Below are 72,089 nucleotides of genomic sequence, written 5' to 3' on the forward strand. Positions count from 1 at the left end.
CCATACGAAGAACTCCAACCAATTAAGGACTACTTGGCTAAAGTCAAAGGGTACATGAGTGGGTAGAAGATGAAGAGAGACATAAATAGATACTAACATTATGATAATATTCAGAAAGAAGTATTAGACTATTCAGAATGTACTAGTTGTATGGATGAGGAGGAGACTATTTCTCAACTCTGAGCATTAGTTTTCTGGTCTATAGGATGTAGGCTAAGGATAATCATATTTACTGTGCAAGGCTGTTCTCAGGTTTACAATCAATATATTGGTATTTTGCGCTTGGTAGGAATTCAGCACTTGGTAGGAATTCAACACTTTGTAGTCATCTTTTAGGAAGGCAGTAGGATCTAGTGTAAGGTGATTAAGAGCAGAGACTTTCGAGTCAGAGGAGAGGTTGAAATCCCAGATGTTTATAGATCTGGGACATGTTGATTAAGTTTTCAGTTTTAAATTTCTTCTTCTACAAAATGGAGTTAGATATACCTACTGAATGGTTTTCTTAAAAATATTCAATTAGGGGGGCGACTGCATGGCTCAGCAGGTTAAAACCTCTGCCTTCGGCTCAAGTCATGATCCCAGGGTCCTGGGATCGAGCCTCGCATTGGGCTCTCTGTTCGGCAGGGAGCCTGCTTCCCTTCCTCTCTCTCTGCCTGCCTCTCTGCCTACTTGTGATCTCTGTCAAATAAATAAATAAAATCTTCTTAAAAATATTCAATTAGGTAGAATAGGACGTTTAAAAGTATTAAAAAAACAATAGCTCTTATTTTTATGAAGTAGAGCCTGCATTTCACAAATCTAGTGGGAAAAACATATATAAGTAGGTATATGTTCAATATAATGTGATAAATGGGGAGAAACATAGGTGTATGATGAGGGTACAATGAGAACATGCCAAAGTGTAGACAGTGAAGATATTTAGTGCAGTCTGGTGGACACTGTTAATGGATCTAAGTCCAGATAAAAGTAAATTCATCCATGGTCCCAGACATAATTGAGGAAAGGCCTGGGCCTAAAATACAACCTTCTAACTCTTGGACAAATTTATTTTTTCTAAGATTTTATTTATTTATTTGAAAGAGAGAGAGAGAGCAGGAGGGAAAGGAAGAGATAATCTGAAGCAGACACCAAGCTGAGCACAGAGCTGGATCCCACAGGGCTCAATCTCACAACCACAATATCACGAACTGAGCCAAAACCAAGAGCTGAATGTTCAACTGACTGAGCCACTCAGGCACTCCACAAATTTCTTTTTTGTGACAAAATGTTGTATTCGGGGGCACCTGGGTGGCTCTGTGGGTTAAAGCCTCTGCCTTCTGCTTAGGTCATGATCTCAGGGTCCTGGGATCGAGCCCAGCATTGGGCTCTCTGCTCGGCAGGGAGCCTGCTTCCCCCCTCTCTCTGCCTGCCTCTCTGCCTACTTGTGATCTCTCTCTCTCTCTCTGTCAAAATAAGAAAAAGACCAGTGATTTTAAAAAAAATGTTGTATTCATATGACATATGAACTAAATATAACTTAAGTTTTCCTGTGCAGAATTCTCAGAACATAAGATATATCTGCCACATAAATATATGTTTTTGTGAGTAATAGCTAAAGTATATGAGTCTTTTATTTGAAAACCCTTACCTCTCATTTAAACCCATCTTTTAAACACAGTACAGTATAGTATGACCATTAATATCTTTAGAAAGCACAAAGGAAGGAAAAGACATTAATTCGCTCACTCAAATCTTTCAGCGTCTTTCATGGGTCAGATACCGTTCTGGATAGTGAGAATACAGAAGCTAATAAAAACAGACACAACTGAATGGGAGAAAGGTAATATATACATAAGTGAAATACACAATGGTGCATCCGCCTTCATGCGATAAAATGGGCAGGTATGGTGTTATCTTTTATATATGTTTTCAAATCTTACTATTTAGCAAAAAGTCGTGTTTATATATACTTTAAAAAATAAAGATTTTATTTATTTATTTGAGAGTGAGAGAACATGGTGGGGAGACTCCAGAGGGAGAAAGTATCTCAGGTAGACTCCACACACACTCACGACAGAGCCCAACATGGGGGCTTGATCCCACGACCCTGAGATCATGACCTGAGCCAAAGTCAAGAATCAAGCACTCAACCAACTGTGCCACCCAGGTGCCCCCAGTAGTGCTTAAGTATACTTTTTAAGGTGAGGATTTGTTATCACTGTGTTTTCTGTATATCCCATCTCTGAGAGAGGTGGCTGGGAAAAGACTACTCAATGTATGTTAGGAAAATAATAAAACAGAAACTGAGGTTGAGGGAAGAGAGAAAATATTTCCTGATTAGTTAGACATTATATATAAGGTTTTATCCAGGCAACTGTAAAGCTCTTCATAGGCAGATACAATCTCTTACACTTTCCTATGGGAATAAAGAAAACCAGAAATTTCCATGAGAGAGAATAAGAACCTCTAAAAATTATCTTTGAAGTAACCTTTGAGGGAGGGCTGGAAAAATAGGCAAGAATTTCAAAACTCAACAGTAAGAAAGTTGCAAGAAAATGTTAGGTATTTTGCTTCAAAGATTGGGTAGAATTCTCAAAGCCTGAAACTTCGTAACATGCGAGAGTTTGGGGCATGGAAAGTATTGAGATTTAGAAAGAAATTTTCAAAGTATTTTTTTCATACTTATGAAAGAAAGAAAAGAACATTAATTATATTTAAGTATTTGTATTTCTTTGATTCTTGTTCTAATTATATTTTCAATCATAGTGACTAATAACTGTGTCGTGTTTAAAGTTTTATGATTTCCTTAGAAATGTGTAACAGGAATAAGGCAGAGCTCTTATCTGAATCATAGCTCTAATATGACAACTGTTCATTTGAACCGTGAACCAAAGTACAATTTATTCTGGCATATCCTTCTCTCCATATAATTCCCAACACTGAGGCAACCATATAGTGATACAGTAAATTTCGACAACTGTATAGTGATAGTGATTATCATAGGCAGTCAAGAAAATCCACACGCAAAAAGAAATTCCAAGAAACCAACATAGTCTATGATTTGTTCCCTCAAATATTTGACAGTGCATACGAGGCATTGTCAGAATAAACAGTCCCACTCTGTCATCTCCAGCTAGACTGGAGCTCTTTCATAGCCAGTTACCATCCCTTTGGGTGGCTAGTTTGTGTCCCACATTCCAATCAACCTCTTCTAAAAGCAGTTGGTTTTCATAAGGGTTGCTGACTGAGAAGAAGCCTGGGTTAGTGAACATTCTTCTTCTTCTACTACTTTTTGTAAATCATGACTAGAAAAACAACTCATATCCTAGGAATAATGAGTCAATAATAAAGACCTCTTGGGGTGCCTAAGTGGCTCAGCTGGTTAAGTGTCTAAGTCTTGCTTTCCGTTCATTTAGGTCATGACCTCAGGGTCCTGAGATCTGCCAAGTGGGGCTCTGTGGTCAGCATGGAGCCTGCTTGAGGTTCTCTTTCTCCTTCTCTCCCTCTCCCCACTCTCTCTCTAAAATAAATAAGGAATTTTTTTAAAGACTTCTTTAGTAGCCAACATGATGGTAGCAGTAGAAACAGACAGAAATTTATATTCTGTCTTAAGTCTTTCCAAAATCTGTACCTCATATCATCTTTTTTAAAATTTAATTTAATTTTAATTAATTTAAAATAAATTTAAATAAAATAAATTAAATTTTAGATTTAATTAAATTTAAAATTAATTTTATTTTTTCAGTGTTCCAAGATTCATTGTTATGCATCACACCCAGTGTTCCATGCAATACATGCCCTCCTTAATACCCACCACCAGGTTCATATCTTCTGAAATGAAAGGTTTAAGAAGGTTGAATAGGAGCATTTATAGCCTCTGTTTCTTGACAACCATGGCTAATTGAAAAAAAAAAAAAGTTCTCCCTCTATAGGTCTTTCTATCAAATAATAGATAACAAAACCATTCTCTAGTTTTTAATAAAGAGACGCCTAGTATCAGGATCAGAGGCCTCACTTTAGAGGCAAAGGAGACAAGAAAAATTGCATGTTCTAGTCTCTGAAATCAGAGGAATGGGCTGCTGATCTAAAGTATTTCTCTTTTTAGTGTAAAGAAAAAGAACAGCTCAACAACAGTTCAGAAACATGCTAACTCTTCTCAATGCCCAGAAATTCCCATTTTTAAGCCATGCTTTAGGTTATTCAGAAATGTATGACTCCTCGTAACAACTTAGAAATTTCTTAAATGGTCAGCACAAATAAAGCATGTTGTGCAACTTCCCCTTAAACCGCAATTACAGGATAAACCATCATATCCTTAAAGGAGCAACTAGAAATAATAGATTTGACTTTGAGACTAGAAAAGGGACACTTTTTCTGAAATATAGCTTTATGTATTTTTTTGATAAGGTATACTCTCTGTAAGTTATAGAAATAATAAATAACTGTTATTTACTATGTGCAAGATACTGCTTTACATACAATTCTTCACACAATCCTATGAAAAAGTTATTATTATTATTAATTATTACCCCCTTTTTACAGGTGAGGAAAATAAGGCTTCTGGAGCAGGTGACTCGGCTCATGACGGTAGCAGTAGAAAGAGACAGAAATGGTCAGGTTCTGGGCATATTTTAAAGGGAAAGCCAAAAACATATTCTGATGAATATGATAGAGATCTGGGAGGAAGAAAAATCAAGGCTGATCTCATGATTTGGGGCCTGAGCATTTGGAATAAAAGAAGACAAGAGCGGGAGACGGGGCTTGGGGATCCTAAAGACCAGGTGTCTGGCTGTGGATATGCTAAGTTTGAGGTGCAGGTTGGAGGTGCCCAGCAGGTGCAGGCTGGGGATGAAAATATTCAGAGGTGAGGGCGATGAGGAGGAGCCAACAAAGGGGAAGCAGAGGAGCAGGCGGTGTTACCCAAGACTCCACCGGGAGTGGCATCTCAAGGTTAAGGAAAGGACAAAGGGACATCTGGTATGTCAATTGATCTATGTCTCTTTTTCTAATAAGTCAGTGAAATGCATCTGGAGAACTGCCTGATCATTGGATTTAGCAAGACAGGGACATTGTGAAATGCCCTTTCATTTTGCTATTGGGCTCCTTCTCCTTATCATTTAAATGTGAAACATTAAGCACATCAACTTGTTTATTTGCCTTAAGCCCCCTCATCAGCTACTAATTTAACTTATCTTTTTATTGTATCCATAATCATTCCTGTTTTGGTGGGTTTTGTTTTGTTTTGGTCACACTTTACCAATACTACAAACAATCTATCTTGCAGTTTCTGGTCTCCTCACCAGGAACGCGTCCTAATTAGTCATCCTGGAACAAAGCTTTTCTCAGGGATTCCTCTGGCTCTTTGGTTCTCATTAGAAACATACTAAGGAGAGGCCTCTCTCACCTACCTCCCCAGCTCAATGTATGAGTATGCCCTCCTGAAACACAGCATAACCCTATGTGTATGTGAACAGCAAGGCTCTGCCTAAACTCCACATGAGAGAATCCACAATGAGAACCACCAATCAAGATGATTGGGTTCCTCTATCTTTCATAACCTGATGGACTGATTCAGTCTCTTTCAATCTAAGAGGAAGTGTGGGAGACTGAAAAATACCAACACTGATTAACTGGGCAAAAGACTGGTGCTTTCCAATACAATAAAATCCCATACACCTGCTGAAGTTGTTAAAGTAAAATTAAAAAAAAAAAACAAACAAAACAAAACAAGAAACTTCTACTGGCAAGGACACTGGTGGGAATAAGGAGCAGCTGGAGCTCTCATTCACGGCTGGTGGGAATGCAAAATTGTTTGGCCGACTTGGGAAATAGTCTGGCAGTTTCTTACAAAGTTAAACAAATACTTAACATATGACCAGCAGTCCCATTTTTTAGGTACTTACCCAAAAGAAACTACAGTATGTGTCCATACAAACTAACCTGTCAGTGGAAGTTGACAGCACGTTTATACATAATAACCCCAAACTAGAAACAATGTAAGTGACCATCAAATGGTAAACAGATAAATGCATTGTGGTACATCCATGAGATGGAATCCTACTCAGGAATAAAAAAGACAAATTCCTGATACATGCAACAGCGTGGGTGAATCTCAAAGCATTATGCTGAATGAAAAAAGCCAAACACAAAGTGCCACCTACTAAATATTTGCATTTATATGGCATCTATGAAGAAACTAAACTGTAGAGACAGAAAAGAGATCACTGCTTTCCTAGAGCTGGGGATGGGTAGAGGGTATGATTATATAAGGGCTTTTGATTTTGATGATGGAAAATATACTTTAACTTGACTGTGGTGCTATTTACATAATTGTATAGGTTTGTCAAAATCATAGAACTGTACGTCTGAGAGTGGCAGACTTTACTGCATTAAATGATACTTCAGTCAACCTGATTTTAGAAAGAAAGTTCCATGGGGCATGAACTTCGTTTTTATTTTTGGTTTTTTGGTGTTTTTTTAGGAGTTTCTTTCTCTTTAAAAAAAAAAGATTTTTATTGATTTATTTGAGAGAGAGAGTAGAGCGAGAGAGAGAGTGCATGAGCAGGAATAAGAGGCAGAGGGAGAAACAGACTCTCCACTGAGCAGGGAGCCTGATGTGGGGCTCTATCCCAGGACCCTGAGATCATGACCTGAGCAGAAGGCAGATCCTTAACCAACTGTGCCACCCAGGTGCCCCTGTATTTTTGTTTTTTTAAGAATTTTTTTTTTTTGAGAGAGAGAGATTGAGGGCCCAAGTTGGGGGCGGGGGCAGAGGGAAAGAATATTGAAGCAGACTCCCGCTGAGTCCAGACCCCCCCACCCCCTAACATGGAGCTTGATTCCATGACCCTGAGATCATGACCTGAGGCAAAACCAAGGGCAGGATGCTTAACCTACTTAGCCACCGAGTTGCCCTGGTTTTATTCACTGCTTTATCCCTAGACACCAGAAAAGTAACTGGCACATAGTAACTACGTATGGGAAGGAAAGAAGGAGAGGAAGGGAGGGAGGGAGGAATTGAGGAGAGAGAGAAAGAGGTAAAGAGGGGGAAAAAAGAGGACAGAATGAGAGGGTGGAAAGGAAGATCTAATTCTGAATTTTAGTCTGAACATTCTTTAGATTCTCTAATGCAAATTCCCTGGAAGTAATAGGTAAGCCATCCTAAGAGCACCAATTTACTAAACATTGGATTTCAAATTTCTCTTATAGCTCAAAGTAGAGGGTAAAGATTTATGACTTGAATTTTGAAGCCCATATAGCCCTCTTTCCAATGTCTAAAACACACATAAGGATTAAGAGACTGCATACGTTTCTGGATGAGCTAATACAAATATATAACAAAAAAAGAAAATATGCAATAAAACATTTTAAAAATTGATTTGGTATAAGAAGAACATAGGACAAATTTAACTTTGCCTATAACTGTAGAATTTTCTATTCAAATTATTTAAGCGAGGAGTTCAAAACCAGTCATTTCAAGTTAGAATTCTCTCTACAGAATCATCAAAACAAACAGGAGTGAGTTCCAGTAGCAAAAAATACAATCTGAAAGAGAACCGTCTTTAACCTCCTTTAGTCAATCAGCGTGCTATGTGTCAAACTTCTTGTACATGAAGTTGGAGTGCAAAAGCAGGCTCTGTGTGGCCCCCAAGGTATAGCATACGAAGGACACCTGGATGAGTAACAAACTTTAAGAATAACAGCAGCCAAGCTTGCCTGACATGAAAGAAAGAACACATTGTCAGGTTAGAATAGAATACTAAGCTAGCAGCTTAGTATTCTAAATAGCAATAAATGCTTTTAGAAATGTTACCTTCCGGGGCGCCTGGGTGGCTCAGTGGGTTAAAGCCTCTGCCTTCGGCTCAGGTCATGATCCCAGGGTCCTGGGATCGAGTCCCACATCGGGCTCTCTGCTCCACAGGGAGCCTGCTTCCTCCTCTCTCTCTGCCTGCCTCTCTGCCTAGTTGTGATTTCTCTCTGTCAAATAAATAAAATATTTTAAAAAAAAAGAAATGCTTTAGAAATGATACCTTCCAAGATGTAGGTTATATCACTATAGATTAAATCTTTGGTTAAAGATGGTGTTCACTTCCTCAGATTCACTTCTCGTGGCTATCTTGGGATTTCTGAATGCCCCGTCTTAGAATCACTTGTTATTATTAGCCTTAGTCTATCGATGTCAGCTACGGGTCATCACCATGAAGTCTAGCCACCTCCCGTCCCTGGAAGTTGCTTACTATCTCCTATGCCAGACCCTTTCCCACAGTCTCTAAATAGAGACAGCAACCCCCTCTTTTCTGAGATGAGAAATAATACAAATACACTAATCATGGTTAATAAATCATACCGTGAGACCAAGGAAATGTATTGATTTTGCAACAGAAAAAACACAAATGGCAAGCAAACAGGTGGGAAAATATTCAACCCCAGTTGAAGGTTGGATGGATTAGATTTTGTTTTCCCATTAAGCCAGAAACTTTTCTTAGTGATATAAGAAGCCCTGCTAATAAATCACAGAAAAGGCACTCTCATACGTTGTTTCTAGGAGTGAAGCTGCTACAGTATTTCTGAAAATATTTTGGAAAATATTTATCAAGTACCTCTACAGCATTCAGATGGTTTGGCAAGTAATTTTACATCTAGATACCCCCCTATTATCAAAGTGCAGGAAAAGACTCATGTATTAAAATGTCAACTGTCGCATTCATTGGTTGGCAATTAAAAACAATCTAAAGATTCTCTCAGGAGAATAAGTACATGACAGTTCATTTATGGGATAAGAATAACTAGTCTTTAAAAATTATATTTATGTAGAGTCATTAATGAAAAAAAATGCTAAAATGCAATAGTAAGCCAAAATAAGGTAGACTACAAAGTTGAATGAATGCTCAGCACATTAGTTTTTATTTATTTATTTGTCAGGGACAGAGAGAGAGCACACATAAGTAGGGGGAGCAGGAGGCAGAGGGAGATGCAGACTCCCCACTGAGCAGGGAGCCCGATGCCAGCTCCATCCCAGGGCCCTAGGGTCATGAACTGCAGACACATAACCTACTGAGTCACCTGGCTGCCCCATCTATAGATGACATTTTAAAACTAAGAGTGGTAATAACAAGTGATTCCAAGATAGATCATTTAGAAATTCCAATATACCTAAAACATATGGAAGAGAAGTCAATCAGAGAAAGTGAATACCATTATTAACCAAAGATTTAATCTGTAGTGACATAACCTTTTACAACTTGGAAGCTCCCATTTCTAAGCTCATTTCTAAATGATTTTTTTTTTCTTTCTCTTTCAGGCAGGGAGCATGAGGGGAATTCTGGCATGTTATGACGCTCTGTTTCTTCTAGGTCCTGGTTACTTAGTGCATTCAGTTTTCAAAAGTGAATAATGTTTTCTTATGTATGCTTTTCTGTGTGTATAATTCATTGAAAGTTTAAAAAAAAAATACAGTTCTCTTCCAGAAAGAGGCAACATTGGATATTTTAAATCTCCTAGAAATCTTCATAAAACTATGCCCAAACATAACATTGTCCAATTAATCTATTTTCTCAGTAGAGATTTTAATTCACTGCAACAAACAACCAAATAAAACATTGACAGCTCAGACTGTGAGGAGTGAGAGTGAATGGAGGTCTCCATTCTTGAATTTCCCAGGAGATTTATGTGGAGATCCTCACTCCAATAAGGACAGTCAGAAAGAAAGTAGAAAGCACAAAGCAGTTTATCAAAGGGAACATGCCCTCTCAAGGTGGGAGGGCAGGTAAGTTCTGAGGTAGAATCAGTCTCTGGGTTGTTTCAGGATTGGATATTATTGGGTCTCTTGGAGCTGGGAGACTCTGTGAAGACTGTGGAGAGGTTTCTAATGGAGGCTGCTTCCAATCATTCGGGAAACTCGTCCCACAGATTAGGACGGGGAGTTTTTGACTCTACAGTGTTTGCATTGGAACCATCATGGCAGCGTTTCTCAATGGAAGGTTCTGGACCCACAATGCAGATGTATTATAATGAGTTTAGAGGTTACCCTGGGGCAGATGTGGGTGAGGAGTATGCATATTCTGAACCTGTGATTCTTACTCTGTCAGGCCTAAGGTCTTGGAAGCCACAATGTCAGGACATGGTGCTCCCAGGGCTTTTAGGGTGGGGCATATTCATCTATGTCCTTGCCTCCAGTTCATGTCTCCATCATTCCCCTTTGAGGACTTGGGACTCTGCCTGGGGCGGTCCTTCCACTGTTCTTACCTAGCTTCTACCCAACAAGATCTTAATACTAACTAGTTCTCCAGATTCTCACAGATAGTACTAAGTATCCCTCCCATCCTCCCCCCCCCCAAAAAACATTTAAATCCTGGCAAGAAAATGTTTAAGGGACATACATGCACAGAAAAGAGTTATGCTATGAATTTGACTCATCAGTGTGTGTCTACAGGTGAGAAAGTTCATTGCTCTTTCCTTCCAGGCCAGCCGATAAGGACGTCTTTCAGAACTCTTTCTTGCAAGTGGGTAGAATACTGAAGAGGAATAAAAACAGCCAAGCAGAAAAGGAAGACAAAAGTGATAAACCTCAGTGAGGTTTATTCAGTTAAAGGCCAGATCCGGGTGTTGGTAGGAAAGGACTAGAAAAACTGCCTTGTGAAACATATGTACAGGCATCTCTTAAGAGGTAGTCAGTGAAGGGTGTGTATGGAAAGAAAACTATGACTTTGGGCATTTTTAACAAGAAACTGTTGAAATTAGTCAGAAGTGTGGCAGGTGGGAAATGTAATAAGAACATGCCTCAAGGGGCACCTGAGTGGCTCAGTCGGTTAGGTCTCTGCCTTCAGCTGGGGTCATGATCCCAGGGTCCTGGGATAGAGCCCCATGTCAGGCTCCTTGCTCAGAGGGGGGCCTGCTTCTTCCTCTTCCCTCTGCCTGCTGCTCCCCCTGCTTGTGCTCCTTCTCTCTGTCAAGTGTATATAAGATCTTAAAAAAAAAAAAACAAAAAACTTGCCTCAGGAGGAAGAAGGGAAAATAAAAACTTGAGGTCTGTTTTCCTCCCTTCCTTCACTTATTTGTTTTTAAGATCAAGAAACTCCTGAAAAGTCCCTCAGATATAAATCTTTGCTTCCTCAGTCTTGAAATAATGACTCATCTGTTTAGTACAGTTCACCACTTTCCCCCTCCCACCTCCAAATCTCCTTTGGTATAAAGCACAAAAAATTATTCCACAACTTCTAAAGATAGGCTTTCTGCAAGGTCAGAGTCAAGGGGGGTTTCCTGAGAAAACAGAGTAGTTGGAAGCATTCAAGAGTGCAAAGCATCCTAGACATGGGGGTAAGAGTCCAGCCTTCAGGATAAGTCAACCAAATCACCTGGCTCCCGGGACCTTGGGAAAGTCATTTGGCCTGCACTTCTGTTACCATGTCTACAAAACAAAAACAAACCATATTGGGGCTATCTACAGCGGGCAGTTGGGAAAATTCAGTAATATAATGGTTGTTAAAAAGTGCTCCCTAAACTGTAAAGAAAACAAGTTCCTGTTACTACTGTCATATGAGTCAGTGTTGAGCAATGGCTCATATGCTCAGGCCAATGGCAATGTGAAAATTGAAGAGATTATCATATATGGTGCTAGACCAGGACCCCGAGCTAGACCCCTCCACTTCAGAATCAGATTGTGACAGGTGTCATTCTACCTGCAGCTGAAAGACCTCATGGGTAAAAATCAGAAGCCATCGAATGGCCTCTTTAACCACGTGCATGGAAACAGAAAAACAATGAAATAACCCTCTCGAGTAGCCCAGGGTGCTCTCCTTGTCCATGCCTCCTCTCCCAAAGCCCAGTCTTTGGACTTCCTGAGATGTCCTGGTATCCTTCCCAACAAATTCGGCTTTTTTGAACTAAAATAATAGACCATTTCAAACCTTCATAATTTTCCAAAGGAAGAGCGGGCAGAAGTCCTGGAACCTCATAGCAGGATGGAGGCATTATCAGTCTCAAGGACAGCAGGGACACACTGACTGAGAAAGGTCTGAGCAGGGAGAACCGCTCAAAGCGTGAGGGAGGAATAACATGGCGGCAGGTGGCAGGCTGGTGCAAGATTCAAGCAGGAGAGCCTGAGGCCAACATGGCAACCCCACGTATGCAGAGAGGATGGCAGAAATGAAGGACATCCTTGTTTAGTGCCACAGATTTTAATATGAGCCACGTATGTGATTTTAACTCTTCCAATAGTCACATTAAGTAAGTGAAAGAAAGTACAAATAAATACGAGCAATCCATTTTGAAAACATATTTAACTCAGTATATCCAAAATATGATCCTTCAACATCTAATCAATATTGGAAAAATATTAATGATAGTTTTTGCTTTTCTCTCTTGTATGGAGCTTCCACATCCAGAACAGGTTTCCTCTTACAGCATATCTCTGTTTGGACTAGCTATATCACAAGGGCATTGTAGCCACATGTAGGCTATTGGTAAGTCTAGCCTCTTAAATCATCTTTTGATGTTTTACTCTTTATCTCGTTTCATAACCGCAAAACTGGACTGGGATTACAGATTTTTAAATCCAAATCCTCATCTCTTAAAAATAGATCATATGCCCAGGCCATTTATTTTTCTGACTCTTTATACTTTAAAGAGAAGAGTCTGTTGAGAGTAACTTGGACTAAAGCAGTGGGAGGATTCTATCAACTATTCTAGCTTAAAACTACAATTGCGGTTCAGCAAACTCCCCGGCTCCTCTTCACTGCTGACTAATTAACACACATGTTTTAAACCACAGAGTTGAGAAAACAAATCTTTTGAAGTGATGATGAAGTAATGATTAGAATTTAACACCTTCTAGAAAGGAAACTCATTGCAATTAGGTTCTTAAAGGTCCAGGCTCTGATTTAAAACCTCCCCACTTTTTTTCCACAGAGAAAGTGAGAACCGTTTTTACCCTCAAAAGATTGTTATTTCTTTCATTCCTTTTCCTAAAAGAAATACAAAAACAAATTTAATACCATCATTATGACATTAAGCATTTTATAATGAAACTACAGAGTTGCTGAAAATTTTGAGGCACAGGTAAGAGATAAATTCGAAATCTATTTCCCATGAGCTTGAGCACCACCAACAAAGGCCCAAGGACTGGGGAGCGGGGAGGTTTTATCTTCCTCCTCACTCAGTCAGAAATGAGGCCCATTCACCTCCTGAATGTCTCCTCTGATTTCCTGTTTTCCTGAGGTGCTGTGCCTAGTATGGGTGCAAAAATTGTGCTGGACACCATCTTCTTCCTGAAGTGGATTTTACTAATTTGCTTTTTCTGGATGTTTTGCTTCCCAGAGGTAGCTGGAGCCAAGTTCAACTGTGTGGCTAGGTAGTCAGGGATATTCTTACTATTGCAGGCCTGCTTCTGGAAATTTGGTTTTGTGCCAGTCCCTACTTCTTTCCTTAGCCCACTCAGTGACAATTACCCCCAAATGGTAATAGGAAGACCCAGTTCTGCCTATATCATAAGCCAACAACTGAGAGAGTGGGAAAAACCTATGTGCCCATGGATGGTATTATCCTGAGGACGTGCTCAGTCTGTCTTCATATTTAGTGTCTGTCTTGTCAAAAAAATGGACATCTTTTTCACTTTTGCAGAACAAACAGAATGGTTGAGATGGTTAATTTGCTATATTAAGTTGGTTGGGCCACAGTGCTCAGATAGTTGGTTAAATATTACTCTGGATATTTCTGTGAAGGTATTTTGGGATATATTTCCATTTAAATTGGTGGACTTTGAGTAAAGCATATTGCCCCAGAAGGGCAATAGGTTGGCCTAGAGTGAGGGGTAGGCTGTACTCTACCCAAAGCCCATGAACACTATGCAGCAGAGGAGGGCCAATATGGATGTTGCAAGAGACAACCATAATGTTCAGAGCAGGTCCTCACACTTTCCTAGCTTGGTCAGAAAGGCTAGCAGCACGGTCTGTAAAATCACAAACTAAGCTTGGGAATCACTGAGCATGATTACATAAATCAGGATTCTCTAGTAAAACAAAACCAGTATGATATGTGTGTGTTCATGTATGTGTGTGTATATATAACATATGTATATATAATGTATGATATATTATGTTTATATACATGTTATGTATATACAGACAGAGGGAGAGATTTATTTTAAGTAATTGGCTCACATAGGGTGCCTGGGTGGCTCAGTTGGTTAGGTGACTGCCTTCAGCTCAGGTCATGATCTTGGAGTCCCTGGATCGAATCCCACATTGGGCTCCCAGCCCAGCAGGGAGTCTGCTTCTCCCGCTGACCTCTCTCCTCTCATGCTCTCTCTCTCTAATAAATAAATAAGAAAAATATTTTTAAAAAAAGAAATTGGCTCACATGATTATGGAGGCTGACAAGTATAAGCTCTGCAGGGTAGGCTAGCAGATTGGGGTCCCAAAGAAGAACTGATGTTGCAGTTCAAGTCCAAAAGCCGTCTGCTAGCAGAATTCCTCCTTGAAGGGGGCAGTCAATCATTGTCCTATGAGGACTGGCCACTGATTGAATGAGACTTCCACTGATTGAATGGCCCCTGACTGAACGAATGCGTTCTCGTGCCATACTTCTCACTCAGAGTGATTTTCTCCCAGAGGTCTACTGCTTCTCCCTGTAGCACATCATATCAGTATCTATGTTTCTGAGTCCCAATGTTAGGCAGGGCTCAAGGTCATCAAGAGGTTGCTAGTCCTACGGTAAATCAGAGATGTGGCTCAGCACCTGTTTAAGGTTCCTCACCATTTCCTGACAGTCAACAAATCCCCATGTCATGTGACCATCCTCAGCTTGTTTCTTCCATACACTCTGAGATGCTCTACTGCGTGGCTTCATCTAACACCACCAGCTGGTGTCTCAGCTTCCACCCCACTGCATAACCAAAGTTAATGTCAGGAATGTCGGAATGGAGTTGGCTTGTGCATAGAGTGTACTGGGACGGAGGGCCAGAGAAAAGAGGAAAACTGCTGGTGCTGAGAAAAGAGAAAGGTGTCCTGTGATGTCTCAGGCACTCTCTCTGGGTCAAGCGCCACACTACTCTGTCACACACATTTGCTGAATTCCGACATCTGCCGTGTTGAGGTGAGTAAGACTATTATGCACATTTTACCGATGAGGAAAATGAGGCACACGGAGCTATACTAACTTAACCAAGGTTCCAGAGCTATTAGATGGGTCTGGGATTTGAACCCAGGCAGTCTGGCTTCCCACCTCTGTTTTTTCTAGCAAAGGGACTGAATATGAGCATGATCAGGAAAAGATATTCCTTTCTCCAGGATTCTACTGGAGACACATTGAATCATTTTGCATCCCAGACCTCCATGATTTTTCTGTGTTTCCATCATAACCATTCTTCATTTGATGTGATTTTTAAATACATTAATATCTCCACTTAAGTCATGATTAAATTGTTCTTCCATCTTTGGGTTTAAGGGATAGTGTTGGCTTTATTATATTTTAATTTTAATAAGCAAGCTCCTTCATAGATGCAGACTACAGATAGGTAGCTATAGTGGTTGTGGGGTGGGCAGAGGAAGTGAAATGTATGAAGGGGTTCAAAACGTATAAACTCCCAGCTATGAAAGAAATATTGTGGGGCTATAATATACAGCATGGTGACGATAGTTAATAATACTGTGTCTGAAAGTTGATGAGAGAATAGATCTTAAAAGTTCTTATAAGAAAAAAACTGTAACTAGGTATGGTGACAGATATTAGTTAGTTTATTGTGGTAATTATTCACAATATTTACAAATATGGAATCATTATGCCATGTACCTGAAACTAATAAAACATTGTGTATCAATTATACCTCAATTTTAAAAAAAAAAGCAAAATCTTGTTATGACATTCTACCAACTTGCTGATGTACTTAAACCTGACCCGAATGACTAAGGAAAGGGGTGTGGTGAAGGTGCAGAGTTTGTGGGCCCAGATATGCTGGAGTTATAAAGGCAAAAACAGGGGGAATGCAAGCTGATGTTGCTTACAGATTTGTTATTTCCATTCACTGAAATCTAAGCACTTTTGTCAAAGACATAGTCATTTCCTATTAGTCTATAGGAAAATAATACTTGTTGGGAAGAAAGAATTTCTTGTCCCCTTCAAGATCCTTCCAGCCAGACTAAGAATCAAGTTCACATGAGACAGATTAACAGAAGAAAATAAAATTTCATTTCATTCAAACAGACATAGAAATTCCAAAGGCATAAGCCTAGGAGGCTCTGTTGGTGAAGCTTCTGCTTGATTTCTGCTCAGATTGTGATCTGAGATCGAGTCCCTTGTTGGGCTCTGCATGGAAGACGAAGCTTGTTGAGTTTCTCTCTCACTTTGTCCTTCCGCACTCCACCCTGCCAACGCACACACCCACACCACACATGCACTCTTTCTCTCAAAAAAAAAAAAAAAAAAAAAAATTCCAAGGGCAGTCAGGCAAAATGAGGTATGCCTGTCATTCTGAAGTAAAGAAAGGAGGTAGGGGTTGGGGACTTCAAAGGGAAGGAATTCAATACCCAGGAAAATGAAAACAAGTAAATTGTAGACAAAGGTTTCCTGGGCCTCTCAGAAGCAAGGGGACACGAAGGACTTTAATCAAACAGTTTCCTCTCTGTCTGCCACACCGGGCTGATGTCATGGCATAGTTATTTTTGGTGATAACTCTCTTCCTGGAGCAGATCCTCTGTCTCAATTCTTGTAGGCAGTTGCACAGAGAGAAAGAGATTTTCCTGAATCTGCTGGGTTTTGATTGCTTTTTAATCCAAAATGGCCTTCATGCCCAAGTGGCACATCCTGGGACATCTTGCTTTCAGCCCCCACATACTGTTAAAATTTTCTATTTTATTTTCTCCACCACTAGTTGGTGGTTGCTGGATCCCAAGGTGAGAATAGAACCCAGTTTCAAGATCACTCTCCACGAGGTCACTCTCCACTTCTTCGAATAGAACTAACATCCCTTCTGTGTTCTCACCACAGCTAACACAAACTTCTATTACAACACAAAGCTGTAATGCCATTTAAAAAAAATTATTCATTTGCCAGAGAGAGAGAGAGTACAAGCAGGGGGAGCAGCAGGCAGAGGGAGAAGCAGGCTGAAGAAGGAGCCCAATGCAGGACTTGACCTCAAGACCCTGGGATCATGACTTGAGCAGAAGGTAGACACTTAACAGACTGAACCACCCAGGTGTCCATGTAATGCCATTTTTTATAAAGATTTTATTTATTTATTATTTATTTAGAGTTTGGGGGGCTACAGCAGATGGACAGAGGGAGAGGGAGAGAACTGTGAGCAGATGCCATGCTGAGTGCAGGGAGCCAGACACCAGGCTGCATCCCAGGACCCTGAGATCATGACCCAAGCCAAAACCAAGAGTCAGAAGCTTTAACCAACTGAGCCACCCAGGCGTCCCGTGTAATGGCATTTTTTTGTTTACAACCCTCTATCTCATAGAATAAGTTCTGTCCAGAATTAATCATAGCTTATTCTTTAAATTACTGTGGCAGGGGGTATGTAGAATATACTAATACACAGCTAATGTTTATCCACTTACCTGTCAGGCATAGGGCTAAGCACTTTCACAATGACCTCACTGAACCTTCACAATAACTCTATGTGCAATACATTATTCTATCTCCACTTTACAGGTAATGAAATTGAGGCACAAAGAGATTAAGGAACATGTCCCTAGTCACGTGGCTAATTAATGGTGATGGATACATTGAGCCCAGGTTGCCCAACTTCGGAGGCTTCATGCCTGTCCTTGCACTATGCAGTTTCTTTTCAAAATGTCTGATAATGGACTGACTCAAGAAACAACAACAGTCTTGCTCTCTCCTAAGGAGCAGCTGGGATTAGTGCTTTTCTATATGATAAATTTCCATGTAAATGCAATTTTTCTCTACACAATTTGAAGTGTCTTCGTCTCTTCCAGCTGCAGTAACAGGATACCATAGACTGAGGGGCTTGTAAACAACAGAAATTTATTTTGCACAGTGTGGGAGGCTGGGAAGTCCCGGGTCAAGCCACCAGCAGACAGCAGTCTGACAAAAGCCAGCTTGCTGGTCCATAGACAGCCATCTTCTTGCTGTGTCCTCAGAAGATGGAAGGGGCAAGGGACTTCTCTGGGGTCTCTTCTACAAGAGCACTAATCTCATTCAAGAGGGGTCCATCCCTCTGACCTAATCATCTCCCAAAGGCCCCACCTCCAAATACCAATAAAATGGATTAGGATTTAACATATGAGTGTGTGTGTGTTGGGGGCGTAAATTATGTTCTTGGACCAAATTAGGGCCCTTAATTAGGTTTATTTGTGTAGAGGGGTGCTTCCCAACACCAAGCAATTCTGTCAGTAGCAGGGTTTGACAATTCAACTAATGATTCCATTTTGGGGCTGTGGTTTTAACAATAAAATATATATATATATATACATATATATATATATATATATATACACACACATATATTTATTTAAAATAGTAATATTGCAGGGCAACACTGTCATTCAGTTTATAGCAAGTAAAAAGAAATTATGCTTTCATTGGTTTAATTTCTAGTCCAAAAAAAATCGTATTATAAGTTCTTTATTTACACAAACTTTCAATTCTCTTTTTAGAGGCCTGGATAATAGCATTTACACATTCTTTGATCAAACTACTGATTATGAGATCTTGGCAAGGTATCATTCAAGGTTAATTAAATTAAAGGATGATATGAGGTAGAGGTTTCAATATGGAGTTACTTATGCTAGGCCAGTCACCACACTGGAACTTAATACCTAACCTGATTGCAGTTTCAACCTCCCCCAGAAATGTAATTTTACGAGTCAGTCAGCAATTTTCTGATCAGTACCAATGAGGTAATCTTTCACACGGGCCCTCTCCATCCCCCACCAACCCCCTCACCTCCAAGGAGGAAGAGAGAATCCATCTAATAAGACCCCCTGTCCTTTCCCCTAAGGGAATTTAACCTTGCCTGAAACAATCCTTTCTTTTCTTTTGCTAATAATTTTCTTGTCCCCCCTCCTTCCTATACAAACGTAGGTGGCTCAGTAGGTTAAGCATCAGATTCTTGATTTTGGCTCAGGTCCTGCTCTCACGGTCCTGATCTCAGGGTCATGAGATACAGCCCAGTGTCAGTGGCAGGTTCTGTGCTCAACAGGGAGTCTGCTAGAGATTCTCGCCCTCTATCCTGTCTCCCTCCCCATTCATGCTCTCAGTCTCAAATAAATATAAATATTCCCCTTCTTTGTCCCTCAGAAGGGGAGGGATGTGCAGATACATTTTGCAAGAAAAGCTTCCTTCCCCACACTAAACCATTATGATATCCGGTTCTCATCATATGGCTCCCCGGGGGAAGAATTAAAACAAAGGAGAGATGGGATGACAATTTGCTCTATGTAAATAATATTCTGCTCTGCTCTAGAAACTCTGTGTTGGCACACAGGATAATATTAATCAATATAGATATGAAAAACTTAAAAGGAATGTATACTCTACCTAGAACCAATACAAATAAAACTTTCTTACTGACCAAACAAAACAGGTCTACTGGCTGAATTCAGTCTATGAGCTGTTAGTTTACAGAAGCTAGTATCAGGTGTGCGCTGTGTTTGGGACGATGAAAAAAAAAGGGAACCTCATTTAACATGGAGTCATAAAGCCCTGAAGGAAGAGCACTTAGGAAACTGAAGAACCAGTAGGAAAAAAAAAGATAAGAATTATTTTGACAAGGGAAGACATTTTTCACATAGCTATTGTATGTCCTGCTTTTAAGAAGAAGGAAGATCCCTCCCTGCTCAGCAACAGTGCACTGACCACCTCATGCAGCCAATGAGAAACCGTCACAACCTTGAACTCTTGCTCTTCTCCAGTGAACTTTTGTTCAAAACCCTCACCAATTTCCTCCTAAATCCTAATAAAAACTGCCCTTCCCTTTGTCTCTTTGGACTTGTCTGTGGTTCACCAGAGTTTGCAATTGCAATTCCTTTGCATTTCCAAATAAACCTATTCTCTTATCATAATTTGAAAGGTACTCAAAAGATTCCTTTTCCCAGAGCAAATATTGTGGTCTCTATGTACTTGTCAAGACCTTAAGACCTCCAACATCACTGTTGCAAATGTATTGTTTTGGTACTTAGGAACTGTTATAATGCTAAAATATCTAAAGGTGCTGACCCTAAAAAGAAATACAAAATGCTGATACATCTAAATTAAGCTGTTCGTTCATCTTTACCCCAAAGAGCTAAGAGCATCTGCCTATGCATTATCAAATGGTTTACCTAAATGTTGGTCAAAGATCAAGGTAGATTGAAGTCTTGAGCCCAAGTTTTATGAACCAGGGCAGTTTTAGAGATTTCTCAGCATGGGAGGTCTCTTAGTTTGGAAAGAGCAGCAAGAGGGCTCTGGGCATTAGTGAGGTGAGGGAAAGCACTTCAAGAGGAAGAAGCACTGAAAGAGGAAGTGGGAGGAGGCCCTGGGGACAAACTCCATGGTTCTTTAAGTCACTTGGGTTTTTTTGTTTTGTTTTGTTTTTCCAACAGCAGTTATGAGGCTAGTGTTTTGTATGATCTGGAGAAATGTTTTCCAAAAGAAAATGGTATCTGTCCTTTAAGAAACTGACAACACATGGCTTGGAATTATCTTAAGTAAGCTTTTTTAGATGACTGGGACAGAGACACTGATTATGGTGAAGATGTGCTGCAAAGTCAGAAGAGGAAATAGTCAGCTGTGGGCCAGTCCTCAGGGGCCACAGTGAGGGAGCAGTGTTCAGGGTACGCAGCCTTGATAACAAACTTCTGGCAGCTGCTGTTGCTCTCAGACTAGGGCCTCTTGTTCTCCCCTCAGTGAGGGATCTTCTTTGCTTAGTAATCTGAAGTTCGATTTTCTGTCCTTGAGTTTGTTGCTTTTCTTTTCTTTTTTTTTAAATTTCCCCTTATCCCAGCCATTCTACTTGCCATTGTGGTGTACATTCCAGCTCTCTGAGAGAGATTTAGGTTGACCTGACAGAGATTGAGAGAAAATTTCATGTCAATTAACAGAAAGCCAGACTGGAAGTAGCCTAAATCAAGAGGACTTCAATTTTCTCTTATAACAAGAGTCCAGAGGTAGGTGGTTGCAGACATTGGTTCAGCTGCTCAATGATTGCATAGACTCCTCAAGCTTTCAATCTTTCTATTCTTCCTTTTTTTGCTGTTGGCTTCTTATCTTCAGTCGTGTTGCCTCATGGTTGCAAGGTGACTGCTGTATCATGTGTCTACATTCAAGGCAAGAAGATTGGGGGAGGGTCAAGTCTAGCAAGTTTTCCCATTGCATCTATCACAAGCTAGCTCACACACACACACGCACACACTTCTGCTTAAGTCTTATTGACCAGAACTGTGTCATCTGATGACATGTAGCTGCCAGGAAGTTTGGGAAAGTGAGTATTGAGCTTTAACAGTCTCTATCATGGGAAGGAAGCAAGGCAGAAGGATATTGAGCAAGGTTATTAGCAGTCCAGTAGTGAACAGGGTCTGCCACAGTCAACATCTTGCATGTGGCATCTACCTTAGGCAACGCTCTGGGAAAAGCTATCTGCTAAAAGACTTTGCAGTTGATGGATAACTGTCTTTGAGTCAGAGGTATATGATCAGATGATATGATGATATGATATGATCAGATGTCAGCATGACAGCTTTCCTTGGAAGAGGGCTGTATGAAGGGCAAGAACTAATTGTCCTCTGGTACCTGTATGATATACAAATGTCTCAATTCTCATCAGTGACCCAATTATAGCTTAATCAACCATAAATTTAACTGTTCCTGCCACAATCCCCCATCTAATCACAAGCTTGCTTGGTTCATTCATACGTTTATTCAATAAATATTGATGTAATGATAGGTACTTATCTAGGTACAGGGGATATGGGAGAGAAGAATATAAGGAGTTTACTTCCTAGTGGAAGAGAGAAAGAACTTATACTCCAATAACCCCACTGCTCTCTTTGGTAACAATTAGCAGAATTTCACTACTTATATATTTAGGTGGTAATAAGTGCTATGGTGAAAATGTAAGTAAGGGGCAATGTAGAAGCATGGGTAAAGTGTGAGAGGGTAGGGGAGCATGAGCTATAATTTATAGAATAATTAGAATTCAGAACTAAATCCTTTAGCCACAAAATTTTCAGCCTGCTGCCTTTAAAGGAAAATGAGCAGGCATTTTTGCTCTAGAGAAAAAGGGAAGGAAATACACAGAGCCAGGAGCCAAAAGTGCATAGTTTGTACTACACACACAGTCTCTGTTCTCATTAGATCATAGTCTAATATCTTGTTATTTTATTTGTCCTATTAGTTTACTGTGTTGAGTATAGCCTACAAAATGCAGCCTTAGCTCCGAGTGGCACTTCAGCTTTTACTTAGCTTCAGGATTATCCATCTCTTATTCTACATTGTTTATTGTTTGCTTTGGTTTGGTTTGGATTTAAAAACTCACCAGAGGATATAAAGAAACCACTATATACTGGGATATCCTCCAGCCCTTAGGCACAAGATTTTTTACCAAGGCAACTGGCACTGCTCATTTGCCTTCTGTATGGCTATATAAGATTTGTATATTGGAGTCTAAAGTATATTTTATTGATCATCCTCCTACCATACTAATTATTCACTAATATTACTAATTTGTGAGCACCAATCTCTCAATTTTGTCTAGACTAATTGCTTCTTATCCTTCAGGTCATGGCATAATTATAACTGCCTTAAGAAAGAATTTCCTTAAAACTGAGACTAAATTTCAGTTTATTCTCTTATAAATCCATTGTTCTCCTTGATGAGGATCACCACAATTTCAGTATTTATTTATGTAATAGTTTGATGAAGGCTTGTTTAATCCCTTATAGACTATAAGCACCAGGGAGACAGGGGCCATACCTGTCTTACTTAGCTCTTTATCTCAATGTATAACAGGGTTATATATACATAGTGACACTCAATAATATTTAGTAAATTAATAGACATCATTAGTCTCCAAGTGACTAGCAATGTGCCTCAGAAGGACAGGTACTATTGTGAATGCTGATTGTGAAGTTCTGCCCATAATACCCTTAAAGAACAGAAGATTAAGCCCCATCCACTCTTTGTTGTTAGGAGTACTGCTGGGAAAAAAAACAAAAACCCTTATTCTCAGCATTATTTGGATAATGCCTCAGTTAAAGAAATGGACAAGCCCAAATCATGTCCCCTTACAGGGGTTTTTTGTATCCAATAACCAATCAGTGTTGGGAATTGAAGGGCCAGCCACTTACATCATCTCATGATACCTCTAAAAGTTTATCCCAGTTCCAAGGGGACAGCTGAAGCCCTTTTTAAAAATTAACATATAATGTGTTATTGGCCCCAGGGGTACAGGTCTGTGAATCGCCAGGTTTACACACTTCAGAACACATACCAGCTGAAGCCTTTGTTAGGATGACATCACAGATCAGAGTCTCCCTCTGCTCAACCTTTCTTTCACAGAGGTTGATCCTAAGAGCGCACAACAGCATGTCCTACATGCTAATCTCCATCTGCAGAGTCTACTTCATGAGTAACCCAACCCATGATAGCTACTAAAAAATACTTCCTGAACTGAATTGAATATCATGTTCTGTCCTACTCCAGCAAAGATCAGTTCTTATTCATCCTCACATTCTTGCAATGACTAGGTGTCTTTCATATAGTGAGTGCTATTGTTTGAATATTTGTGTCCCCCCAAAATTCATATGTTGAAATTCTAACTCCCAAAGGGGATGGGATTAGGAAATGTGGCGTTTAGGAAATGCTTGAGTCCTGAGAGAAACCTCATGAATGGGATTAATGCGCTTATAAAAGAGGCTCCAAAGAGCTCATTCCCTCTCCCATCATGTGAGAGACAACTAGAAGTCTCCCCCCCCCCCGGAAGACAGCTGTCACCTGATAATGCTGGCACTTTGATCTTTGACATCAAGCCTCCAGAATTTGAGAAGTGAAATTCTGTTGCTTATAAGCTACTCAGTCTGTGGTATTTTGTTAAAGCAGCCTAAACAGACTAAGACAGTGAGCATCATAAATACCATCGTATTCCCGTAACTTTGATCTACATAGAGGTAAAGCATCCCTATTCAAAGCGTGGTCTTAGAGCCAATGGCACTGGCATTCTCTGTATATCATTACAAATGCAGGGGCTCAAGGCCCAACTGTATCAGACCAATTAAGTTAGAGTCTGCATTTTAACAAGATCCTCAAGTGGTGCGTATGCTCATTGAAGTTTCAGAAGTACTGAGCTAAGAGATTTATTAATATAAATAAAATGTTCCTTTTAATAATTCCTTTCTAGAATGTACAGCATCTTGAATTTTTCCCCCTAAAATTTTGCTTAATGCTAGCGCAGTCATGCATTCTTTTGTTCAACGAGTGCCGACCAAGTGCCAAAGATTTCAGGGTGATGGAGCTTACATTCCAGAAGGAGGAGAAAATAAACATTGACAGGCCTGTAACAGAGCATGTGGGGGAAGGAAAGTGCCATGAAAAAATAGTAGGACAGGGTAAGGTAAGGTGAGAAGCTGGGTTGGGATTCTAAATTTCTGCAGAGCCATGATAACAAGATACCTGAAACAGCTGAGGTAGTTAGCCATATACGTATCTGAGCACAGCCTAGAGTGCCCTAGGAAGGCAAAGGCCATTTGGCTGAAGAGAAATGAGAGAAGTGCAGAGTTAATATGGTCAGGGAGGAAGGAGGACGTTTTTTTTTTTTGTTTGTTTGTTTATTTGTTTCTTTTTTTTTAAAGATTTTATTTATTTTTTGACAGAGAGAGAGAGAGATCACAAGTAGGCAGAGAGGCAGGCAGAGAGGAGGGGGAAGCAGGCTCCCTGCCCAGCAGAGAGCCCTATGCGGGGCTTGATCCCAGGACCCTGAGATCATGACCTGAGCCAAAGGCAGCGGCTTAACCCACTGAGCCACCCAGGCGCCCGGAAGGAGGACGTTCTTAATAAATCGCTTCGTGATATTTAGTTGCTAAAAAGATAACACAAGTTGCTTTTCCTCCAAGGATGAAGTACTTCTTGGCCAAGCCAGTTCGATGTAGGCTGTGGAAGGCTACACAAACCGTTTCACCACTGAAGTTTCAGTTTCCGCAAATACAAATGCAGGGATTAGAGAAGGCATTGAGGACTCTTCCTGTTCTAAACTCTCAGGCTTCCAGAGGCCTTGATGACAAAGTCGAACAGGGTTAAAGTAAGGATCGTGGCTCGGTTGTGGCTTCAAGAAAAGTTCTGCAACCCCAGAACACAGGAAGAATCACCACGGAAGGTGGTGCCCCATCGAAAGAACCTAACCTTTGGATCCAAGTTCCTCATAACCTGTGAGCCTTGTCACGATCACAGACTTTCACGCCCTTAACGCCGTGAGCCCTTGGACCCGGCCCCTCCTGGCCTTCCCGTCCGGATCTCGCCTCCCAGGCCACGCCGGGTTTGGCAGTCCACATCCACTTTTCCAGCTCACATCTGGGTTCCCAGCCTCCAGCCCCCAGCCCCGAGATCACGCCCTGGTCGCGGCTCTGGCCCCGCCTCCCCGCCTGGCCCCGCCTCACGGCTCTCGCCCCACCTCCCCGCCACTAGGCGCACGCCCAGCCTCCCGTCGGAGCGCTGGTCCGCTGGTCCGGAAGTGACGCGAGGCTCCGGCTGTAAGCTGGACGCCGCATTCTCTCAGGGTCGCTCCGCGAGTCACCGCAGGGCAGCATGGCTCTGCGACTTCTGCTCCTCCTCGTCTTGCAGGCCGGGAGCTGGGCTGAGGTGAGCCCCGCGGATCTGGAACTGCCTTCAGGTACGTCGCTCGCGGCGGGGCGGCGGCCGGGTGGGGATAGGACGAGGGAGGGAGTCGCCCGGGTCTGGAAGCACGGCCTTGCGGGGTCGCGTCCGCTTTGGCCCGGGACCTCGAGCGGGGTTCCCGGACGCCCCGGGACGTCTGCGTGGGCGGCCGCCGGGGAGGCCATTCCGGGCGTCGGCGGTCAGCGGGCTTCGGTTCCCTTTCTCTCGCCTCTCCCGTTGTTGCCGAAACAAAACAGCCTCTTGGTCTTCCAGTTCTTTTAATCCATTTTTAATTGAGTTTCTCGGTCAGGATTTAGACAGTGTGGCCAGCCCTCGTGACTTAAATATTCTCAGAGTAAACCCCAAATCCTTATGAGAGAAGTTGTTCTTCTCCCATTATGAGAATCCTTAAGTGGCAGTGGTTGGTCATCTTACGTCTAAGTCTGGCCGCTGTGCGGTGCTTGCATTCTGCAGCAGATTTGTCAGGCTGTGCATCTTTTAGCTTAGTTCCTCGGAGCCTGTTATTTCTGCCTGCTCACTGAGATTTCTCCGGAAATAAATGCAGGGATTATGTTTTCCAAAGTCCGGTTGTCCTGGTGATTAGGAGTTCCAGTGAAATCAGTGAATCTCTTCTGCAAGAGGGTTAAACTTAAATCATAGGAAACCCCACAGTCTTTCGAGTGTCTGCTCAGTATCCACAGTAAGCAGTTGCCAGAGGCCCCGCCTTCTGCACCCTTGGCAAAATCTGGGTCCAACCTCTGTATTACGCCTTCGTGAGCTCCAGTTAGGGGTGCTGCATTCATATCCACCTGTCCTTTGGCTTGCTCCTTAAGAGGCAGGCAAACAAATAATTAGTCATTCCTTGGGACAGACATTGTTCCAGAGGTTGGGAATACAAAAATGGGAGTTACTCAGTTTCTGCTTTCCAGGGTCATCATTCTATTGCCAGTAGTTATTAAGCGCTGGGCACCACTGTTACCTTATCACATCTCGTTTTCACAACAACCATATAAAGTAGGTGCTAATCCATATCTCCATTTATGGATGAGAAATCGAGGCACAAGGAGGTCTGTCCAGTTTGTACAGAAGTCACAGCTATTCAGTAGGAAGCCTGGCATTTGGGTTCCAGAGTCCAAGTTCTTAACCACTCTGTAGACTGCCATTACCTAGAGCAAGTTAGTCATCTACAAGGGCAGTTACAGTACATTGTGATAAGAGCCTGGACTTTTGCCCAGGCTACTAGAAGAGCAAGATAGGGGGTACCTGGGTATGACCGGGGAATCAGGAAGGACTTCACAGAGAAAGATGATAACCCCAGAGGTGGAGCTGGAGGTACAGACGTGTGTGTACAGAGAGAGAGTTGTGAAACAGCACGTTGAATTAATGGAATACTAAGGGTTTCGTTGTAGAGTATGTGTGTGAGGCTATAAAGGGAGATAAAATAGGTAGAGAGGTAGGAACCCAGTAAATGGAGTGCTTGTCGTGTGTAACAGACAACAAAGGAGAGCAATATAGCACTGGCTGATTTAGGCAAATTGGGGGATTTATTAACTTAGAGAATCCAAGCAAGAGTTAGAGTAGAGATGCCTCCTGGGCCTGTGAAAGCTGAACCAGTAACTCAAAAGTGCAAAAACTATTTCTTATTACTGACTCGGAGTGCGGACAGCTTTTCCTACTTGGTAGGAATCATAGATGTGGACAGCTTTTGGGCTTTGCGCCTTGCAGCTTCTGCCATCTTAACAAAATCCCAGGAGAAGGCTCTGATTTGCTTGCTTGGGTCAGGCACCAGCTTGCAGGGGAAGGACCATGTTGCAAGGGTGGCAGTAGGGGAGTTCCCAGAAGAGAAATATTCCTGAAGGAAGTACAGGTGCTAGGCCAGTAAAATAAATATGCTCACTATACCTTGCTCTAGTTGGTGGGCGGTGTGGATTATTTGAAGAAGAAATGATTTTATGTGGGATCAGTTAGGCCATTTAGAAAGCCTGTTCATCTTACACGGTACTTTGGGGATCGACTTGAAGGAAGGAGGCCAGTTAGGCCCCTGCTTAAGTTGGGATGAGTCGATGGAAATGGCAGTTTAAATGCAGAAGAGAGGACAGTCTGAAGAACTTTTAAAACAGTCAGGGGCGCCTGGGTAGCTCAGTGGGTTAAAGCCTCTGCCTTCGGCTCAGGTCATGATCTCAGGGATCTGGGCTGGAGCCCCGCATCGCATCGGGCTCTCTGCTCAGCAGGGAACCTGCTTCCTCCTCTCTCTCTTTCTACCTGCCTCTCTGCCTGTTTGTGATCTCTGTCAAATAAATAAATAAATAATCTTTAAAAAAAAAAAAAAAGGCAGAGTCAGCAGGAGTTAGTGATTGGATGTGAGAAGAGGATGGCTCGGGTTCCTGGTTTAGGTAGAGCATTAAACCATGTGTCATGCCCTTCTAAGTGCAGGCAGGGTCCTCCTAAGCCAGGTACCCCTACCTGTGCAAAAGCCTGTGCAAAAGTCCAGGCTCTTATCACAGTTGCCCTTGTACGGTAATTGCTCTTGTAGATGACTAACTTGCTTTAGGTAATGTCCGTCAGCAGAGTGGTTAAGAACTTGAATTCTGGAGCCCAACTGCTAGGCTCCCTACTGAGTAGCACTGACCTCTCTACAAACTGGGTAGACATCCTTGTGCCTCGATTTCTCATCCATTAATGGAGATACCAGTCGTGAAAATGAGATGTGATAAGTTAACAGTGGTGCCTAGCACTTAGTAACTGTTAGCTACATAATCATGATCCTTGAAAGCAGAAACAGTACCTTCCATTTTTGTATTCCCAGCATCTAGAACAATGTCGGGCCCCTTGTGATTACACAGTGTGCACATACTTGAAGCCAGCTCTGGGAGTATTGTCTGTCTGCTCTCCTGGGAACATCTACTATGGCCTCTTGTACTCCTGGCATTTTGTAAACAGAAGTGCGAATTTTCAGTACATTTGTCCAGGCTTTTCAGTGTATTTCTCTAGTTTGTGTTGTGTTTCCTATGCTTTTAAAGTTAGTTTGAAATATAAAGTTAGTTTGAAAACCCGCAAGCACAACCTACACCTGGCTCTTTGCTAGCTTCCTTGTCTCACTAGTGCCTGAGATTTAAAAGGCACTCAGTGTGTTCACTCTCACCGTGTTGGGTTTCACGTATGCTTGATGGTTCATCTTTTTTTTTTTTTTTTTTTTTTTTTTATTTATTTGACAGAGAGAAATCACAAGCAGGCAGAGAGGCAGGCAGAGAGAGAGGAGGAAGCAGGCTCCCTGCGGAGCAGAGAGCCCGATGCGGGGCTCGATCCCAGGACCCTGAGATCATGACCTGAGCCGAAGGCAGAGGCTTTAACCCACTGAGCCACCCAGGCGCCCCTTGATGGTTCATCTTATATGAGGGAACCTGATAGGTACAGGGAAGCAGGCAAAAGAACATAGTCTCTGCAAAATCCAAGTGGTTGGGAATGTATTGTGCTACAGTGATAGGCTTTTGTTAGTATTTCTTAGTGAATGGATAGGGAAAACAAACTCAGGTATTTCGTTTTTCATCCAGTTTCACCTGGATGAAAAGTAGTATATATATACTACTTTTATACTACTTCTACAAAAGTAGTATAAATATTTTTTAAAGTGTGTATATATTTTTATAAAAATAGTATATATATAAAAGTAGTATATATATTTGTAAAAAGTAGTATATGTATTTTTAAGTGGAGCAGTGTCTGCCTTCTGCTGTTTGCTCTTCCACTCCGGGTGTTTGTAGTACCCAAGAGCACACTGTACTTTTTCACATAGACGGGGAGCTCTTAAGTTGCCTTCTCCACTGATAAGGTGGAGAAAGTCTCTTTTCTGACTTTAAGGAAATGTTCTGAGTGTTCTTAAACTTTTCATCATTTTATTTGGATTCTCTTTTTATTTAGAGATTCAAAATACTTAAGACAGTACATTTTAATTATATTTATTTAACAGGTTATTAATCATAATTTTCTTTTTCATTTTCTCTTTTTTTCCATTTTTTTCTGATCCATAATTCATATGGACTTTGGAAGGTCCTCATTTTAGTTCTATATAGAGGAAAACCTAAGAAAGAGAAATATAACCCTTGTAAAGAGCGCTCATAAAATTTGGCAGCATACAGCAGTAGTGCAGTTGTTGTATGAACTGGATGAATAATTATGGTTCCATTGTAATTGGACAGAGAAACAGAATGAGAATTGAACCGGAAGAAATCAGTTTATTTGTAATTTTCTTATTTTAGATTATTCCAAGGCATAGTAATCAGAATGCTGATATCCATTTCAGTCATGTCCATTCCAAAGAACTGATTTCCTTTACTGCATTGTTCAGATTTTTGCAGTGGTCATCATATAATTGTGATAGCTTAATAAATCAGACAAAACTACTTGAATTAGATGCTTGTGAAGTCATCCAGAAATAATCATTTCCAATTCCTATTAATATGTGGAGGTCATTTTCTTATTTGTTAAACTATCACAAAAATGATGCCTAAGTATCATTTTTTGTGTCGGTTAACAAAAACCAACAAAACCTTTTAGATTGCCAGGTTTTTAAATAGCTTCTCTCTAAGGCTTGTTCTTTCCTTGGTAAAGATACGTATAATAATACCACCTCCCTCGTAGAATGGTTTGTGTTGGTTCACTGAGACAGTGTGTAACAGTGTGGATCATATTGCTTGTCTTGTAGAAATTTTTATACATTAATGATTACCTTTCAATGATATTCACTGTTACTTATTTTAACAAATACATTTTAAAATATTAAATTGTTGTAGTTGTATAGGAGAGATTATGTTGCCTTTAAAAAAAAAAAAAAGCTCATCCAAATCAGCATGAGAAATTTTAAAATTGGTTCAGCAACTAATTTGTTCTACCTTTTCCCTGTTCTTCATAGACTAAAAAAGACTCTAGTTTTTCAGTTACTATTTCTCAACCATTTCTCAACTTGCAGTGACTGAGTCCAAATGGGAATTAGTCTTGAGAAAAGACTTCTCTTGGGGACTAGGTGGGTCTGGTCCAATTAGAGTTTATTGGCATGCCAAGCACACCCAGCTAGATAAAATGAATTAATGGGAGCACATATAAAAATCATACAGTTTAGGTCAGAAAGTGGCTAAGCAGATGTTTATTGGATAAGCTCTAATTTGGTGGTGGTTTGAGTAAAAGATCTGGGGGGCTTTTAGTTAGTTACAAATTCCACATAAGACACTATTTGATATGTCCACTTTTTAAAAAAAGAGGAAGGAAAATACTTCATTCATGTCTCTTGTATTCTGGGCTTCACAATTTAGGAGAGAGAGTGAGTGATAAAATCCAAATAGATTCTGAAGACAGCAGACATATTAACAGTTTTGACCCAGCTAAGGAACTATTTTATGGAGAGTAATAATTTTATTATTTCATTATTTATGATAGTAATTTTATTATTTGAATCCTTACTCTGAATCTCTTGTAAAGGTATAAGAAAATATAGAAGTACAAAGTAGACTTTTTGTATCATCTCACAAAATGTGATGGATGATTCAAAGCCCCAAAATATTGAAGTGTTTCAGTGAAAAAACTTTCATGAACATTTGAAACATTTGAAATATGTGCAAGAATTCTCAAAATGTCTTTATTCATCTTAAGTCTAGAAGACACTACAGCTTGCTAAGAGAAAAATGTAGAAAGTGTTAAGAAAAATAACACTGCGTTAAGAAAAAAAGACGCTGCAGCTTGCTAAGAGAAAAATTTAGAAGGCGTTAAGAAAAATAGCCATTTTATCAATCCTATAAAACCATTCAGGAGGTGTAGATTGTGATCGTAAATATATTTGGAAAAAAAAAACTGCAGAAGTCTTGGTTTGGTATTTCCCCCTTTTCTTCCCTGAACTTCTCATGCCATTTCTTAGTTTGCAATGGAAGAAGAAACCTTTGTAAAAACACCCATGGCCCTGCCTGCATCTTTCACTAGGGGAAAGGTGTTAGAGCTTTTCTCGGAGTTGTTCATTCCCAAAAGGGTCTGGGTGCTTTAATTTGGAGCATTTGTTTTTGAGCTGTAGTGTCAGATGGCTTAGAGTCCCCCCAAACAGTTCGATTGCTGGCCCCTTTATTGTTAACATCTTTATGCCTCTCGCCTTGTCCTTCCCATAGAGAGGTGGGTAAGCAAATTGTCGGTTGGTGTCTCCAGACCCCAGAGCTCTGCTCCTCGGTAGATGTACCCATCTTATACAGTCTTTGTAGGTGATTTTATTAAAATTGAGGGAAAAGTTCTTTGGCTGTCCCTTTTCCAGTAGAGGCACAGGTGCCTTTGGTAGTTATGGGGCGGAGGACAGAGTATGTGCGGCAGCACATGGTCATCATCCATGCTGAAGAAATTTGGAGATGTCCGTGGTTCCTTGCTTCCCCAGCAGTTACAACAGAGCTGTTCTTTCTGGCTGTTTTCTGGTCTTTTGTGACATCGCCATTGCCCTGTCTTGTGGCACTGCTTCCTCATCTCACATACTGATCTTCATCAGTTTTTTTGTCCTCTTCCTTGCTCTCTCTTTTTTTTTTTTTCCGCATCCTGTCTCTCCCAGTTTATCAAGAGGAAACAGTTGGTTGTAACCAGAACTCTACTTTTTCTCCCCCTGCATTGTAGAGTGTTACAAAAAACTGATTGTTCTTTACTGTGTTTGGTTTTGTTAAACCTCAGCTATGTTCTAGAAACATTCTGAGAAGCAATTTGAAAACAGTGAATGTTTATTTTAGGTAGCATGCACCAAATAACGGAACTCATTGCTGAAACAGTGTGAGTTACAGAAAACTATCTGTTCATTTTCAAGAGATGGAGAAATCTGTAAGATTATTTTATTTGATGAGATACTCTAGTAGGATCTTTCCTTAAACTCCACAGCTAATTCTTTCTTGCTATTTCTACATATATTTTTATTGACATAAGGTAAATTTATTTTGAATAGAAGTTTGCTGTAAACCTTAATTATTTTAATTTGAATATAAAACAAATTAAACTTTAGGTCACAAAATTCTAAAACAGTAGGAAATTTATCTATCCTGCGAGTTTGACAAATAATGACAAAGGCAGATGTGTAATAACCACATGGTTTCTCTTCTGGTAAGATTAAAACCACAGGTTACATCCTTTGGTGTATATATTCAAAGTTTCTCCTTTAATAGAATGGTAAAGTCTGTTAGTATCCACTGAGACCTTCTCCTCCCACGACCTGTTCTGATTACTTTGAAAGCTGTGATTTAAGCCCTAGTTCTAGTCTAACCAGGTCAAGTTTTAACTTAAACTTGGAAATTAGGAAATCTGAATCTTAAAATTAGGAAATCTGAGGTGACTAGTTGTATAACCAGGAAAGAACCCACATTTTTAAATGTCCAACCCAGGGGAAACATCCTTTGATTCACATTAAAAACGAATCTAATGTGCAAGTCTGCTTTGTGGTTTTAGAACCATGATTCAGTAAACTTTTCTTAAATGTAAATGCACTTTATTTAATATTCTATATGCCTTTTCCTCAAATACAGGAATCTCAGCCTGAGTCTATACAGTTAAAACATCACTCCTGTTGGGAATTTTTTTTTTTTTTTTTTTTTAAAGAGACTTATAAGACTGAAGAACTCCTCATTATTGGAAACTGGAGGAAGGCAGGTCCTGGTTACCAGAGGCAGAAAGTTTAGCAACACTGTTGCCTTTGGTAACAGGAAGAGTAGGAATGTGCCTGGTGAGGGAGGTTGCCACGTGGTTTCTTCTTGCCTTTTTTTTTTTTTTTTAATTGATTTATTAGAGAGTGCACACAAGCAGGAGGAATAGCAGGTAAGAGAGGAGGAGAGACAGTCTCCCCACTGAGCAGGGATCCCGACACAGGGCTTGATCCCTGGACCCTGGGATCATGATCTGAGCTAGAAAGAGTGACCAAGAGAAGGATTGTTTAAGAAAAAGGAACCAGGGCCAGGAGGTTTGAAAATAATAATAATCACCCTCCAGAGAGGCAAAAGATGTTGAAGTTAAGAGATAACTTTTGAGAGAAGTTCACATTCATTGTGAGTTTTCTTAGCATTGATTTCCTCTCTTATCTGGTAGAAGATAATGTTTATCTTTGTGACTATTATTATTTTTTTAATAAAGATTTATTTATTTGAGAGAGAAACATGCATGCACGAGCAGATGTGAGCAGGGGATGGGGCAGGGGGGCCATGGGGCTCATGGTACTTTGGTATCATGGACTTTGATATCATGACCTGAGCCAAAGGCAGACACTTTATTGACTGAGCCACAGATGCCCCTGTGTGAATGTTATTTGATATTAATGTTGACTTGAAGCTAGGGAATTGGTGGGGGAGGGGGGCTTGTATTTCTTCCTCACAGATATAAACTCTTTGAGACTAGGTCATTTCATGAATTTGAGGTACAACCATACAAAACCATACCTAAAGAAACCTAGAAAAAGGAGGCCCCAATATACCTTGATAAGTAAGGCCATGGGAGCTCTACCAAAACCAAAAGAGAAGAATTAGGGCTAAATCTGCCCAGACCAGTGCTTTTTGGCTCACCTGGAAGGAAATTGCTTAGAGAACTAAAGATGGTAGGTACCAACAGCTATTTCAGAAAGAATAAATAGAAAACTTGTAGGTGTCTGATCACTGACTGCAGAAAGAAAGTATTATATGCGTGTAGTGTTTGAATCTGTGAGACATCCTCCCAGCTTCATAATCTCAACCTTTTGGCATGAATCCTCACATTTCTTTGGTAGGTGGTTATAGAAGTTAGATAGTTGGGTAGTAACCAAAGCTATTGATGTGGGGAAGCCATGAAATATATTGGCTTATCAAAAAAATTCTGTTTTTAAGTTAGTTTTTCCTCCTAAATAATAATAAAACATTCTAAAGTTAGGAACGTATGAAGCAGGGTTCCTCAGCTTTAGTGCTGTTAGCACTTTGGACTGCCAAAATGTGGAGAGCTATCCTGGACATTTATGGAATACTTAGCAACCTTTGCTTCTCTTCTGAGATGCCAGCAGCACCCTACCACTACCAGCCAGTTGTGGGAACCAAAAATGTCTCCAGACAGTGCCACATGTCCCCTCCGAGGCACAAATCTCCTCCTGTTGAAAACCAGTGATATAAAGGAGAAAAGTAACTAGAAAGGGGAGGAAAAAGGCAGTAGAATAATTGTCGCCAAGTCCCTATTTTTTACCTAAGTAATTATGGATCTGTGTTCTGCCTTAAAAAGATAATACAAATATAAAATAATTATAAATTAAAACAATGTACCAGTTTGGGTTTGAAAATTGGAATTTTTGCTTTGGGAAAAAATATAGTAGGTGTTTCCTTCAACAGTAAGCAAATATCTTAGGTATATGAAATTAACACCTCATGTGTCAAATTAGGAAATCTGAAGTGACTAGTTGTATAACCAGGAAAGAACGCACATTTTTAAATGTCCAACCCAGGGAATATTTTTCTTATTAGAGTTCCAGTTTATATAACCCCCAAGTAATCATGATTATCAGCTGGGGAACTTTGATTTTTATTTTTTACTTATATATTTTTTAAAATATTCATTTATTTGAGAGGGAGAGAGAGAATCTCAAGCAGACTCCCCGCTGAGCGCAGAAGTCCAAGATCATGTCCAAAGAAGTCCAAGAAGTCCAAAGATCATGACCTGAGCTGAAATCAAGAGCCGGAAGCCTAACCAGCTGAGCCACCCAGGCGTCCTGTGCTGGGGAACTTTAAAAAAATAGATAAACTTTTGGCTCTGTCAGAGTTTTTGAGGCTGATGATATGTTTGGAAGCCATTGTACCTGACCGCATTGCCATTCATTCATTTATCTTAACTGTAATTGTAAATAATGTGTAATGGTTTTCAGGTAGGATTGAATCATCTTAAAATTGAGGTCATATTGCCAACTCTTTATCTTCATGTTCATTGATAAAGAAGGGAAGGAAGGGAGGACAGGAGGGAGAGAAAGAGAAAAGGAGAAAGGGAGATGTATGTGTGTGATTGTTTCCCAAGGGATGGTGGACAACAACCTTTTACTCTGAGCAGGGGAATAAATGGCTACTTTTAATAACTAGTTACAAGATAGATGTTAAAGTGACTTCTGCCTATACGCTCATGTGACTCACATCTCAATAGACATTTTCTGAAATGGTTTAAAAGAGCAAAGGTAAGAATATTGACTATGTTTTGTAAGAAGCCCTGCACACCCCAGAAAGCAAAATGTTAATGAAACTGACAAGGTGGATGGCTCCTGGAGGCAAGTTAGTTTTCTATTCCTGTGTTACAGAAAAGGTGCTAAGGTGTGTGATGATAACCAGGCAAAGGGCTATGAGCTTATAGGGTATTTTAGAATGAAACTGACCATCCCTGGGGTAGCCAGTTCTCCTCTAGCCTTGCAAGGCAATCTGTGGTATCAAATATAGGAAATTCTGGGGACCCCTGGGTGGCTCAGTGGGTTAAAGCCTCTGCCTTCGGCTCAGGTCATGATCCCAGGGTCCTGGGATCAAGCCCCGCATCGGGCTCTCTGCTCAGCAGGGAGCCTGCTTCCCTTCCTCTCTTTCTGGCTGCCTCTCTGTCTACCTGTGATCTCTGTCTGTCAAATAAATAAATAAATAAATCTTAAAAAATATATATATAGGAAATTTTGCTTATTAAATGAATTGAAAATTATTATTACAATGGGGAGTGCATTTATTTATAAAAACTCCTAAAACATAATAAGAAATTTATTGCCTCTACTATATTTGTATTTCCCTCATACTTCAGTGTTGTCTCAGGAATTCAAAATGAATAAGAATGCTATGCATTTTCCAATAAAATTAACTTTTATAAATCTCAATTTAAATAATTATATTATTTGTCTTGTGGATTTTACTTCAAAATACATATTTGGCTAATATAGCTCTTTATAAGGTTTTCTAATGTTAATGATAGTTTCTTACAATTGTCCATTTTACTTTTTGAATTTCTTACAGTGCCAGTACCAACCAATATTAACATTAAGGCCTATAACTTTAATACTGTCCTGTATTGGGACTACCCAACCATGCCACAGACCCCTGTTTTTACTGTACAGGTAAAGAACTATGGGTAAGTTCTACTCTTTCATCTTTTTTATTCTGTTTTTGTCTAGGTCTCTTTACTTTCCATAACTCTGTGTTTTTTTCCCATCATCTTTCTTTTCCCATGTGGCAGGACTTCTTAAACTGCTTGTACATTTCCAGAAGTGCTGAGGAGGCAAATTAATTATTTTCAGAGCACTTTCTGCCTCTTAGTTCTTCTTCCTGACATAATTGAAGTAGGGGAGTCTCACTAACTTTTAAGACTTTTAAAAATCTGTTTATTTGAGAGAGAGTGCACATGTGTATGCTTGCGGGTGGGGGGAGAGTGGTAACCCAGGGAAGGGGAGAGAAAGAGAATTCTCTAGCAGACTTCCCACTGAGCAGGGAGCTGGACACAGGACTCAATCCCAGGACCCTGAGATCATGACCTGCATCCAAATCAAGAGTCAGACGCTGAATTGACTGAGCCACCCAGGCGGCCCAGGAATTAGAGATTTTTTTTTTTAAAGGCATGACAAATAAAGCTTACAATTCTGTATTAAAAGTAATGATTCCAGGCGCCTGGATGGTTCAGTTGGTTGGGTATCTGACTCTTAATTTCGGCTCAGGTTGTGGTCTCAGGGTCCTGGGATCCAGCCACACGTTGGGCTCTTTGCTCAGCATGGAGTTTGCTTGTCCTTTTTCTACTGTTCCTACCCTCACTCTCTCTCTCTCTCAAAACAAAATCTCAAAAAAAAAAAAAAAAGATGTCCTCTTACTTCCCATAGTGAATGTATTGTTGAGTAGAAAGATAAAATCTTCAAAATATTTCTGACAAGTGTCAGGAGTCTTTGCTATGTGTTAGATTCTGCAGTCAAGTAATGATTACTTATGTTAATAGAATCTAGAGTTATTTAAAGATCAGATTTTTAAAAAGTGTATGGGGAATGTACTTTGTTCAAGTGTTGTATTTTGAATTGAGCCTCTTTATTGTAAAGGAAATTCTAGTACTTCTAACGAGAGTAAGGACTTCCTACTTTGTCTGGCTTCTCCAGCCTATTGTGCAGCTCTTTCTACCAGTCCCATGCTGTAAATGAAGAGTGAAGCAGAGACAGAGATGATTCAAGTTTATATATTAACAGTAAAAGTTACCATTGTGCTTCTTTATTCTTCTTCATTTTAGGGAAGCAATATGGATTGATGCCTGCAATACCTCTCAGCACTTTTGTAATATCTTGTCCGTAATTAATGATCCATCACTTTCTATCTGGGCCAGAATTAAAGCTAGGTTTGGACAAAAAGAATCAGCCTATGTAGAGTCAAAAGAATTTATTCTGTGTAAGCAAGGTGAGTAGAACTTTTAAATTTGAAATTTTAAGTTTGAAAATACTACACATATCTTCTGTATATGTTTGCTTTTATTAGCACTTACTAAAAATTATCACAGTGCCCAAGAAACCCTTAGAGGAATTTAGGGAGTCTGTGTCTTACTCTTTCGCTGAACCTCACAAAGTAGGGCTATGAGGTGCCCATCCCTTTTGCCCCTTCTAAACGATTACAATTCCACTCCCTATAAGCACAGATCGGTGCTGCCTAGGTGGAGTCTGTGCCAGTCTTCCCCTTGCCCACCCTGCCCCCTCCCCCCCAGCTCCATCACTCGCTGCTGAGCTATGCGCACTGAAGACAACTTTCCCTCTTCCACCCTCTGCCTGGTCCCCAAGGCCTCAGCTTAATACATTAACAAATTTTAGATTTCTATAATCTCTTCAACCCCAGTGATTTTTTAGCCCTTTCTCCTGCCAAGAGCGCATTCCTACGGTATACCTGATCTTGGTTATCACCTCAGGCTCCAAAATCATCATGGCCAGTTCTTCTGTGAACTGAAATCCTGCCTTGTAGCTCTTACAGCCTCACTCCTGGGTGAGGAAGCAGTTAGTCCCTTGACTCCTCCCTCATGTTCTAGGCCTTGTTCCTTGCCGTCCACCTCCACTTCCTTCCTTGTTCAGCCTCCACATGTGGTTTCTTCCACCACAGCCTGGCTTCTCCTCCTGCCCTTCAGATAGTGCCTACTCCAGACCCTTCCTCTACTTGCCCTTGACATAGTTTGATGCCAGAGTTCATGCCTTTGTCATCTGTTAGCTGAATCATCTGTATGTCAGATTTTCCCCATACAGATTTATCAAGGGCATACTGTGTGCTTGGAAGTACGCCAAGCCCTGAGGGTAAATTAGCAAATAAAAATAGACCCGCCTGGCACATAGTGGGCAGTAAAAAATGTGAAGAATAGGGAAACGGTTCACCAACAAAGTCTCAAGCATGAGTGACACATAATAAATATTTGTTGAATGAATGAATATCTAGTTTTGATTTTCACCATAAAAATTCAGTGTATTTAGCAAACTTTCATTAAGAGCCTTCATGCCAGACATCTGTAAGCACTGGTGATATAGAGAGTTTCAGTGAGTGTTCAAAGGTAACTGAAATGCCTTTTCTGAAACATTTTTTAGAGAATAGGTTTTCTTTTTAATATGCAGACCCACGGAAAAAGGAAAAAAGCTTAATAGAGCTTCTGTTATGTCAAGGTTTTTTAACAGGATTCATGACACTACTGTTGACTTTTAGCACTAGAAGTGCATTTAAGCTGTTAAAGGAGAGCTTCTATTAGATAAAAATACGTCCTGCTTGAGATTAACTTAATATTTCTTTATTAAGGACATTTAGAATCTTTGTGGAATCGTTTAAACATGGATCTGCTTTAGAACAACTGAAAGAGTATGTTAACTCATTGATTTGGGCAGTTTTGTGTAACATACTATAAAGTTCCAGGGCAGTGCTGACTCTCCTTTTTTTGTGTCCCTTCCCGCCACCACAGGGAACATTGGACCACCTGCAGTGGGCATCAGAAAGATGGAAAACCAAGTCATCATTGACATATTTCACCCTTTAGCTAATATAAGTGAAAGCGAGCCAATACCCATATATGATGAAAGTAATTGTCACATATTTATATACACTGTGTATTTAAGAATAAATGGAAGTGAGGTAGGTGTTTCTATTTCCTTTATTCTGTTCTTTTTTTCTGTTGCTAGCATAAGTTGTTTCTATCTGTAGTGTAATTAAAGTGAAATGCTTATGAACTCTCAGGCAAGACTTACACATCTTGGGTTTTGGTAAGAAAAACCACATAAATAAATGTTAAGGGGAGTTGCTGTTGGAGTTAATCACTAATGCTGGACAGGTGAATACATTTAAGTTTTGCCTTGGCCTCATTTAACAGCATGGCCCTATTTTAGCATTTTAAACCTGTTTATTCCTATTTCTCCACTGGTAAGACGAAGATCATTTTAATATTTTCTTCCTCATGGGTAGTGATGTAAAATAATAGGAAGCTGTAATTGGAATCCTTGTTTTTGGAAGAGAAAGTTAGTGGTTCTGCTGTGGGGATATACTTGCCTTCTAGTGCTGATATACAGACCACAGTTGGATTGGAATGACTCTAATCCATCCCTTCTCCGCAGTGCTGCCGTTGCTTTATTAAATAGTATTTGTCAGGCGCGTGCGCTTTGTGTCCCTGGGACCAGCAGATAGCAGTGAGCAGTACAGACCCTGCTCCAGTGCTTCGTGGGATGTAGAAAAACAGAGCAGAGAGGGGGGATGGGCATTGGTGTTGGGCCAGTAGTGATCTTCAGTATATGGTCAGAGCAAGGAAGGTGTTACTGGAGCCAGGTCTGGAGGGTGCTAGGAGGTGAGATTCATGATCTAGATGGGGAGAGTGTTTTAGGCAAAGAATCTGGCAGAAGCACACTAGGCAGAGTGCGGGCACAGATGAGGTTAGAGGTCACCAGGGCCACATCTCTTGGGGCACTGGAGAGACTTGACGTTATGCTGATGAAGGCATTAGGTCTCTGGAAGGATTTTAGCAGGAAGAGTGACATCTGACTTAGATTTTAAAACATCACTCTGGATGCTTAGCAGAGTCATCCTTGTCAGGTACATATCTACCCTTCCTTCGCTCCTTAAAATCCTTTCGCAAATCCCTATGAGCTACAAAATCATATCTAAATTCCCTTCCATGGCATGGCCTACCAGGCCGTCGTGATTTAGATGCTTGTGTCCTTTCCAGCTTCCTCTCTCCCTATTTTTTCCAACCTAAGTTTTATTTGTGCTGTAGTGAACTGCTTTTGGTTCTTTGTTCCCTGCGGGTACCATGCTGTTTTCCAGAATGTCCTCTCCACCTTCTCAACTTGGGCAAATTTCTGCTCATTCTTCTATTGAGCTGGTATTTCATCTCCCCTTTGAATTCTTTTCTGACACCATAGACTGTTGGCACCTCTGTGGTTTGATCATCCCTAGTTCCATGTAATAGCCCCCTTGCAGGACTCGTGGCTCACATTTCTTTCTGCTCTAAGGAACGTTGTTTCAGGTCCGGCGCCACTGTCCTACCTTGGCGTGTTCAGGCACTCCCTGGCACAGAGGATGCACGTCCTTTGGCTTGTTGGATGAATGATAAACTGTCAGAGACTGCCTCTGTACCTTCAGTATACTACTACTAGGAGATGCCACGATCTTGGCAAAATCCCTTTCATATTCTTCCTATGGGTGCTTTTATCTCTCATCAGCTAAGTTTCTAGCACTATTAGAACAAGACTAATGACCACTGGTTGCTTTAACAACTAATAATGAACATTCCTGCTATTTGAGTTTTTAAATCTGTAATCCCTATAAAGCACATTTTTTTAAAAAGGTTTTATTTATTTATTTGACAGAGAGAGAGAGATCACAAGTAGACCGAGAGGCAGGCAGAGAGAGGGGGAAGCAGGCTCCCCGCTGAGTGGAGAACCTGATGTGGGTCTCGATCCCAGGACCCTGAGATCACCTGAGCTGAAGGCAGTGGCTTAACCCACGGAGCCACCCAGGTGCCCCCCTACAAAGCACATTTTAATGGATATGTAGCATAATGCTGTGTTAAAATAACAAATTGACTTCTTATTTGATCAACACTGTTTGCAGACATGTTCAGCTTTGACCAATAGGTTTCCTTCAGGTGTTTGATCAGGATAAAAATGGTGCTTTTTGGGGTCTGGTTTTGTTTTTGCAGAATAAAAGAAGCCATACATTTTCATTGTTGTTGTTTTTCCCATACAGAGTCCGTATCCGATGTTAGTAGAGAATGAAGATGATTGCAATGAGACTCAGTGCCACCTCGTTATCCCGGTGTCCTCTCTGAGTTCGGACTACTGTATTTCAGCACAAGGGGTCTCAAAAGATTGGTTTGTTAAAACTGAGATGTCTGAGGAACTTTGTATTACCACTTCTGATGATAACCACATAGAAGGCAAGTTTCTGCTGTTTTTTCCTAAATATGGGGAAGGATAACAGAACTAGACTAATTAAAAAAAAGAGGGAGTTTCAGTAAATCTCTGTTCTTTAAAGAAATGTTCAATGGTTGCATTTCTCAAAGAATTCCAAAAGCAAAAATAAGCTCATTTCTCAGGCATTAAGAGATCAAAACCAACCAATTTGGAAAGCTGTGTGATGACCTTTTGACCCAGAAAAGAAAGAAACATAATATCTAAAATTCCGTGTATAGATGTCTGCATTTCAGGATTACACATAGTGATATAAAGCAACTTATTTCAGTATAGCAAGATGTTATGTATCCATTAGAATGTTCTCTGTTAGGGTGGTGAGTTTAAAAACTGAATAGCGGAAATATTCATTGGCATGTGTGATGTGAACTGGACAAACAGTGGAAATTAGTATCTGAAAATAAATGTTGATAGGTTATGGGTCATTTTTATAACACTTAAAAATACTTTTATTTCATTATCTTTTCTTTGTGTGTGTGTGGGGGGGGGGGGGGTGCGTACATATGATAGAACTTTAGAACTGGTATTTTCAAGTGGCAGGCACCTTAACAAAAATTTGACCTATTCTCGGCACTTAACGAAATTTAAATGTTCATTGTAGATAATTTATAAAATATAGCAGTCTAAAAGAAAACAAAATTTTCTGTAGTCTTGTCATCCAAATATTTAGTTATAATTTGGTGTTTTTTTTTCTCATTCTGTTCTTTTTCTACATAGCCATGATAGTATTATATATTATATAAAATTTTATGTACTGCTTTAAGTTTATATTTAAAAATATTTTTCCATTTTAATTCATATACTTTATTAATATTGTTTTTTAATCTCTGCAGACTATTTCATTGTGTAGAATTTGTATTCTATTTAATGTTCCCCAGTTTGGGACTTCTAGATTACTTATGATTTTCTCTGTGATAGCATGCTTTGATAACTCTGTGTATAGGTATATTTTCCAATTAGGCTGTTTTTATAATATATTTTATTTTTGTTTATTTTGAAGATTTATTTATTTATTTTAGAGAGAGAGAGATGAGAGCATGAATGGGAGGGGCAGTGGGAGAGGGAGATAGAATCTCAAGCGGACTCCACACTGAGCATGGAGCCTGAAGCCGGGCTCTATCTCCTAACTCTGAGATCGTGACCTGAGCTAAAATCAAGAGTCAGATCTTTAACCAACTGGACCCCCCAGATGCCTCCCAAAACTTTATGATACTGATATCTTCTTTTTTTTTGTTTTTGTTTTTTTTTTTTAAAGATTTTATTTATTTGCCAGAGAGAGAGTGTGTGCAAGCAGGGGGAGAAGCAGGCTCCCCGCTGAGTAGGGATTGGGACTCAGTCCCAGGACACTGGGATCATGACCGGAGTTGAAGGTGGATGCTTTGACTGAGCCACCCAGGCATCCCTACGAATATCTTCTGGAAGAATGGGAATCTAGGCTGAAGAATTAGACCAAATGCCTAAAACTTAATAACTTTTAGGCTATCATCATGAGAGTTTCAAATAGTTTGTGACTTAAAATTACGCAGTGCATTTTATGCCAACTTGCTATTGTGTTATTTTGAAAAAATAAAATCCTAGTTAATACGTAAACTTTGAAATAATGCAGATGCCCCAGATTTTTTTTTTTTCTTCCAAGTCTGAATTACAAACCAGGCTGGTTCTGTGGCCACGGGGTGGCGGTCCTGAGGCTCAGGAGCAGCATTCCCTGTCCCCACGTGCCCAGCTTCTCATCACGATGCTGGCCTTAGGGAGGAAGTGATTGTATCTTTACTGTGCAGTAACTTAATGTTTTTCTACATCCTGTAATCGCTGTTATACACACACTTATTTAGTCATCATTTCCAGAGTGACTATTCCAAAAGAGTAACTTTGGAATAGAAATTAAAGGTAATGAAATGCCAGTAAGGAGGCTAAACACCACCATGATACATAGAGTAGTGTTAATTAATTTGGAAGAGAGGACTGTGAAAATAGAATATTGAAGATTGTGCTTTGAAAATAAAAAGCAACATTAGAGCTATAGTGATTAATCACACAGTAGTGATTATAGATATATGTGCTCTGAAACAGATCTTTCCTATTCTAAATTACAATCTCTGGTTTACGTTTAAAGGCACGTAATTCCTGCAGCTTTCCTGTCTGTGTGCGTTATGTGTATGTCTGGTTCTCTTTACAAGTATTTGGAGTCTTGAAATAAATATAAAATTGAACAAAATTCTGAGGAGTAGTATTAAATGATTTTAAGAGTTATAAACATTGTCAGAATTTATTTCTGAAAAAATGGATTTTTTAAACTTTCTTCTGCCTTTTTTTTTTTTTTTAAGATTATTTATTTATTTATTTGACAGAGAGAGATCACAAGTAGGCAGAGAGGCAGGCAGAGAGAGTGAGAGGGAAGCAGGCTCCCTGCCGAGCAGAGAGCCCGATGCGGGACTCGATCCCAGGATCCTGAGATCATGACCTGAGCTGAAGGCAGCGGCTTAAACCACTGAGCCACCCAGGCGCCCCTCTTCTGCTTTTTAATGGAGAGAAAAGTGTAACTAGGAAAACACCCTATGTTGGAGGCTTTAAGGATGTCATTATGAAAGTCTATGTTAGCCACTTCGTGTCGTGTAGGTGCAGAAGATAGGAAATTGCAGAGCTGGGAAGAGCCCTTTTAGTTTCTAGGACAGGTGCACAGAAGCTTTTTTCATCTTGCCCAACTTCTGTGGCAAGGGTTCTTTGCAATTCTGACCGTATTAATTACCCAATAGGCAAATCTATTAAAGAACAGCAGTAAGACTTTATAACTATTTCATGGATATAGCAGTGTTCCTCTTAATTCTAACTTGCTGTTTTTTCCCTTTTTTTAGATTCTCTTTGGATTCCAATTGTTGCCATTCTCCTACTTTTTCTAGTACTTATTCTGGTATTTGTATATTGTTACACTAAGAAGATGAATCCATGTAAGAAGGAAAGCATCATGTTACCCAAGTCCTTGGTAACATATTTAATTATTTTTCTTTAATTATATACACTAAAGCATTTATTTGGACCCTTTTGATAATTTTCTTAATTTTTTTTTAAGTAGAATGATGTTCAGCAACCTGTCACCTGTCATAGATCGCTCAATCTACCACACGTCCAAATCCACATAATTTTTACTACACATCATGTACTTTTTATGCACAGAACAAGAGCATAATTAGATAAGTCTGTTAAGAAGCTAAAGTTTAGTGGAAGAAGAAGATCAGTATTCAGTGGGTGTACGGTGTTCAAACATAGAGGTTTTCATCTGTGCCAATGAGGCCTTTGTCCGCCATTGCAGGGTGGGATTTCATTGTGGCCCTTCCAGAGACAGTGATACTGAGCGTCCTGAGGGACAGACATTTATCGAGGTATTAAGGAACAGTGTGTGCTAAATCCCAGCATCAAGAAAGTGTGGCTTTTGAAAATCCTAAAATACAGAAACACCATTATGGTTAGAGTGTAGAAGGAAAGATGGCCACAAGTGAGACCAGAAGTTTGATGTTTTTTAAAAAGATTTATTTATGTATTTGAGAAGGAGATGGCATGAGCAGAGGGTGGGGGAGAGAAATCCTCAAGCAGATGCCCCACTGAATGCAGAACCTGATGCTTAGCTCAATCCCAAGACCCCAAGATCATGACCTGAGCCAAAATCAAGAGTTGGATGCTTAACTGACTGAGTCACCCAGGCACCCCAGAAGCTTGACCTTTTTAATGTCTAACATCTAAAAGCCTTTGTATGATGAAAAGAACATCTACAGATAACAGAATGGTAATTATTTGAATTAAATAGGACAGGAATAATACCTATAACATGTAAAGGACACATTTCAGTTTGTTTTGAAAACACCACCTTTATGTAAAGTGAATAAGAACTATCGGTAGTAGGTAACTCGTGTATGAATTGTAGTATTTGTCCTTACCAATTAAGGATAAGTAAGTAGGTAAGCACAAACCAACCTTGCAGTATGCAATTCTATACCCACTAGAGAAGGAAAAATTAACCTGAATATCCAGTAGTACCAGTAGTAATAAAATTGGTATATACTGGTAAAAGTAATACAGCCCTGGTGGGAAGGTAAACATACAATGGGTATAGCGTGTAGTAGTACCATAAATAGTGCCACAGCCTTTGACTTAGTAATCCTACTTTTTTTTTTTTTTTTTTTTTTTAAGATTTTATTTATTTATTTGACAGAGAGAGATCACAAGTAGGCAGAGAGACAGGCAGAGTGAGAGAGAGGGAAGCAGGCTCCCTGCGGAGCAGAGAGCCCGATGCGGGGCTCGATCCCAGGACCCTGAGATCATGACCCGAGCCGAAGGCAGTGGCTTAATCCACTGAGCCACCCAGGTGCCCCAGTAATCCTACTTTTAAGAATTTATTCTTTAAAAAAAACTTCCTAAGTGAAAAGATATGTAAAGATACTCACTTCAACATGTTCTAGAAATAGTAAAAATTAGAAACACTTCAGTATGCACTGTTAGAGAAATTACTTTAATCATCACTATAAAATTGTATGAGGCAGTGAAAATTCTAATAAAAATTATAATTATGAAGGCAAATGGTGAACTATATAAGTAGGTGTACTCCCATTACAAATGCGACATGCATACATGTGGAGGTAATGGAGAAAAAGCAACACAGTCCAGTTAGATGGTGGATGGCTTTTTAAAAATTCTAAAAAAACTTGCTCTTAATATAGTATATTTTCATTAAAAAGCAAGAAAAGACAACCACCAGATGCTATTACATTGTTACTGTAAATGTCCTGTTTGTGGTGTATTTCATTGCCCATTAATTACCTGTAGACAGTATCTTTTTAAGGATATGCACTTAAGATTAATAATTTATTATTTTTAATCGTTGGTTTCTCTTCCCTTAGGTGTCTGTCGTAAAAAGTGCCTCTTCAGAGGCAAGGTCTGAACCAAAATGTGTATCACCCATCACCTACCAGCCAATTGTCCCAGAAAATGAGAAGATGGTTTGGGAAGACCAGTTGTCTAGAGCCACAATTGTAAGTATGCCCACTGAAGAAAGCCTAGGAAAAACAGAACACCGAGAAGACGTTTCCAGTGAAATTGAAGTGGTGACCGCTGAAAAAAATACTTCTGACATGGCTCCTGGTAGCCCTCTGACCCCAGGAATGGGAGAAAGTTCTGTCCATTCAAATAGTAACCAGTCTGAACCCTGTGTCGTCGCCTTAAACTCCTATCACTCCAGAAATGGTTCCGATAGTGGCGTTGTGGAATCCGACAGCTTCTTATCTGACTCTGAATTTCCTCCAAATAGTAAGACTGAAATAAAGACTGAAGGACAGGAGTCTGTAGTGCTGAGAAACACTACCACCTCCTTTGGTTACGACAAGCCGCATGTGTTAGTGGATCTGCTTGTGGATGAAGGTGGCAAGGAGTCCTTGATTGGTTATAGACCGACGGCAGATTCCAAAGAGTTTTCCTAATCAACGAAGATGTGCCAACTTTGAAGGACTGGCTTTTCCCATACAGGTTTTCCGTTTTGATTTCCTGAAAGGATCACCTTTCAGAAATTGTATCTCTGTCAATATTAACCAAAGAAGAGTATCTGGGTTTACATAAAGTGCCAAGAGCCTCTTTGGCACTGTTATATTTGGTCTGAAAACTGCAGAGGCTTTGGAAAAAAAAAAAATCATTGTCACAGTTGGAATTTTCCTTCTGGGTGGGCTGTTAGTGAAAACTCTAAGTAAGAACCCTGCTTCCTATGATAGTAGGTGAGATAGCCTAGGATCCTTTCCAGTCACTTCCAAGACCTAGAAAAGATTTTTTTTCTTTTCTGTACCTCAGCATGATACTTGTTTTTGGAAGTCTATGTATATAGTGTAAGTGTTTATGTATATATATACATATATATATATGTTTTTTTAATAGAGCATGAGAGCATGAGTAGGGGGTGATGAGAGGTAGAGGGAGAGCAAGAGAATCTTAAGTAGGGTCCACACTCAGCACAGAATCTGATGTAGGGCTTGATCTCATGACCCTGAAGTCAAGAGTCAGATGCTTAACTGACTGAGCCATCCAGGTGCCCCTATGTATATAGTATTTTTTTTAATATATAGTATTTTTAAATGCTCACTTTCAAAAGAAATCCTGAAAGCTTCCCCAAATTGAATTTAAATTCTAATTCAAATCAGTAGACTTAATAAAGAATATGTAAATAGAAACATAATATGTTTTTATATGGAACATTGCATTTGGAGATTTATAAATAAAGTATTTTTAAAATTCATTTTGTACTCATTTATTCAAGCACTCAGTCAGCTAACCTAGTATTTTTTTTATCCATTTGCTGGCTTCCATGTATTAAGACTATAGAATTATTTTCTAATTACTCATATCTAATCTTTAAAACAGTCCTAAAAATAATGTAATGTTTAAAAATGGTCCTTTTATGTCTGTATTTTAATATTTAGCCCTATATAAAACACTGTTCCAGACTGTTTAGGAAGGGGGAAAAAAGCAGATTTTTCTGGAGAGCATGAGGATTGAGGGGTCCTCTAAATAAAGACAGTGGTCAAAGCTGTTGGAGTAGGTGGGAGCCCTGAGAAGCACGTGTGAAGAGAGAGTCCCCAAAGAGAAGCAAGCCAAGAGTTAATTTCTATATTACACAAGGAATTCTTGGGAATTACAAAAGGATAGTAATTTCAAGATTCAAATGAATTAATTGACCAGAATTTTTTTTAAAAAACGTAACTTCTGTGAGTAAGTTAACCATGGAGAAACATTTCCCTTCACTTAAAAGTACAGATTAAAATGAGGTGCTACTTTGTCCTAATTATTAGTGGGGAAAAAATGTTGTAGTAAATACTAGTGAGATTTTGGTAAAACTAGTATACTCACTTATTTGGGGAACAATGTCTTTACAGCTTTTTTAATATATGAATATACATATTCCATAAAAATACATATCCTTTTCAGCATTTAATCTATTATATCAGAATTGTAAAAATAAATCTTTAACACAAAAGCATACAAGTTAGAAAAGGAAAAAGCAAAAATATGAGAATTGAAATAGACAAGTTACTGCTTTCCAAAAGGATTGCGCTAATAATAGACATTCCAGCCACATGTGTACATGGTTTTCATGCCTTAACGAATTAGGATAACAGTCATTTTAATTTCTACCAGCTGTATAGGTAGCCATTTTAATACTTCTGTTTGCATTTCTTTAATAATTAGTAAAGTTAAGCATGTTTTATGTGTTAGGTATTTAGACTTAAGAGATTGCCTAATCTTGTTCTTTATGCATTTCTTTGGGAGCGTTTTTTTTTTTTTTTTTTTTACTGTATCCTTTGCTGTGAGTTACACATTTATAATTTCTTATCTCTTACCCTGCATGTGTTTAAAATGTTTATAAAGTCCAATTTATTCATCTTTTTCTTCCATTTTAAAGAAACTCCCTAGGAAAAAAACTTCTACCCACATTTTCTTATGTTATTTGGGGATCATTGTTTATTTCATTTCTACACTGAATTCTTTTATCCCTCTAGATTTTTTCTTTTTGTGCAAGTGGGAAAGTAGGAATCCAGCTTTATTATTTTGGTTTCTAGAGCTGCCATAATAAAATACCACGAACTCAGATGGCTTAAAACAATGGAAATATATACCCTCACCATTCTGAGGCAGGGCCAGATTGTATCGGAAAGCTCTAGAGGGATCCTTCTTTGCCTACTCCTAGCCTCCGGTGGTAACTGGCAACCCTCAGCTTTCCTTGAATTTTAGCTATGTCATTCCAGCCTTGGATTCTTGTCACATAGTGTTCTCTCCTGTGTGTCTCTGTGTCCAAATCTTTTGTCTCCATAAAGACACTAGTCATTGGATTGGAGCCCACTCTAATTCAGTATGACCTCATCTTAATTTAATTAGATCTGCAAAGACACTATTTCCAAATAAGATCACATTCATAGGTACCAGGAGTGAGGACTTTATATCTTCTTGGAGGACGCAATTCAACTCATATTATCCATGATAAATTAGCTGCCCTAGTACAAGTAAATCATCTAAAATCTTTGCTGATTTCAAAAATCACATTTATCATGCCAAATTCTCAGTACTTCTGCGACTTCCATTGTTTTGTCTTTTCTTATGTTTACAACCTATTATTTATTTACCTGTCTACCTGTCTTTCTTTTTTAATTCCTTTCTTTTTTTAAAGATTTATTTTTAAGACATCTCTACACCCAGCAGGGGACTCAAACTTAGAATCCTGAGATCAGCAGTTGCACACTGTCCTGACAGCCAGCCAGGTGGCCCTGTGTCCACTGTTTCAATTGTTAGAGCTTTATACTGGCATATTTTAATTTCCGAGGCCCTTCTTAGTACTTTCAGTCATTGCTTGTTGGTCATATTTCTCCTCAACAATTGTTCTTTGAGGTGAACTACAAGAATGTTCACCAAGTTTCCGCCCAAGTTTTGAAGTCTTCTGAGAGTTGTATTGGCATTGCATTTGCCCTGTACAACGTTTAGGAATATCTTACATTTTACGAAGTTGAGTGTTCTACAAGAATGGGGAATATTTCTGTTTTTAAGTCATATCCCTCATGACAGTGTAGGGGAGGGTATTTCTTACCAAGTTTATTACTAGATATTTGACATTACGGTTTCTAAATGGCTGTTTGTAAAAAGCAAAAAGAAGCAGCTATTGTTACAGATTATTTTTGATATAGCCAAAATCTAAACTTCTTTTCTTTTGAGTTTTCAGGTGGTTGGCTATGCCAGTATACAACTCTCTCATCTATAAATGAGGATAATGTTGCCTTGCTGCTAATATACTTGTTTTTCATTCCCTTGTCTTCAAACTTTGATGAATTGGTAGGGTCTCTTTCCCTAGAGCAATATACCTGCTAAACTTTAGGTCAAAAGCTGCTGCTGACTGTGAGTAAATTACTTAGCCTCGTGAGTTGAATTAAATTCCACCTTTTGGCTCCAAGAGTAAGTTTCCACTTAGGTTAACCCATAAAGGGATCTTCCGGACAGTTCTGTTTCTTAAATTAGTTTTTCTTCTAAATTATTACTGGTTAGCCAACACTCATTGCATCATTTCACGCCAAGTTAAAGTGTCTAAGATTACTGGCTATGTCCCAGTAAGATACTGGTATTTACACCTGAGAAGCATATGAAAGGATGTCTTAGATCATAAGTTCCACTTTTATAGGGTGATTAGTTAGCTTCATTTATGAGTGAGATACTTGCTCTACATTTCTCCTTCTCTGCCTTTAGATTCTGGAATTGGACTCTTGCCCACTTTCAACTAGAACTGCTAATCGAGAATGAAGGGAGGAATGAATGAATGAACAAAAGAACAAATGTGTAATTATTGAACTGCTTATAAAAATACCCCACCTCGGGGCACCTGGGTGGCTCAGTGGGTTAAGCCTCTGCCTTCAGCTCAGGTCATGATCTCAGGGTCCTGGGATCGAGCCCCGCATCGGACTCTCTGCTCAGCGGGGAGCCTGCTTCCTCCTCTCTCTGCCTGCCTCTCTGCTTACTCGTGATCTCTCTCTGTCAAATAAATAAATAAATCTTTAAAAAAAAAAAAAAATACCCCACCTCGTTTCATTTTACAGCACCTTGTAAGGAGGAATTGCTGTCCCCATTTAAAATGAGAAAGCATGACAGCACGGTTAGTGGCACACCCGGTGACTGGTGGGATGAAAGATTCTGCCTCCCATGCTTTTTCCAGTAAATCTCAGCTTCCTGCTAGTGGTTGTTGCAAGCTTGGTGGTAAAGAGATCTTAGAGTTGGGAATGTTTTCTGGGATGCTTAAGCTGTGTTAAGAGGTGATAAAAGAAGACTCATTAAAAACCAAAGGGCGGAGAAGGAATTAAGCTGCTAGGGGAAAAGCAAGTCAGAAATAGACGTGTGATGACTTATGTGTGCCAACGAGGTTGTAAAAGGGTGGCCAGCTTGCACTGAGTTCCCCATGAAAGATTAATGCTTCAGTGTGGGGGTTGCTTTGAGAGTCTCTAGAGGCCTCCGTAACTAGGAGCTGAGGCGTAACCAACTCCCATTGGCTGAGTCCTCACTGTGTGCCGGGTGCTCTGCCTAGGGCTTCGCTTGCACACCTCATTGCTAAAATCCCATGTTGCCCGTGTTTATAAGTGAAGAGACTAAGGCTTGGAGAGGAAGAAGAACCTCTCTGTCACATAGCTAACCCCAAACAAAGCCATTTCTTTCATAGTAAGGAATGTGAGCATGAGATTGCCAGATGAGAGTCTCCAGGAAGGAGAGGGAATCTAGAACCCCACTGAGGAGAGGGTTGAATGGCCCTTCTCTCCTGCTGGGAAGAGGCCGCGAATGGCATGGTACCCACAGTGGGCAGGGTGAAGTGTGTGGGCCCAAGTAACAGGCATCCCTGACACTAACCTGGCCTGACTTAGAAAGGCACTCTAAATTCAAATCTCAAAGATGGATCAATTTCAAATGAGGATTTGGTCTAAGAAACGTCTTCTTTTGTTCAATGTGTTTTCATCTCCTGAGAGCCAGGCCCGCACCGGTAGCCCCTAGTCTCAGGTGTGTTGGGGAGAGGTTGGCTAAGATCTGGGGCTCTGAAGTCAGTCCCTTGCGGTAGAGCCTGAGCTCTGCTGTTCATTAAGTGGTTTGGAGCAAGTCCTTCCGTTTCACGTTTACCATGCAGGAGGATGACAGCAGTACTTAGGAGGTCAGCTCCTGCAGCCCTCAGTGCCGTCCTTGCAAGGGCCAAATGCAAGACTTCATAAAGATCGGCTCCCCACGTGGGAAGGAAACAATGATCAGATCACCACATTCTTAATTACAAACAAACTGAGGAGTATAGTGAAGGACAAGTCCAGGGTGCAGTTGCCGCGTAATAAGCAGACCTCATTGACATTGGGAACGAGCCTCTTGAGTAAGCGACATTTAAGTATAAATTGGGTGGTGGATGTAGAGGGAAATAGTTGAGAAGAATCTTCCACATCTAAAAAACAATGTAGCATCCTGAGTTGCAAGTTTTTGTTTTTTTTTCATATTTAAACATACACAAGGATAGTATTTTAATTCAGCTTCTTGCCCACTTCAGAATGTCCTCTCATCCTCAAAGCTGAGCAGTGCTGTCTAGCAGAACCAGGACTCTCCCCAGGAAGTGTTCCCACTCAGAGGCAGAAGAGAAATGGCTTTGTGTTGCACTGAACCTGACAGGGAACAAGAATAGGGGTGTCACAATGGAGTATTATGCCTCCATCAGAAAGGACGAATACCCAACTTTTGTAGCAACATGGACGGGACTGGAAGAAATTATGCTGAGCGAAATAAGTCAAGCAGAGAGAGTCAAGTATCATATGGTCTCACTTATTTGTGGAGCATAACAAATAACATGGAGGACATGGGGAGATGGAGAGGAGAGGGAGTTGAGGGAAACTGGAAGGGGAGATGAACCATGAGAGACTATGGACTCTGAAAAACAACCAGAGGGTTATGAAGGGGCAGCAGGGGGGTGGGGGGGAGTGGGAGGTTGAGGAACCAGGTGGTGGGTAATAGGGAGGGCACGTACTGCATGGAGCACTGGGTGTGATGCCAAAACAATGAACACTGTTATGCTGTAAATAAGCAAATAAAAATAAATAAATTAATTAAAAAAAAAAAAAGAATAGGGGTGTCAGAGCTCCCCCATCTCGTGTTCCCGATCCACTACTTCAACATTGACATTTTATTGTTGGTCTCATTTCAGATGTTTTGTGCTAAAATGTTCCAATGGCTTCCCCTTCTCTCAGAAAGCATCTAGAATCCTTGCCACGGCTCCTAAGGCCTTTGGCCCCGCTGGGTGTTCCTGACCGCTTCGCAAATACTCTGTCCCTTGCTCCATCCCCTCCAACCGTGTGGCCTCTCACTCTTTCACCTGGACTTTGAGGCTCCCTCTCTCAAACTGTGCTTCTCTGAGGTCTGCATGGCTCCCTGCCTCCCCAGCTCGGACCTTCGTCTACACAGCACCTGGTCAGTGAAGCCTTCTCTCACCCGCCCTCTGCAGAGGCATCCGCCTGGCTTTCTTGGTCCCCGCACCCTGTGTTGTCTCCACAGCGCTGATCGTCACTGACAAAATAGTCCCGTGACTACTCACTATCTGCCTCTCCCAACACACATGCTAGAATGTGGGCCGTATGTGAACCAGAGCTTGCCTAACCCATCATATATTTCCAGAATTTATGACTGCCTGACGCAGAGCAAGTTCTCAGTAATACTTGCTGACTTGCAGAATTGTCTAATTCTCTATGCAGCCACTCCTATCTTGCTTATCGTTATGCCCATATAAGTGTTATTCTTTGTGCAACTGTGTGTGTGTGTGTGTATGTGTGTGTGTGTGTGTAGAGATAGAGAATATGTCTGTTTCTGACATTCCAGAAAATTTGAAAACTTGTACAGAATTGCAGAAATTCTTGCAAACCTGAACTGACTCAATTAAATCTATGGAATAAATGAAATAAAGTTGTGGGATTATAGTTGGATGATAAAAATTCAACAAGCTGCAAAATCCCCCCAAGCCCAGCTCTTTGATTTTGAAGGGTATTAACCTCCCTGTCTTGTAACAGCATCCCAAATTCAGTGAACTGTTTTTACCTCAATGAGTCTACCCATGTTATACCATCTATAGAACTGTTTGCTGCCATCATTTCTGTAGCGCTCAGGTAGGGCCAGCACGGAAACCGATCTGACCCCCTCCCTCTCTAGACCTGTGGCCAATCTTCTTTTTCCGCATAGCAGGATTCCTGCTTGACTCCTGCCTGAGTGTTTGGGGAACGTTATGGCAGATGTTCCAAATCACCAAACCTGGAAGGAGAATGAATATTTATCATGGCTCCACTATACGCAGATGTTTGGCAAATTTCTCTTGTTGACCCTCCTTGCTGTCTGGTGAGACAGATATTATACATTTTTTCCAAGTGAGGAAACAAGGCCACAGGAAAGTAGTTGTTTTTTGGTAAACGAGAAAACAAAGAGGTATATCTTGGGAATACAATGTAGTAGGAACTCAGAATGTACATACAACATGGAGGATGGCAGGACTAGGGCATTGGGGAGCCAGGGAAGTTGGGGGGGTGCCACGGAGTCTGGGAAAAGGTGCACTTCAAGGCTTAGGAGTCAGCCAAGAGCTGTGACATGGGAATCTGGAGCCTGCAGCCTCGCCCAGAAACCTCTGCTGGAGTCATGTTTGGCTGACAGAAGAGCACAGGTGGAGAGAAAGTAAGCACCCTCTGCAGGAGCCCCCTGCCTTGGGGGAATATAGGATTTTAGAAAATTGAAATGTAATTGACATATAACATTGTATCAGTTTCAGGTATGCAACAGAATGATTCAATGTTTTTTCATATTATATAATAATCACTACAACAAGTCTAGTTAACATTCATCACCACACATAGTTAACAATTTTTTTTTTTTTTTGTCCTAAGGACGTATAAGATCTATTCTCTTAGCAACTTTCACTTATACAGTACAGTATCGTGAACTCTAGTCACCACGCTATAGGTGACATCCCCCGGACTTATAACCCTAAGTTTGTACCTTTTGAATATGGGATGTTTAAATGGGTTCAGTAAAGAATCTAGAGATCCCAGAAATCAAATGAACTTAGTCTGTCCTTTAGGTTTGTCTGGGCTTTTTGGGGGATAAGTCCCAGGCCTTTGAGTACCAGAATGGGAAACCCATCGCAAGTGGATGAATCTGAGAGAGATCTATTTTGAGGGATTCGAACTCAAGCTTTATCTGTCTCCAAAGTGCAGGCTCCTTTCATTTGTCTTTGAATATAAGTCCTGCTTTAACTTTGATAACCAGGCAGCTCCCTCCAGAAATAGCCTTAGGTGCAGCTGGAAATACACTCTAATACTAATAAGCTACTTATGTTGGTTACAGTGCTATAGTAAAATAAGACAAAAAGTCATTACTTTAAAATGCGAAAGGTACTTTCCTTACTCTGAGGTTCAGGAGGATTTCTAAATTTTGTTTAGGAGCTCAGTGTGCATCTTGTTGAAGGGACATTACACCTACGCAGTTGTGTGGCCATATTTTATCTTTGTTCGTGAGTAATGAATGAATACTAATCCATCCTTCTGCCCTTCAGCTCCCAGAAAGCAAAACAGTAAGAGGGGATTTCCAAACTGCACATGGTTGCGTAAGTCAACATTTTCTTCTCTGGGAATCATGAAAAAACAATGAGAATTAAAAAGTTTTATCCATGAGTCAGAAAAAGCGATCTAAATTGCAGAATTGTTAAAGAGGAAAATATCCCACTTCACAGCAAAAGACCCCTGGGATGTAGTTCAGAGTAAATTTCTAGTGTAAATTACTTGTATTGATATAAAATAAAGAATGAAACAAATATAATTGTACTTCAATAATAAATTTTCTTTTACAGCAGAAAAGGTGATCACGTGCATAAATGTTCCCTGAAACCTTTATAACCCCATTCAAAAGTGAGGTGTTTTGTTATTGAAGTTTTGGGTCTTTCAAAAAATAAAAATAAAACAAATGAAGCAAACATCTGACTCCAGGAGTTCTTATAAAAATAAGCAACAAATGAAGTAGAAGACAATAGGAAGGAATTTTAAAAGGCAAAAGGAGATACAAACGAAACATGAAATCTTTTTTAAAAGTAGGAGGTACAACTAATCACAAAATCTGGTTCCTTGAAAAAATTTTAAAGATAAAAAACTAGCTGACTTAACTAAGAATAAAATTTTAGAAAAGGGAGAAAATATCATTTCTCAAAATGGAAATTATAAAAGAAATGGCAGAAACGAAGGGAAATCAAATATGGATATCATTAGTGAATAATTTGTGTAACTCCATGCAAATAAATTCAAAAGCGTGAATGAAATGGACATTCTTCTAAAGAAAATATAATTTGTTGAAACTGAACCTTAAAGAGATAAAACATCTGAACAGACTAATTAGGAGAATTCGAATTAGAAAATTGCCAAAGAACTGCACACATACACACACACACACACACACACACACACACACACACACAACCATTCTTCACCCAGAGAAGCACCCAAGTGATTAATCAAGGAAATGTCTCCAACTCTCAAGAAGCAGCTACCTCTGCAGATCCAACGATCTCAGTCCCATCTCATCAGGACTCCCACCCTCAACCATAAGAAGCAGAGAAGCATCTTCATGTTCTTCTGGCTTAAATCTTGTAAATTCCTTTCAGCTGCTAATACACATTCCTTTTCACTGGGTCACTAGCTATGCCTTAGTACTTCACTATGTGCCCAGCGTGGCCCGTAGTGAAACAGCGAACAACACATGAACATCAGGAGGTCACTCCTGGAGTTTCTGTTCCAGTGGGGAAGACAGACAGCAAGAAAAAAATAGTCTATCAGATGTTGATAAAATTTATGCGGGAAAATTAAGCAGACAGAGGAAGTGCAGACAGATGGTGGGCGGGGGGGAGAGGTGCACCCATGTTGGGTGGTCATGGAAGAATTCACTGGTAAGGTAATATCTGAGTAGACACAGAAAGAAAGCGACAGATGAGTCTTCAACATCTCAGAAAGAATGTGCAAGCAGAGAAGTCGGTGAGTTAAAGATCTTAGTGTGGGGATAAGACTGGCATGCCCCCATTAGGGCCAGAGCACTGTGGGATAGGAGAAGTGTAGGAGGTGAAGTTAGAGGTAATGGGGCCAGATTGCCCACAGCCTTATAGGTGAGTATAAAAATATTGACTTTTATTTTGAAAGAGACGTGAAGACATTAGAAGGTTCTATGCAAAGGCTCGGATCGAATATTTTTAAAGAAACAGTCCTGCTGATGCAGAGGACAGTGTCAACAGCAGGGAGGATGGACAGGAGGTGACAGCCACAACCCGAGCAACAGATAGTAGTGGTGGGGACCCAAGTGATTGCAGTGGAGGGGGTGGCAACGGGGTGGATTCTGGTTATGCCATGGAAATCTTTCCAGAGTTGGAACGATGCCCAGGCACATGTTAGGGGAATTGGCATAATGACTGGTTATATCCAGTAGGGTGCTCAGGGTCAGTGAAAGACCTTGGTCAAGAACAGTCAAAACCAAATCAGTAACAGGCATGAAGAGCAGAAAGTTACCCTAAGGAAGCCCTCAGTCATATGAATGGAGATTTTAAATAATGTATAAGTGTTCGTGGTCCAAAAATTAGTCAGAACTAAACTTAATCAGATTGGTCATGTGTTGATTGCATGTATTTGAACAATGAAGTTCTTTTTTTTTTTTTTTCTGGATTCTAGTCCATAAACTGTTTTGAAATGCATGCCAATTATTTCCAGAATGCAGAAGTGCTTAAAGGTCATGATTATTCAGTTATTGAGGGCAGGGTGCAAAAGAGAGAAAAAATAGTTTCCCAGTTATTGGTATTACAAGTATATGGTTCTCTCTAGGTCTGAGGAAGAGAAGAGTAGATTGCAAGTTACCATTGTGCTGTTAAATTAACTTTAGAAAGAGGCCCTGCTGCTTACCAAAACGTAGAATGAGGGAAACAACCTGGAGCAGAAACTCAGTCCATCTTGGATATATACCACTGAGGCAGTTTTTAAACACTTTTATGAAGGAGCATGAGGAATATGTGGCCTTTTACTGTAAGATGTGGCTGAAGAAAATGAAGCTGGCGCCATCAGGACTGGCTCTTGTTCATTACTGCATGCCTAGCACAGTGCCTTGGGAAATGGCACATGCTCAGTAAACGTTCAGTTGACTGAGTCAACAATTAAAGGAATGAATGGCCAAATCTCCATTGACATCGTTCTATCCCTTTATGGAATAAACACTGCAAGTGAAGAATAACACAGAGTGATTTGGTAATAAACCCTTTAGGTCAGCCAGACCTGACTTCACCCCTTGCTTTGTCACTACATGTGATGAAGCTGATTAGGTTTTTTGAGCTTATGTCTTGTTTTCTTCATCTGTAATATCAGGATAATAATACCTCAGGATAATAATATCAGGATAATAATAACCTCCTGGGCTTGTCCTGAAAATTAACTAAAATAATGCATGAAAAGAATTGAACACAGTCTTCCATAGTTATTAGGTCCTGTTACCAACACTAAAATGGCACTCAGATTACCAAAAGTTTTATAAAGATGGCACCTTGTAGATAAACTTTTAAAGTCCTTTTTAAAGTCCCTGTATCTGTTTTGAAAAAGTTCAAATACATATACAAGTAAAAAGTATAATGAGCATCCCTGTACCCAAAACCCAGTTTCAATAACTATCAGCTTGTGGCCGGCTGGTCACCCTCTTCCTGACCTCTTGGATTATCTTGAAACAAATCCCAGACATCATGTCATGTTATCTGTAATACTTCAATATATATTTCTAACAATAATAATAATGATAACGAAATCCCATATCACACTTAAAAATAATTAATATTTTCTTAATTAGGTAAATTTTTGGTTTGTGGGAAGCCACAGGGAAAAAGAAGAGAATGAGGTCTGTCCAAGGCAGGGGCTTAGGCAAGTTCTCTCCAGACCTGGCATGATGGAGGTACCATTGTCACTGTCAAGGTGGACTCTTCTTGCCCATGAGTTAGAGGGGAGGAGGGTACAGGCGAAAGATGGGTAATGAGGAGTTGGAACATTCCATGCTTGAAGCAAAGTAGAGCAGACATCTCCTGTTATCTGTAATTTTCTTACTTTCCAAAGCAAATGTATTTTCATTGGAAATATTTCTGTACAAATTCTTCTGCTTCAAATTAGTAGGATTTTGAATTTAACTTGAACTTCTCATCTACCTGAGGTGTTGTGGCAGAACTGGCTTTTAGGCAGATTATGATATCACATAACTAGAGAGCTCATTGAATGCTTACAGGACTGGTTTGTTTTCTGCAATTTGACATAGCACAAAAGTTCACACATCTTTGAGAGAATTCAGTACTTAGTATCTTCTGTGATCTCCTTTCCCCTCTAACTGTCCCTTATTTGCTCTACAAAAATCAGTAACCCAGTGGAAACATGGATTTCATTGTCTGCTGCACTACTTAATAAACTTTGAATTAAAATATTTTTTTTTCTTAACTGGAATTTGGGATAATTGGGTTGCTTTGAAACAAGAACTATTTGTGTGGAAGACAGGGAACATCAGTAGTTCAAGCACAGGTTATCACTCTCTCCCCCCACTTAGAAGCCAAGGTTAATGTGGGGCACCTGGGTGGCTCAGTCAGTTGGGTGTCTGGCTCTTGATCTCAGGGTTGAGTTCAGGCCCTGCATTGGGCTCCATGCTGGGCATGGCATCTACTTAAAAATAAATTAATTAATTAATTAAATAAACCCCCAAAAACCAAGGTGCAAAGTCTACAGCTCACGGAGTAATATCAGTGAGTAAGTATGTGCTGCTGAGAAGCCTAGAGGACAAGGAGCACCGAGAGGGTACAAAGGGAGCCTAAGATCTGTTGCATGTTTCTTCCTTAAAAGCCTTGGTTTGCTTCTAAGCAGTGGAAATCCCACCTGGAGGAGATGCAGGGTCTGGTTCCAAAGCTGGACACAGCATGGAGGCACTGGAAAGCCTGGCGTTATCGTCACAGACCCCTCCGTACTCCTCTGGCAGTTATGTCTACTTCCCCGTACAAGTAGGCTTTGGGAGGCAGGGGCAATGTCTGTCTCAACCGCTGCTGGACCCTTGCCGCTGAGAATAACCAGGCAGCAAATGTCTGGTGCATGCTACTGAATGAAGGAATGAATGAGAACTGCTTAGCAGCCCTACCTAGTACTTACTACAGAGGTCGTTCTACCAAGGACTTAAAAGAGACTACAGGTATTTCCCTTTTTGACCTAAAAATCCTCACTTAAGAAAATTATGTCTCTGCTCAGCGGGGAGCCTGCTTCCTCCCCCCTCTCTCTGCCTGCCTCTCTGCCTACTTGTGATCTCTGTCTGTCAAATAAATAAATAAAATCTTTTAAAAAAATTATGACTTTCTTCTTGTGCTCTAATGTACACTTTTAGTACCTCTACAAACATGTGGTTAAAAAAATCAGTAAAGAAAATGAATATAATGAATCGTAGGCAAAGAACAGATGACCTAGTTCGATCAGATTTCAAAGAAGATACGAGAAAGAGAGAAGGTAGCTCCACATGATTGCCCTCCACCATTCAACGTTTTAAGGACTCCTGCAGTTTGACAGCTCAAAATCTTTCTCAGAGGGTTGGAAACGAAGGTGGGGAATGGAAAAGGAAGAACATCAGTTGAGTGTGGTCCCGGGCCACCATGGACTGGGAAGAGGGATGAGTAGGGCCCGGAAGTCCTGTGGAGAGCCATAGGGTGTGGAGGCTATGAGGTATACCCAGGAAGTTAGTCAGAGAGCTTCCAAGAAGGGAGGAAAAGGAAGAATCAGTCAGACACCCTACCAGCTTGAACCACAGCCGGGAGCCCAGGGAGCTGTAACTCCCCAGTACATTTCTCAGAATCGCTCTGCCAGCCAGCACCTCGGCCTCCCAGGGCTACATTCCCTGAGGGCCTCAGGAGCTGTTTTACTCCCTCACCTTCTAGTACCTTGCATAATTCCTGCCCTGCCCTGCGGTCTGCCAATCCTCTGTGTTCTGCCTTTTCAGAGCTAACAAAGTCCCAGCCCCAACGAAAACAAGCTTCCACGTTGAAGTGACTTACAGCAAATATTTTTTGAAGTGATTTTTATACTTTTATGAAAACCCTAAAATAATAAACAACATAGTGTCTTAACAAAGTGAAATCGTAGTGGCTTCAAGGAACCATGGTTAAACCCACGAGGGGATGTCCAGCCTGAGGATTCTTCAGTTTCCTCTTCTGTCCAGAGCTGCACTCTCAGTGAGGGGACCACTGGTTGCCTGACCGGTCGCACTCCAACCATGCCGCCCAAACATTGCTTTCTAGGCTTCCTCATCTGTTTCTTCCTGACGGGGCTCCTAGGTAAGTGCTTCACTTCTTTTTAACTGCTCATGACTTTGTCATCCGAGTCTGCTCAAGGGGCTGTTGAAAATGGCTCTACTTTTCCCGACTTTGTCAAATTTTCAGCTTTCTTCTGACATGAAATAGTCAGAACAGACATGGAGTCAGTTTCTCTCTGCAACCTGCATAACTCCAGGTGGACTTAATAAGTAGCTACTAAAGGGGAGACACTCAAGAAGCTTCATATCCTGAGGAAGGAGAAACCTAGGGCTGGGCTGAGGGCCTGGAACCAAAATGGATCCCAGGCAAAATTTCACCTCAGTGTAGCAGCCATATAATGGCTCCTGGGAAGGTGGGTGAGTGGCCTTGGTGTGGGCTTTTCCTCTTGGTCATTACATTCCATCACCATCATGGAAGGGACTGAAGATGCTATTTTCTCACTGCCATTTGCTCCCTCTGGAGCTCAGCAATGGGATGGGAGGGCATCACTTGAGTTTTTAACAGTCAGGAGCACAGTTGTTCTAGAACTTGAGCATGCATAAAAATCCTCACACTCCAGATTCAGAAGTTGACTTCTGGGCTCCACCTCTCCCTCTGCACCACACTGCAAAGTATTGCTAAGAACAACCGTGCCCGTGCTCATGTTCAAAGTTTTTCCTTCTCCTTTTATTTTAGAAACTCAGTCAGCCCATGAGTCTCTGAAGCCTCAGAGAGTACATTTCCAGTCTCGAAATTTCCACAACGTTTTGCACTGGCAACCTGGGAGGGCCTGCACCAGCAATGGCAGTATCTACTTTGTGCAGTATAAAACGTAAGTTAATTTGAGCTTCCTCCAGCTGGGATCAAGATGGCCACGGGAAATATACGCTCTAGAAGGCAGTGGAGTGTTAGAATCTTTTTTTCAGCTTCAGAGGGGTTAAGAAGAAGCAGAGCTACGGACAAGAGCGTCTTGTCTCCTTAAAGGCTGCCTAGGGACACAAAAGTCTTGATGATGAGCAATCTGTTGGGGACACGCTTCACCCCCCAGAGACGTAGCACCGACACCTTACGAGCTGAGCCTCTGACTTCCCAGTGGAGCCTGGCACATGGTGGGCTCTCTACATATTTATCTAGTGAATGTTGGGCACAAAGTGCTTAGCACATAGTAAGTACTCAACTAAGCTGACACTATGACAGTTGAAGTAGCCGCTGAGGGACACGTGGGGATGAGTGTACAAAAGAGATTTTTAATTCAACAGTCACTTTTGAAAACTTAGAAAATTCTTTTCAAAAACAAGTGGCTCCTAGAACGTGCCGTGACATGCTCCTCCCTGTGCTCTGTGGGCTGCTTCTGGGGGATCATTGCCAAAACCCAGATATCATCAGTTCCTTTCCAGGATTGAGGCCAGGAGATAGAAGCTCCTAATTTGCTAATGGCGGGTTTTCCTACTCACCCATTTCTGGGGGTTACTGGGGCTCCTCCTTCTCTTCCATACTTTGAGATGCTGGCTGAGAGATCCTGAGACAGCAGATATTACAGTTCCACATTCATGATTTTTCATCCAAAGCTCAGAAATCAGATGTAGCTGTGGGCTGAAATAGCAGGTTTTTTTTTTTTAAAGATTTTATTTATTTATTTGACAGAGAGAGAGATCACAAGTAGGCAGAGAGGCAGGCAGAGAGAGAGGAGGAAGCAGGCTCCCCGCGGAGCAGAGAGCCCGATGCGGGGCTCGATCCTAGGACCCTGAGATCATGACCTGAGCCGAAGGCAGCGGCTTAATCCACTGAGCCACTCAGGTGCCCCTGAAATAGCAGTTTTTATTCCATACCCTCATCCATGTCTCTCTAGGCGGGAGTAGGTTCAAGGTCAGATTTTCCCATTAATTAACCTCCTGTTAATGTCACAAGAACCATTTCCAGAAGTCTTTCAGTCTTGAACTGTTGATGCTTTTCTCAACATATTTTGCATAGCAACTGAAAAATGTATGCAGCTTTATAATAAAGCTTTCTCTATTCTAAAAATAGATCTGTGCATAGTGGGAGCTATTCCAGCATATAGAATGTAAGGCTTGGTGGGTCTTCTTTATACTTTCCCCTTAGGTAATATAAATAGGGCCTATTGGTGGTCCAGTGTTGACAGTGGATTAGAAGTTGTTTAATGAAGATTGAACTTTAGGACCCTGTGGGAGAATTTTATACTCGTAATTCTTCTTCTTAAAGAGGGCTCCTCAACTTTATGAGATTCAGATTACTTGGATCCATTCCTCTCTATATGATATTTTCAAGAGCACAATGCAGATTTATATTTTTGAAGCCACTCACTTTATTCCATTCCTTTCATGTGGGTCTACCGTTAATATCTGTCCCACTAGGGATAGGACAAAAAAATGAGGTATCACTTACCAAGAGAAACCAGCCATTATAGCTAAATGCAGCTAGCAAAGACCATATCTCAACAATAAATAACAATTAAAAACATCAAATTGTGCCCAATATATGTAACAGGTTTTGCTTTCACGGTATCCTTTGATAAAATGCCGCCGCGGCCACCGTAGAATTTACGAAGTACAGACACTGGATGTATTCCTCATTATATGGCTGGAAAGCCAGATTTCAGGTCTTTCTAAAAATATTTTGGGAAGATTTCTGCCCTAGCTTCTCATTTCTACTCTGTTCCCACCGTCAGTTATTGTGTCCTCTGATTTGTGATGGAAAACAAAGGGAACTGTTCATCTTCCCTTCTGCCGTTGTACCATCTCATACTCTTGGGCTGAGTCAACCTATCTGCATCTTTATGGGCTTTTTTCATGGGCTCCCTTCCCTCACTCCTAGTTCCTGATTTCAGGGCACCCTCACTACAACCCCCACTCCATTTTCAACGAAAAGATTGACCAGATGTGTTGGGTAAGCAATACCTGAGATGAAAATTGGTAGCGACTTCTCAGAATTGGCCACATTACTCAACAGCAGGCCAATGAGAAGTGAGGAAAACCACAGGGTTGAAACCTCAGAAGCATTAAGGATGTGGGAAGCTAGTACTCAAAAGTGGAAGTTGGTTCATATACCAGAAGAAAAACTTCACTAAATATTAAAAACCCCAAAACCCTTTTGCTACGATACAGAAGATGTCAGGCTTGGGTTTATCTTTCAGCAAGATAACACTTTGATTAACAAGAATACAAACTTTTTTAAAGATACTTGAGAATAGACGGAAGCTTTCACGGGGGTACTGACCTTGGAGGACAAATCCCAACCGGTCTAAAAAATTAATAGACTGAAAAAAATGGAAAACTCCTTCAATTGGAAAAACAACTACAACAACAACCTCAACCCTCAGATCTTGGTCTTTTCCCTTCTGCAGGTATGGACAGAGACAATGGAAGAATAAAGAGGACTGTTGGGGTATTCTAGAATTCTTTTGCAACCTTACCAATGAAACATCAGATATACAGGAACCTTACTACGGGCGGGTGAGGACCACCTCGGCTGGGATCCACTCGGGCTGGACCATGACACGGCGCTTCATTCCCTGGTGGGAAAGTGAGTTCCGTGGAGTTTCTTTGCATTTGCTCTTCCTGCCCCTGAGTAACCCCACGGAGCAGGCTCTGTGCTTTGCTGAGCTCTAGGCATCACGTCATTTGACCTATATCTCAGAACATCCCTGTAAGAGGGATTTGACTAACCTTGTTTTATAGCCCATGAAATCAAGGCACTGAGGATCCAGTGGTTGGCCAGTCTCATGGCTTGTACCACCCAAGTCAGGATTCCCATTCCGCTGCATCTGACTGCAGGGCCCCAGTCTAGTCTGCTGCCAGACTGCCAGCTCCTACGAGGAGAAGTAGTTTCACACAGCAGAAAAGGAATCCTAATGCTCTAGTCTTTTCCCGAGCATGGGAGTGAAGTTCCTGAAAATACACTTCAGAAATTAAGACTTCTTGTCATTCCCCCCAAACGGGAGACAAGAAGTTTGCTCTTATATCCATTCCTCAATGACATAAATTATTTTTCTAATTTAGTCATAATCCTAGAATAATATAATCTAAAATGTAAATTATAAAATAAACCGTTACCATGTAAGAGTAGACAAAAGGGGAAGAGAAAAAGAAAAGTGTTTAATGTAAATATATAAAAAGACATGCATACCAAAGCAAGAAAAAAAAATATGGGTATTTACTGCAGTCCTCCTAATCACCATTAGCCATAAAGGTAGTTAATATTTATAACTTTTTACAGTATTTTTTAAATTTTTTAAAGGATTTTATTTACTTTTTTGAATAAGAGAGAGAGCATGAGAAGGAGGAGGGTCAGAGGGAGAAGCAAACTCCCTGCCAAACAGGGAGCCTGACACAGGACTTGATCCCAAGACTCCAGGATCATGACCTGAGCTGAAGGCAGTTGCTTAACCAACTGAGCCACCCACGTGCCCCAGCTTTTCTCACTATTAACTCAGTGTTCACTTTCATTCCAGCCAGTACCTCAGCTCCTCATTCTAATGGAGTTGGGGTCCTTTTGGTCTTTTCCTGTGTTAGTTTAACATAAACTTACATTAATTTTTATCATTGAATATAGGATCTCTAGGACACACCACAGAGGATACCAAGCATACTTCTACCTGGCCCTTGTTGTATAAATAGCAACTCTGCTTCTCCTTGATACTCAGAACCAGGGGCCCAGACAACACACAAGGACCTCATTTTTTCCTTGTTGGTTAAATGACATGAAAATCTCCTCACAGTCAGGAGGCAGCTTCGACTTCCAATTCTTTGAAACCGTGGTTGCTATAACAAGTGCATGGGAAACAAATCATTTCATGAGTCGTTCACCATATTTAATAGTAAGAATCAGCCCTCCCACTTCTACTTCTTATATCCTCAGCCAGTGAATGTCTATGAAAGAAAGGGCGCCATATATTGGTCACAAGATTAGAGCGTACACCAGCTCCCAAGGTCCTGTCTCTCACCTTCTTATTCTCTCATTTTTGCAGTCCCTTAGCCCAAGGCAACCACTAATCTACTTTCTGTATGTACAGAGTTAGGGAACTTGAACATTCTTGACATTTCACATGAATGAAATCATGTAATATGTGGTATTTTGTGACTGGCCACTTTCACTTAGCATAGCATTTTCAAGGTTCACTCAGCATGTATCAGTACTTCTTTCTGTGACTAAATAATATTTCAGTACATGAATGTATCAGATTTTGTTTATCCATTCCTCAGTTGATGGACATTTGAATTGTTTTTACATTTTGGCTATTATAAATAGTGTTCCTATAAACATTCATGTACAAGTTTTGTGTAAACAAATGTTTTTATTTCTCTTAGGTATATACATAGAAGTGAAATCCCGAGGTCTCATGGTAACCTTATGTTTAATCATTTGAAGAACTGCCAGACTCTTTTCCAAAGCCACTGCACCATTGTACATTCCCTTTAGCTGTGTATGAGGTTTCCTATTTTTCCACATCCTTAGCAGTACCTCCCTGACTTTTTGATTATAGCATCTTAGTCGGTATGAAGTGGTAGGTATCTCATGTTTTTTATTTTGTTTGCTTGTTTGTTTGTTTTTTTGTTTGAAAGAGAGAGAGAGCATGAGAGCAGAGAGAGGGAGAATGAGAAGCAGACTCTCCACTGAGAAGGGAGCTTGACACAGGCCTTGACCCCTGGACTCTGGGATCATGACCTGAGCTGAAGGCAGACACTTAATGGAGTGGGCCAACTAGGTACCCCTCTCATATGGTTTTGATTTTCATTTCCCTGATTAAGGATGTTACATATCTTTTCATGTGTTTATTGGCCATTTGGGTATCTCTCTTGGAGAATTATTTAACTCCTTTCCCATTTTTAAGTTGGATTGTCTTTTTATTATTAAATTATAAGAGTTTTTGATATATAATGATACCAGACCTTAGTCAGATATATGATTTTCTTTTTTTTTTTTAAATATTTTATGTATTTATTTGACAGACAGAGTTGACAAGTAGGCAGAGAGGCAGGCAGAGAGAGAGAGGAGGAAGTAGGCTCCCCGCTGAGCAGGGAGCGCGATGCGGGGCTCGATCCCAGGACCCTGAGATCATGACCTGAGCTGAAGGCAGAGGCTTTAACCCACTGAGCCACCCAGGCGCCCCAGATATATGATTTTCAAACATTTTCTCCCATTGTGAGGTTTGTCCTTTCACTTTCTTGATGGAGTGATTTGAAGCTTTTCATTCTGATGAAATCCAATTTATTTTTCCCTGTTGCTCATGGTTTTGGTATATCTAAAAATCTTTTGCCAAATCTAAGGCTATAGAGGTTTATCTAAGTTTTCTTAAAATGAGTCTTACAGTTTTAGCTCTTATATTTAGGTCTTTGATAAATTTTGGTTCATTTTTGTGTATGGTGTGAGGTAAGTGTCTACCTTCATTCTTTCATAAATGGCCATCCAGTTGTCTAGTGTCATTTGTTGAAAAGGCTATTCTTTTACCCTTGAATGATCTTGGTGCTCTTGGTGAAAATATGTTAATCACAGACCTGTGTGTTTACTTCTAAACTTTCAATTTGTTTCCAATGATCAATATGTGTTTCCTCATGCCAGTACCACACTGTCTTTTATTTTTCCCTTAAGATTTTATCTATTCATTTGCCAGTGAGAGAGAACAAGTGGGAGAAAGTGGCAAAGGGAGAAGGAGAGACTTCCCACTAAGCTGGGAGCCCAATGCTGGGCTTGATCCCAGGACCCTGGGATCATGACCTGAGCTGAAGGCAGACACTTAACTGACTGAGCCACCCAGGTAACCCCACACTGTCTTGATTACTGCTGCTTTGTGGCAGATTTTGAAATTGGAATGTGTGAGTCCTCCTACTTTGTTCTTCTTTTCCAAGATGGTTTTGTCTATTCTGGTCTCTTGCAATTCTATATCCACCTAGATTTTTTAAAACTTCCTTTTGGTAAGTGTATTTTGCTTTGTATTCACTTGGACACAGAAATATTTGCTCAGAGGTCCATCCATATACTTCTTATCCAGACCTCCTGCCACCAACTGAGTGTGTATAGTGCTATAGCAGTCCACTTCTGGCCAGTACCCTCATGTCATGCAGAACCTTCTTGGAACCAGTTTTCTTTTTTTTTTTTTTTCCCCTTACTTAAGTTAAGTGATCATGTAGGACTCCTCAAGATGCCATAACTATAGAGGAAGAAAAAGTAATAAAGCAGTAGATGTAGTTGCACTGAACTACCTACTTTCACAAACTAATTTGATGGTAAGACCTGCTAAAAGCTGGACTCCTAGAATCCATTTCCACTTAATGTTGGCACTTTATGATGTTCTACATCAGAAGACACCCATTTCATGATAGGAAATTCAGGTCACATGTTTCCCTGATATCACTTGATTCAAGTGTTCCATTTTTATCTGAGCTCAGGAAGTCTGGAAATTTTTCTCAAAAGGAAAATAGTTGTTTTCTAAAGAGGGAATGATTTTGTGCCAAAAATCCCAGGACTCTGAACTGCCACAGTCTCTAAATAGCATCCTGATCTGCCACAGATAATTTGAAGATTGTTAGATTTTCCGGATCATAAAAGTGGCAGAGCTGTTTGTTTGCAACATGAACTAGTTGAGAAGTCTGTCATTTAGTCTGGGTCCTTCTCAAAGCTGAAAATCTTATGGATTACTTTGCAAATGGATAACACAACTAAATGTGGTATGTGTCTCCTACAAAATGCATAGAGGCCCAACAAATCCAGTGAATCTTTCTTTGCAGTAGAGGATGCAAAGTGAAGCTACTTGCCTTTCACTGGAGAGGAAATGTCTCAACAAACCCCAGAGGAAATATAACTCCAACACTCAGGTTTCAGTGTATCTTCCTTAAGCATCTAGTGCATAGGACTTTAGGATACCAAGTTCAATCAGTATTGTATGAGCAGTTTAGTGGACAACCATGATATCCTGTGACACAAAGATCAAAAACCCTGTAGATTATATGTGACAGAGATCCAGATGACAATGAAAGCCTAGTGGAAGGAAATTGTTCTGGTGCTTTCTAATTATTGAGCAAAGGCAGGAAAAAATTCTCCAGCCAATAGCTATATTGATTGGCTCCAGAACAGAGATACTGCAGCTAAATAGCAATTACACCATGGTCACCACCTGAATAGGTTTGCAATTTTCCCTTTTATCATTCAAGATCCATCTTTTTTGGAAGAGGAGGGTATAATTAAAATAAATGAGTCAAGTGGGGAAGTGATACATCTCACCAGCTCTGTACTTTTCAAAGTGTTTTGATGCACAATTTTGTTAAAAAGAGAAACTCAATTGACTTTCACTTGACCTTCCATCCCATAATAACTTCCATGGATCAGGGAACCAGAATGGAAATGGTATCTGTCAGTTGTTGTGTATTATCTCATTAAATTTGCTTGTATTACCTGACCACTATAAGAACACACTGTAAGAGGCATTCTGAGTCTTCAGAGATAATCATCAACTCAGAGTCAGGATCCTATTTCTGGCCAGAGTCTGTACTTACCTTTTCACAATGCACAATTCACAATTATTCTCTAGGGAAAGATGAAAGATTTATCATAAAACTGGTAGCGTTATTACTTCTCTTGCCTTCCAAATCTCACCCTAGTGATCTAACTAGTGAAATGTCCAATTAAATCCAAACTAATTAGATCATGTCCAGAATGTTAGATGCATTGGAATTTAGAAAAAAAAAAACCAAACTTTAGTTTGGCAAATCTTCAACTAGTAGAAGAGTGGAATGGGAATTGAGCAAACTATCCATGGCATCCAGCGCAGTATTTCTTAGAATAATGCAAGATTCAAGCCCAATACACTCCACCAATTCTTTGGTTGAGGAAAAAGAGACTTTATGACCAAGCTGGTATATGACAAAGAGGGAGTTTGCAGCTTAGTTTAATTGCTATATTCAAGCCTAGAAAAGGGGTCAAGTTCAAATTTGTTCCTCAAACAAAGCTTTCTTGAGTGTGAGCCATTAGGTTAGTTGATAAGATTAGCCAAAGACATTGGCTGAGATGAGTGTCAACTCAATTATATTTTAATTTAAATAGTGTTGCATTGAGAAGGGTTTGTGTTCTTTCTGTATGACTCTCCTATGAAGGATAAAAGCCCCAAAACTAAAAAAGCCTTCTGCCAGGACTTCTTAAGAAGAATAGGAAAGCAATGTGCAGCACAGTCAAACCTGGAGCTACTCTTGTGGAAGAGACAGTGAGAGCCCTGCTCACTTGCCTGTTTCCTTACCTCCAGCTTTGCCTCTCTTGCCAAAGGTCCTGAGGCTTTCTGAAAATAGTATTTTGAAAAACAGGTTGCTAGGCTAATAGGACAGCGTGTTCCTAGAGTCTGTGATACAGACCTAATGAATCAACTAGCTGCATTGACTCACCTGAGATCTGTTTCTGAACATTGGGGTGTGGTTTTAGGTTAAGGGGTTCTGGCTCCTGGTATCTATCTAGGGACAAAGCAACATTAAAAAAGATTCTTAAGTTATAGCAACATTTGAGGCTCAGTATGATTTCAGTATTTTTTAAAACCATATTTTCTTGAATTAGAATGAGCTGTGGAGTTTTGGAGTAGGCCACATTTTCTAATGGAGTGATTTAAAGTCAGATTAAATAATCGCCTTGGCTCCATTCATTCTGCAAGTATTTATGAAGCACTTACTATGTTCTGGGCATTATATACATCTTGGGGAGAAAATAACAAGCACAGCACACAAAGAAGTTTCTTTCTTCATAGAGATTTCTGTTTAATGGAGAAGACAGACTTTAATAAAATAGTAATACAAACAAACATAACATGATACTAATGGCAGGTGGTACAAAGGAGATCCACAGTCGTATCAGAGCCTCGTCAAGGAAGGACCTGATCAGGGATGTCAGGAAGAGCATCTCTGGAGAAATGACACTTGAGCTGATATCTAAAGATGAATAGAGGTTAACTAGACAAAAAAAAGTTGGAGGATTTCCAAGCAAAGGGAATAACATTGGCAAAGGTCCCCTGGCAGGAGGAAGCAGGCCAAGTAT

General features: G+C 40.4%; 2 protein-coding genes across 2 annotated transcripts in view; both read left to right on the forward strand.

The window, feature by feature from the left end:
• The first annotated feature begins 24,882 nt into the window (after positions 1-24,882).
• On the forward strand, positions 24,883-47,851 carry IFNGR1 (interferon gamma receptor 1). Its single transcript, XM_046005951.1, has 7 exons — positions 24,883-25,798; positions 36,759-36,873; positions 38,008-38,171; positions 39,697-39,866; positions 41,970-42,159; positions 45,046-45,173; positions 47,083-47,851. Exons 1-7 carry the CDS (start codon positions 25,714-25,716, stop codon positions 47,656-47,658), a joined length of 1,428 nt encoding a protein of 475 aa, XP_045861907.1. The 5' UTR covers positions 24,883-25,713; the 3' UTR covers positions 47,659-47,851.
• Positions 47,852-61,975: 14,124 nt separating this feature from the next.
• IL22RA2 (interleukin 22 receptor subunit alpha 2) overlaps positions 61,976-72,089 on the forward strand; it is an 18,486-nt gene continuing 8,372 nt past the window's right edge. The window contains exons 1-3 of the mRNA XM_046006383.1: positions 61,976-62,105; positions 62,760-62,895; positions 65,425-65,603. Of these exons, the coding sequence (XP_045862339.1) occupies positions 62,045-62,105; positions 62,760-62,895; positions 65,425-65,603 (376 nt within the window). The 5' untranslated portion in view covers positions 61,976-62,044. The remainder of the gene's footprint in view (positions 62,106-62,759; positions 62,896-65,424; positions 65,604-72,089) is intronic.

This window comes from Meles meles, chromosome 5 (genome assembly GCF_922984935.1).
Source record: "Meles meles chromosome 5, mMelMel3.1 paternal haplotype, whole genome shotgun sequence".
NCBI classification, from domain to species: domain Eukaryota; kingdom Metazoa; phylum Chordata; class Mammalia; order Carnivora; family Mustelidae; genus Meles; species Meles meles.

Bases quoted from the DNA above. Each gene is read 5' to 3' on its own strand.
- IFNGR1 (XM_046005951.1), top strand. From the start codon at position 25,714: ATGGCTCTGCGACTTCTGCTCCTCCTCGTCTTGCAGGCCGGGAGCTGG. The intron at 39,867-41,969 runs GTAGGTGTTTCT...TTTCCCATACAG, and splicing joins TAAGAATAAATGGAAGTGAG to AGTCCGTATCCGATGTTAGT. The intron at 45,174-47,082 runs GTAACATATTTA...CTCTTCCCTTAG, and splicing joins TCATGTTACCCAAGTCCTTG to GTGTCTGTCGTAAAAAGTGC.